Source organism: Falco peregrinus, chromosome Z (assembly GCF_023634155.1).
Source record: "Falco peregrinus isolate bFalPer1 chromosome Z, bFalPer1.pri, whole genome shotgun sequence".
NCBI classification, from domain to species: domain Eukaryota; kingdom Metazoa; phylum Chordata; class Aves; order Falconiformes; family Falconidae; genus Falco; species Falco peregrinus.
In genome coordinates this window covers 17,601,372-17,662,319 of record NC_073739.1, presented here as the reverse complement: position 1 = coordinate 17,662,319, position 60,948 = coordinate 17,601,372, and the positions used below count along the sequence as shown (strand labels likewise).

The 60,948-nt window shown below is 39.4% G+C and overlaps 3 protein-coding genes across 3 annotated transcripts; 2 read left to right on the top strand and 1 right to left on the bottom strand.

Annotated features, from left to right (window-relative positions):
• Nucleotides 1–347: 347 nt before the first annotated feature.
• Nucleotides 348–35,597, bottom strand: AP3S1 (adaptor related protein complex 3 subunit sigma 1). Its single transcript, XM_055791055.1, has 6 exons — nucleotides 35,458–35,597; nucleotides 31,960–32,051; nucleotides 29,200–29,311; nucleotides 20,529–20,600; nucleotides 11,560–11,667; nucleotides 348–1,624 (listed from the first exon to the last, which is right to left on the bottom strand). Exons 1-6 carry the CDS (start codon nucleotides 35,524–35,526, stop codon nucleotides 1,496–1,498), a joined length of 582 nt encoding a protein of 193 aa, XP_055647030.1. The 5' UTR covers nucleotides 35,527–35,597; the 3' UTR covers nucleotides 348–1,495.
• Nucleotides 35,598–35,822: 225 nt separating this feature from the next.
• ATG12 (autophagy related 12) lies at nucleotides 35,823–39,887 on the top strand. The gene is made up of 4 exons (XM_055791056.1): nucleotides 35,823–35,998; nucleotides 36,180–36,316; nucleotides 38,319–38,381; nucleotides 38,750–39,887. Exons 1-4 carry the CDS (start codon nucleotides 35,830–35,832, stop codon nucleotides 38,807–38,809), a joined length of 429 nt encoding a protein of 142 aa, XP_055647031.1. The 5' UTR covers nucleotides 35,823–35,829; the 3' UTR covers nucleotides 38,810–39,887.
• Nucleotides 39,888–49,285: 9,398 nt separating this feature from the next.
• CDO1 (cysteine dioxygenase type 1) lies at nucleotides 49,286–59,782 on the top strand. The gene is made up of 5 exons (XM_005234940.4): nucleotides 49,286–49,525; nucleotides 51,868–51,945; nucleotides 53,956–54,113; nucleotides 56,614–56,783; nucleotides 58,979–59,782. Exons 1-5 carry the CDS (start codon nucleotides 49,329–49,331, stop codon nucleotides 59,006–59,008), a joined length of 633 nt encoding a protein of 210 aa, XP_005234997.3. The 5' UTR covers nucleotides 49,286–49,328; the 3' UTR covers nucleotides 59,009–59,782.
• Nucleotides 59,783–60,948: the final 1,166 nt, after the last annotated feature.

The window sequence follows — 60,948 nt, the reverse complement described above, 5'->3', positions numbered from 1 at the left end:
TCCCCCCGGCCCCCTTAAGAAATATATTAAAATTTCTTGGACTGTATCAGATTTTCTACTTCAAAAGTAATTTCTCTTTTTCTATCTCAAATGCTCTCAAAAGGCATCAATGATGTTATTGTGGATCAGAGAATGTGATGTGATTCCAAGTTTATCCTATGGGGTATGTCTCAACATTCAACTCAAAAGGAAAAGAATGTTCTATCAAATCCAAATTTCTCAAGTAACACAGGACTTCTCAGACTAGTCCTGAAATGTGTTGTCCTTGACATAATGTTATTGTATTTTCATACACAATATTAATGGCACACTTTTTTGGAGAAGAAAACTTTACAGGAATTCTTAAATATCCCAATGATATTTTTATTAATCATTTAAATAGACTTGTACATCACACAGAGTTTAAGAATATAATTATAAAAATCAATCGCTACCCCCTTTATTTTTTTTTAAATCACAGAAGAGTTTAAGAGCTGAACATCTTACACAGAGGTGATAGCACTTGGATTTTCTGAGGTCTTGACAATACTAAGTATCTCATAAATGTAATTCTCAAAGCAGAGGATCACAAATGTCATGAGGCACAGAGGCCCTGCTAAAGTCTCCTCATTTATTCTTCCAGAGTGCCTTTCTTTATCACATTACTTGATACACTCACATTTACAATTCTGAGCTGCGCAATCTACTCAACCCATTCTGTACTTCTCACAACACACAGCAATCTGTTTTCCCAAAACAAAGTCAGACCATTAAGGAAAGTCTATCAGATTGTGCGAGTATCTTCTCAATAGCTGTATGTAAACAGAAGTCATCAGATCTTCAGTAAATGCAGTTTCTCCTTCAGAATAATAATGAACAGCTTTTGTGAGAAATGTAGAGCCCGTATGTTCAACACAATACCTCTGTGTAATTCCTTCAGAGATTAAACTACAACATTAATGCTTGCTACAAGAGTATTTATATACATAGTCAATTTGTTCCTTGAATAGGAAATAACATGATTTATTGGAAGAATAGGTTTCAGACAAACAGGTATTTAGAAGTCCAGTTGGTTATGATTTTATTTAAAGAAAACTAGAGTTCAATGTTTTCATGCAACAATATCTTCGATAACCATGACAAGCAGCAGTAGTAGTTAAGGAATGCACTAATTATAGACCTTAGTGAATATACAAAAAACCTCAGCATTATAGGTTATACAAAGACATCTTAAATACTTTCCCAAAATACTGCAGCAGCCCAGACACAGTGATATGCCTTACAAGGGCATAGGAATGTAATTCAGAAATCACGTGGGGACCATCCATTTCCTTTAATTTCACAAATAAGACAAAAGCAACATTCAATTCCACACACTGATGTTTCAAATTATGTCTATACAGTACCTTGAGTTTTATTCAAATAGTAAAAGTTAGACATGTTGTTCATTCAGTAAACAATTATGCAGTAAATCTGTTATTACATTTCTTCCTTTGTTTTACCTGGAGTAGCCATGTTATTTAAAAGAGGGCAGGTTTGGCACTTTTATACTGATGTCACCAATATTAATATTTCTTGGGATCTCTGGCAGATTCATATTCTTTACAGCTGAAACAGCCCGGGCTGGAGCTCCTGCTAAACCAGCCTGTGTATAAAGTGAGGGAAAATTCAAGTCAGACAAAGCTGGTCACAAGAAGACTCACTAGGAATATTCACAGACAGTAACTTTTCAAGTATTTCCATGGTTACACAATTAGAAAGACCAGATGGTAATTGTGTTTGGAATGAAATGGGTTATTTGGAAATATAAACCAGATAGAGAAAACAGTTCACACATTCCTTTTTATATGGTAAAACATGTAATGTTGTTACAGATCTGCTAATAAGTTGGAATGAATTAACTTTATTTGATTTTAATAAATAATTTTAATAGAAATATAGAGGAATAAGAAATATATTTTAATGAAACTAGTAGCTGCACAACAAAAGCTGCTATGAAATCCTCTATACAGCCCTGTACCAAGGCCAAAAGAACAGGTCAGAATCACCTAGTAGGAATGATGAGAACTTAGAAAATAGACTTAAGACTCAAGATGACCGAAGATAGCTGGATACAGTATTTACAGGTAGCCTGGGAGAATGCATTGAAATGTCAGAATGTAGAATTAAAGGGAACTGGGGAGAGTCGACAGGAACAACTTAAGAGTTACCTGCCAAGAAATCGTGAACTTTAGTAAAAGGTAATTCCGGCAGGGGGAGATCGCGACCACCGGCTCATATACCACCTACCCAAATTGTACCCCAGACACATCTCTAGACTTTTCTAACCTTTACTGTGCAGAATCAGATTTGGGAGAAGGGTATGTTAATGATTTTTGGGAAATATTATGATTATGCATGAATATTTAATGAATATGTATGAATAAGTTCTATATATGGTGTCTGATTTTGAAGCTTGGTGTGCGTTGATCGTGAGAGGACTCACTCACGCACCTGGCCATCAATAAAGAAGTGTCTGCTTATCTACATCACATTGGTCTCGATAAGTTCTTCATTCTGAGATGTTGGTAACAATGTCAACTTGATGGACAAGTATGCAGGGAGGAACAGCAGGCTTATCCAAGCGTGCATAATGTGTACATCACAGAACAGACAATCTTGAGGTATTTAAAGTCCAATGTGCTGTGTTTGTCTCTTACCTATTCTAAAAATACATACAGTTCACAGTTGACTAACACTGGTTGCAGGTTCAGAATACGTAACCTCGAAGTAACAAGCTACTAAATGTCAGTTGAACTATATTGCTTATCTAAATGAATACATATATATTTTTATTTATATATAAGTCATTTCAAGGTGGCTTAGCCTAAAATAAAAGGATAAACACCTTGCATTTGCTGGTGATAAAAGACCACGCAGAGAGATCATTTCTATAGACCAAGAGGAGTAATCTGATGTCCCGCATATCTGCATCCCCCAGGGCACACTGGAACGTTACATAATAATGTGGTTATGCCAAATCAAACATTGACGTACTTATTCTGTATTAAAGTCCTCTACCGTGTGTAGTTTCCCTTCATTTAAAGCCAGAGCCTTTCTGTATGAATACATTAAGTTTTACCATACAGAGGTAAGTTCATTACTGACTTCCATTCAGTTCTTCCTTTTAGGTAAATCAACTGCCAAGTTTACACACTAGGGTGTATTACTGAAATGCTAATAAAGGTGATAGCCAGCTCAGAGGTCTGAAGACATACAGAACACCATCCTTCCCTATTGCTTCTGAAGAACACCTCTTCAAAACGTTATTTTAAGGACTATCAAAAAAATACTAATAATTAAGTTGTTACTGTATTTGATGCTGCATAGAAAAGGTACAATTCATTTTAAGTATGGAGATGTTTCTCCTAAAAGCTGAGATTCTCTATGTGTATTTAGAATTAGCTGTGTGGTTTTACTTCAGGCTTGCCACAAAACCGCACAAATAATTTGTGTTCTTGCTGGGGAAAAAAATAAAAGGCTTGGAAGATTTTAAAAAAGCTCTTATTTGCAGAAAAAGACATTAATATTCCAAATTCTATTGAATATGTACAAAAATCAACTTTTATTTTGATGTTTTAAAAGCAGGATTAAAAATACTCAAAAAGAATAAAAACCATGAAGTGATTTTCAGAACTACTGTGGTTTTCGAGTGTGGCATCTTGCAGGCCCAGTAAAAAGGAAGAATCCACAAGAAACAAAGTACCATGCTAAGAACTGGTTAAACAAAAGTCTAAACCTGTAGAAATGGAAGGACATTATGAGTGTCAAAGACTGAAGAAACCAGTGCATTTCCAGATAAAAGAATTCTGAGCAAGAAATACAGCAAAACAAAATAAGAACTTCTGGAAAAGTTTGTGTCATATTTGATTATTAAACAATGCTGATAGGTGACTACTGCCCAAACTATAGTCTTTTCAGATCCTTGCTCTCCACTGAAACTCTTTGCAACTACAAGGTGTAATCACTGAGTAGTACACCTGACTTCCATGGTGTCCACCTTGCACTACCGCAGAAAAGGATCCAGACACCTCATATACGTCTCAAATAACAACTCTTACTTTCTGAAGGCTGTCCAAAAAATGCTTTCTCCCTTTTACTACTCTCTTATAAATGTAAGGTCAAGTCAATGTAGGATTTCCCCTTAAAATCCTACCTACTGTTCTCCTCCCTTCAAAACCATAACCATTAGTCAAAAATAAAACTAAATAAAGTTTCTGATTTTGAACTAAGCTTTTTATATCATGTATGAAGATGTTAGCCACAGGAGGATTCCCAGTACCAGGAACTAGAACCAGAAAGCCATGAAGTCATTTGTTGTAACAACGCCCCTGCCAAACACTCATATATGAGACATGCCAAAGTTGGGAAAGGCATGTGGGGGTAGAGGAGAAAGCTTGGAAAAATCTCAAATCTCTAATGCAATCAATTAATTTGCTCTCACTTTGGCCTGACATAATCCAAATTACCAGTTCTCAGAAGTACAGATTAAGTAAAACTAAAAAGGTACAAAAAAGCATTTTCAAAGCCTCTTTTTCCTTGGTTTCCCTTAACATCACCGAATCTATCAGGTCATTCACTTCAGAGGCTGTTTCAATTGCAATACCTTCATGAAGGGGAAAACCTGGACCTAACACTAAAAGTATTCAGAAATGCAAGTATCCAAAATCTGCATCCCTGGATCTGCAGTATCTTAAAGGAGCAGCGTTAGACACTGCCACTTCTTGCTATTTATTAAAAAAACGGTACAGAAAATAGGAAGGTGCTCAACACTGTCCTTTTTATATTTGAGAATTTGAAATCAAGAGGTAAGTACCAGTGAAGTTTTATCACATAAAACAAAAAATGCATTTCCTTTTTATTTTGTTCTTTTAAATTCTATATTCAGTAACTGGAGAAAAATTCTTTACGCAAAACCAAAAGTGGGGCAATGTAAACTGTTTTCCATAGAGAAGATGAAAATACTAATAAAGTAGTAACAAAAGCAATGAATTATACAATTTGTAACTGAAACAATGAGAAACCAGAAAAATATTGGAAGTGACGGACATGGTCCACACAAACAGGCATGGCTGGTAATTCAAAAGAGAGATGCCTTCTAGGTGACTAGGATGGAGATTCCTTACCCTAAATTAATGAAAGTTAATTATTCTTAATGGACAAATAAAAGTTTTAGTATAACTGGTCATTATTTTTACCTACCTGCAGCTATCCTCTTTACACAGACTTACAGTCCCTGCCTCCCGCCCCAATGGCATAGGATTCAATGGAGACACAATTGAGAATTATTTCAAATACCACAATTGACATGACCATTGCCCTTCCACCCCCCCTATACAGTCATGACTTCCAACAGTCTCATTTCACGAGGACCATTCTGGATCAGGATCAGCAAAGATCCCTGACAAAAGCACTACGAATTTCAGATTACCTCTTTTTTTTGCCAGCAAGATTGTCTTCCACTATCATATGCTGGAGTAGAGATTTTCAAACTATTACATTATCTTCTCCTGTAATTCTCTATATTAAGTGGGCTTATAATTCAATGTATACATATTATGCATAATAGAATGCCATTTATCACAATTAATGTCAACCCTATCAAGCACAATACAGACAATACAGTATTTCTAAGGGAGAGCAAACAGTTCACAAAAGATGTCTGATGGATAAAATGACTAAAAAATATTTAAACTCCCAAACTGGGTAACTAATACATTATTTCAAATGCTATTCTATCTGAATGCTTTAGCATTCCTTTTTAGCAGGTGAAACAGTGAACTAGTATGTAGTCCTTCCATTTATTTATCTTTTCTTCTACAGAAAGTGAAAACTGTATTTAGAAACATAAAGGTACTACAAGAAGTACTTCCAGACCACTGTGCTTTTAAGGAGTTTTATAGAGGTACCTGATTAAAAGAGCCATCATTGTAACATTAAACTGGACAAGTTTCAACTGCCTTTTCTATCAAGTAATTCAGCAGGTAAGTTGGTGAGGTGCAAAGAAAAAACTGTTTCACTTGGAAAAAAACCCAAAACACGTAGCAAGCTTTAAACATGCAGTGAATGATGGAACTGTCTCGTCACAGCAAGCAAATGACTTAAACAAGTGAAAATGAAACTTCTGAAGACATACTAATGAAATTTCAGAAATACAGTATGAATTGCATACAGCTGGTATTACAACAAGCCAATACACCACATTTTTGCCACAGCTGCTTTGTATTCTCAATTTCATTCATTACTGAAAGTTGTGCTTTAATATTGAAATGCTGTAGCAGTTACTACAAAAAATGCTTGTAAACATGTTCATATACTTTTAGAGTGAAAGAGCAATGCCACATATGCAAAACAATAATGCTATTTAAAAGACTGAAATAGACATATTTAATAACAGAACTTCTATTCTACTGGTCCTAATCTATCAAGTGAGAAATATGACCTATTGTTCATTTACTTAGGTCATTATTTATCACTATAGGAATCAATTTTCTTATCATCATCCTTTCTCAGAATGCCCCACTGGTAACTTCACATGAAAGTGATCCCAGCAATGTTTTACTCTTTAGAAAGAAATCCAAATCATCTGGAGAAGTATTGTGCACGTATCTAATATGCAGATACAAATAGGAAAGAAAAAAAAAAAAAAAGATTCAATCCACCACACCAAACAACTTTACACCGAGCTAGCGATCACTAAAATAAGCATATAAAAATATACAGCCTACTGGAAAACAAAATAATGAAGGCTAACACTTTGCAAAATAAGCCACCCTTTTGCAGATATTTTGGAGGTACTAGGACCTCTCTGCTGCTGGTGTTTCATACCAATGCTTCTTTCCAGAACAAGTATGACTTCAAAGCAGCAGGGTTATGAAATCATGAAAGGATGCAATACATAATATAAAGGAATGATCATGTCCCCTGCTTATGAAGTTAAAGAAATGAACATAATTAGAGAAAAAACAAAATGAAGTCTGCAAGTATATCAAAATGAGGCCAAACAGATAAGACTTAAGACATACTCTTAGAGATTTTAAGCACTTGAATCACAAAGAGAGTAATGGATGGGAATGATTCATTATTTGTTTCTTTATTTTTCATTGCCAGACCCAAAAATAAAAACAGAGTATGTGTAAGCAGAACAGAGAAAAAGAAAAGTAGCTTTGCACAAATAAAAAAAACCCAACAAACCAAAAAACCAAACCAAATCAGAAATTAAGTTTCCTACTGTTCAAATGAAATACAGATTATGTTACAAGTGTTGAGATATTAGGCAGAGGAAGGTCATCTGCTTAATTTTCTTCATGTGCTATAGCATAATTCAAATTTAGGTAAAATGTTTCATACTACCCAAAAATATTCTTAGCGAATACTTTATAGCTTTGTGCTACTAAATCCAATTACAGAATTATATTTGTTAAATATTACAGGTATTACATTATCCTAGAAAGATAATGCAAAAAGAGCAAGCTATTAATAAATTAAATAAACTTCATCTGCTTAAGATTCCAGCTACTTAAAATACCTATGGTTTGAATACACAGATACTTAAAATGAGTGGAAATGAATTTTGAGTACTGCAATTAACACTGATGGACATTCAAACTGTTGAGCTGAACTAAATGTATCAAACAGCAAATGACAGGGGACAATGACCATAAACTGAACTTCAAATATACATTTTCCTCATCCTTTTCCAGTTCCTTGTTAATACTCATGTTCAGTGATTGCAGTTACCAAGATATCTTAAAGCAAAATCCAGGGATTCAGATTGCAAGGGCAGCAAATGTACATCTGAAGTTAAGTACATACTGAAAGCCCTTCTCATTTCATTTTATGCTTGATATACTTATGGTTGAAAGATCAACTTTAGTATTTCTACATAACCTTTACAAATTGCACTGGTAATTTTATTCTGTATGTATAAAACTATTTGAGTTTGTTGGTTTGCATGTTGGGGTGTTTTTTTTCCCCTATGTTTTGTTCACCTGACGCTTACTCTGAAGCTTCTCTTTGCAAGCAAGTAAAGGTTTTTTGTCTTCATTTGGAAATACTAAATACTGAAGCAAAGGAGTTCATATTACCTATTTTAGATTACCAGGTACAAAATTTTCCCAATAAGGAAGCTATTTCTATTATGTCATCACATCGTATTTTGTTATCTGTGTGTTCAGTTTTTATTCAGATTAGTTTTGCAGGGTTTTTTGTAATATTCATAGAAGTTCATATTCCTTTGTTTCTTAAACAATGATACAAAGAAAAGTTAAGTTATAAAATGCTGGAAGAGAAATAAAATAAAAAATATGACGTCAATGGAAAGCTAGTAAAATACACTATAGCCAATAAAAAGATGAGGGAACTACAAGAAGAAACTAGCACAAAAAGTAGGCTACAAGGACTAGTATGGGTATTTTTACACATAATTTTTGAGTCTGGCCTACATAATTTATTGCCTTTGACATCATTTTGCTTTCCCTTTTTGTTAAAAGTACATTTTTTCTAAAAGTCAGCAATACCTTTGTCTACCTGTCCTGTCTGGGAGACTGAAAGATAAAGGTCTGTAAGAGAGAAGAATGGAAAGAGCTAGAAAAGATCAGGAGGTTCGGAAAAATGAGGTCCAACTTAAAAGTCTAAATCACACGCAGTTGAACACTCCAAATAGAGCAGAGGTAGCCCAGGTTTACCTACAATACTTCCACAGGCTTCAGATAAAATCCCAATGACCCCTCTCCCAAAAATTCCCTCCCTTAATCACAATGATCTTTTTCTTTAGAAGGATTGACCAGAAATCCATTTGCAGATAAACACTAAACTAAAAGGTAGGGAAATGCATTTATGACAACATTTCTCAGGGTAGAAATAGAATTTCCTGTGTAGCCCATCCAAGCAATGTAAAAGCTGAATCAGAAATCAAAGCTAGGGACTCCCTCATAGTGGTTTAAATAATTAATGCTTTAAACAGAGATTAACAGATTCTTTGAGTTGTTAAGTTTGCTCAAATATTTGTGTATTTAATAAATGCATTCAATGTTCTTCACTAGACTCTAACTGAAAGCCTGTTTAGAAACCTAACACATCACTAAACAAATACCTGATGTCAAAAGGCTAAATTTTTATATTAAGGGAAGCCAGGTGGACACAATACAAAATTTAAAACACTTCTGAAAACGTAGCTCAGTTACAACTTTATTAGCTTCATCATTTCAACTATAAAAAAGGCAATTTAAACTTAAAGCAGCTACTTTATGAACGCAAGAATTGTGAGAGGTCTAACAAGCCAAACAGACTAAAGCTAGATTGCTGTGGCATAGGCGGCAGTCCTATGAACTACAGACTATATCAATAGTAATTTCTAAATTTTAAATATAATTTTCTTTTAAATTAAAGAAAACTAATAAGATCCACTAGTTTTGATTTCTTACTGACCAGCATTCAAAAATATCAAGTTGTTACTGATTTGATTTACATGTACTGGATTTGCTTGTATCTTGAAAATACATGTTTAGGAAAGACATGTTGAAAAATTTACGAACTTGATCAAAAAGACAAAAGGATAAAAGAAATAGCAATCAGGAAATTTCTGTGACTATAAATGAAACAAATGATTAATGAACTGAGGAGGTAGTTACCAGGTATTCTGAAGTATCTCAGCATTACAGTAACTGTTAAATTTGAAAAGAAACAGTCACTGAGCTAACAAAAACAAAAAAAATTCATTTGTGGTGAGCAGACTGAAATGTTCTACTCCATCCCAGTCACCAAGTGTTTTACCACTGCTACTTCTTTACCTTCTATAATTCATTGCTGAACGTAAAGGAACAGGTTCCTATTTGCCTTGCATATGGTCTGCGCTCTACTTGTTTTTTTATATCTTCTACCACCTATTTTTATACCAAGAGCATGTTAAAAGAATGACTTACTGATGAATAATGGAACACAGCAAGTATTGCAACAGGCTGCACTGAATCGATGAGTTTCAGTTGACTAGTCAGAGACTGGTCTACAGTTGATTTGGTAACAGAATTCACACAACTAAGAATAAATACCTTAAGTAAAAGCTTTCAGGTAAAACTGATATGCACATAATACAGGGTAGAAAATAGTTGTTCAGTAGGTTCAGCTTTTGGGAGACTACGTTATTTTCCATCAAATAAAGAAGAACATATATATACAGAAGTTGTTCAAATATAGTAAAAAATTATGAGAATAATTCCAAATATTAATCTTTGTGATCAATGGCTCATTCTGGGTTTGAGAAAAATGTTAAAATTAACATTTTGGACACCTACATTATCTACAATACTGTCCTTCTGGATGTACATTGCTAGGCACTGTATCTTATCATATCTAGCTTCTTCCTGTTTTTCATACAGTGTTGTCCTGTTCTTGGATACAGTTTGGAAGTTGTGCAAAACAGACAATTAAATGCATTAAAAGACTTGAGGTGGTGCAGAATTAGGAGAACAGTATACATTGTACCACAAAAAACCTGAAGCATTCATTTCTCTCTGTTGCACTTAAGTGAAGACTAGGAAGTTCTCTTGGTCTTCTCCTAAAAATGTCAATTTACTTCATCTTTATGCCACCTGCAATATTTCAATCCACTCAGCCAACTTCAACTTTAGAGAAAGTCTCCAATTCAAGCAAAGGTTTGTTTCGAAATTTGAGTATTATGCTTCAAAAATCAGATGATGCATTCTTCTATGGAAATACTCTCATCAGTAAGAATCAATCACAGACTTAGCTAAGATGTGCTAGTAGTATTCTGGCTTACAAGACATGTGGTTATGTTAAAGGAACCGTAATATTCTGTGTGATAGCTAAAGCAGTTCTAAAATCCTTTTTAGTCTAAGTTTCTTTCCTAAACACAGATTCAACGATTGTTGAATTCAAAAAGGACTCCCACAACTTAGGTGAGTATCCCTCACCCAGATTGTTACGGGCATATACAGAATACCACTTTCTCACTTGAATCTACTCAACTGAAGACCAAATGTTCAGATTATCAAAATGGCAGAATTCTTTTTTACTTGAAATTACTAAAACTAGGCTTTAAATTTTAGCTAGTCCATTCCAGATCAGTTTATTACTTTGTGTTGCAGTATTAGACACTAAATATGCTGCTGTTTTATTTTAGCTGCCAGAAACATGCTTGCAGACAGATATATGTCGTCTTTGTATACACCCTTTGGTTTAGATCTGATTTCATTTAAGTGTTATAGTCAGTAGTCCAGCATAATAAATACACTACAAATAACATGCCTTCTGCAAGAGAAGCTTAAACTGCGGAAGTATCTCAATAGCAACAGTGCACAGTGCTATTAGATACAAATTGCAAAAACTAATCAGCAGCAACTCTAAGCGATTATTACTTATGATGAAAGGTACGACATCCTAAGCTGACAATAATTGTCAATTTTTCGCATTATAAACAAGCAGTTGTATATAGTATGCTACTGAAGGACAAACAATATCATGTAGCATGCATGTACTACAACTATGTTTTAGTTTAGAAACTACACAGCATGTCACTCTTACCTCAGATTTCTCCAGTTTATTTTGAGCATCTATCTGAGTGACAATTTCATTCATGTTGGTCTCCAAAACCATTCCACCCATGACCATTTCAGCCAATATATTATGGACCTAAAAGAGACCAAAAGAAATTTTTTAAATGTAAAGTGTCCTACATGCACCTTGACAGATGATATATAGATTCCTCCATACAGGAACGCCTGCTTTCTGTAAGTGACTTAATTAATGTCAGCAATTTATTTAAACCCATTTGGGAACAAAGCTTGTAACTTGACGTTCATTTCTCCAGTATCTTCTTCACTTATCAATGCTAGAAGAAACTTTCACATTCATCTTTATTTAAGTACCTGCTTTCTATCCAAGGACTGGAACAAGAATTCTAGTTAGTATCAATAGCGGTAATACCTCTCAGGAGCAGGTTCTACAAGATAAAACAAACTGCTCACAAATATATGTGTAAAAACTACTTTGGGCTACACCTATGAAGGAAGAGAGAAGCAGTGATGCTCACCCGCCATGGGTACAAAGACTAGGCTCAGAAGTAGAATTAACATGCCTGAGCTGACCCATACTTGAGTATGTACTTTTTACGATAAACAGGGAGTCTTCAGCATCCGAGACTAGACTGACAGCTAGGACTAACTGAAAGACTACATAAGCCAGCTGCAGACATTAATGAAATGGGTGTGTCTAAATATCCCTCTTCCCTGCCACCTTGATCTGGGGATGCAAGCTCACATTCATGGATCTCTGCTTCGGAGTCTGTATTTGCACTAAAGACTTTTTAAAAAAAGCATGCTTCCACATACTTTCTAGGAAAAATCCAGAGTTTATATGTAATGTATAATATTTTAATCCCATTATAATTCTGAAAGAAGATTTTATTACTTTTCTGATATAAACACATTGCACAATCTGAGACTTCAAAGCAAAATTGTGCTACTATTTTGGATATTACTACAATTTCTCTGTCGATCAAGGATAGAAATAAATGCCTGAATCAAACAATGCCAAAGGCAAGTTGCAGGTAATATATCAAAACCCACTACACTTCTCAATTCTGTGCCATCTCAAAAATGAGATTGAAGACTTGTTCCCCTGAGAAATCATTAGTATATTTCTGTAGAAACTTACAATGAATGTGTTTAGAGGCTGAAAATAGCTCTTCCTCTCTGCCTACTGCTGCTCAATATAGCTTTAAGAATCAAATACTTATGAGAAAGACCAACAATCCTTAGTGAGCCATTCTTATTCCTGGCATATATATGTCCCTCATAACATACCAAGGTAAAAAGCGTAATTTCAAAGTGGTGCCAATAATTCTCCTGATTTGTTACTAAGTGGATTTAAAAGCTTTTAACATCACAATCAGCTAAAAGCTAAAGACATGGTAATCTAACATTAATTTACTCCACACTGACAATCCAAATACACTGAAAGACATCACCACTATTTACTGCTACTTGTTCATAGCATAAGGAAACAGCTTATAGCTGTACACAAATAGGAGTTAGCAAATACATTGTATAGGCTACCCGAAATACTAAAATAAAATAAAATAAAAATTTACATTTGCATTTGGTCACAAATTGGTGAAGAATCACATGAAAAATATTGATTTTCCAGGCAGTTCTCAATTTTACTCATACAGAAGACTTGATAATATAAGCTGATGATGTAAGAAGTTAACTTAAAGTGTTGTTAGTATCAAAAAGAAAATATCAAATATTTTAATATGGAAGCTACTACAAAAAAAATTAAGAGACACAAAAATGGTTTTTTATTTTTCCTTAACTAGAAGGTTAACAACAACCACTAACAGCACTTAGAGGACAACAAATCTCTGCCACTGGCAATGGTTATAAAGTATGCAACTTTAAAGAGGCCTGTCTAAAGATGTTATAGAATCACAGTTTATTAATCAACACAGTATTAGATTTGATAATTCCTTAGGGAGCAGAAGTAGACAGATTTGCAGCTTCAGTCACAATCACACGCCATTCCAAGATCAGTGATGTTTTTAAGCTTCCGCACACGTTTAACAAGCTTTCTTGACTACTCCACAACTTGTAAGCCATGTGGCATTCTCCTCAGAATATAGGAAGACTAGCTAATACAATATGCATGGCCACCAAAAACAAAACATAAAACCTACAAAGATCTTCATAATACATTTATTTATAACAATACATAAATTTATCTGATGATTTTGGTTATATTTTATCAATAATTTACTAAAGAAGTATTTTTCACATGCTATGAAATTTTGGGATTTTTCTGGTTTCTGAATGGGCATTATACAGACTTACAGGACTAACAAACAGTTCATTTCTCCCTACAGAAGTGGAAAATTTTCTGGCTAGTCTTATCTAATCTGAGAATTTACTATGACATGGTTCTTTTCCATCTTTCAATAAAAATGCAGTGTAACAATGCAAACACCATCACTTGCTGCTGCAGATTAATAGATTTGAATTTTATGCAATGCATAAATGCACCTGGCTCCAAAACAGCAACCACAGTCATCATGTCCAGATTTTAGAGGAGTATTTCTCATTTTGCTCTTTTTGGCAGAGCTGGTGATGTCAAGGAAGAAATTCCAGCTTAACTTTAGCCTGAACTGGTAGCCCCAAAATTCAGGAACTATTCACTTCAAAGTCAAAAAAATATTTCCATTGTTGAAGAATATGTTTTAATTTGTGGAGGATACCTGAAACTGCACTGAGAAGTCATAAGAGTCTAAATTCCAGCCTACATCCTGGAGAAGCAAAGGAATTTAATTCAATTTCCACTTAACATTCTTGAAAACTTTAGTATAGAACTTGGCCCTTTCATTTAAAGCACAGGAATAATTCACATGTATTTCTGACTGAAGTGGCAAGAAGTGACACCTCCATACGTTCCTGATTAGTCCGACTTGCTGAGCAGAGAACTTCATGGAACAGGCTGTGGAAGTCTAGTAGGACAGAACAAAAGAATGAAGAAGAGCAATCTTGATCTTTACAGGTTATTAATTTGTTTTAAAATAAAACAAAAAATAATGAGTTATGTTTTTACGAACAACAAAAAAAAAGAGACTTCTTGTCCTGGTTTCAGCTGGGATGGACTTAATTATCTTCTCAGGAGCTAGTGCAGTGCTGTGTTTTGGCTTTGATGTGAGACTTTTCAGCTCGTTGGGCCTTGCCAACAAAAAGGCTGGAGGAGCACAAGGAACTGGGAGGGGACACCGTCAGGTCAGCCAACCCGAACTAGCCAAAGAGGTATTCCATATCATGGGACGGCATGCCTGGTATGGATACCATACCTGGTGGGTTGGCTGGGATGGGACGGGCAGGTCGCTGCTCAGGGACTGGTTGGCCAGTTGTGAGCAGGTGCATTGAGCACCGCATGTTCCTTTCCTCTTTTCCCTCTGTTTTTTATTCTCTCCCTTCCACTTTTCATTGTAACTGTTATCATCGTTATTATTGTTCTTTCATTTTTATTCTATTCCAATTATTAAATTGTTCTTATCTCAACCCTTAAGTTTTACATTCCTTTCAACTCTCCTCCCCATCCCTCAGGGTGAAAGAGTGAGCAAGCAGCTGCGTGGTACTTAATTACCGGCCAGGGTTAAACCAAGACACCGCTTTTCTCAGGTAATCTCTTTCTAAAACAGCTTACTGATAAACTGAGGCATCACTCATGATGTGATGATACACATGATACTCTGAAACACTGAGAGCTGAAGCTCTAAAATAACAGGCTGAACTCTATACGAAACCTATAACAAAATAAGAGATTGAGCATTTGATTAAGTTTTCACAAGTGCTCTGGCTTCTCTGAAATAGATTGCAAGGTGCCCTTAAAAAGAAATGTAATGAAATTATGCCAGTTTTAGTGACTATTTCCCTCCACAATAGGTAAAGGTAAGCATTTACAGTCCTGTCAACACTACTCATAACAGATGTAATTTTTTCCTCTAGAGGGCTACTGACATGGTAAATATATAATGTATTATTAGACTACATCTAGAACAACACTGTGTCCAGTCTAGGGCCTACAAGTGGACGGAAGACATCAATAAATGGAGTGAGTCCAGCAGAGAGCCACTAAAATTGTTGGGACTAGTGCGTTTGTCCTGCGCAGAGAGGTTGGAGCAGCAGGGTTGGATCAGCTTGGACAAGGTGGCGCCTGGGGTACCTAACAGCAGCCACCAGTGCCTACAAGGGACTGTCAGTGAGTGGGACCTTCTCAGCAGGGCATGGCAGAAAGGCAAGGGACAGGAGAGACTAAGACTCACTTCTCCAGGAGGACAGGCAGGCAAGGCGGTAGCACAGGCTGCCCAGGGGCTGTGCAGGCTCCCTCCCTCCCTGAGCAGCCCGGTCTGACCCCCATGGCTGACCCTGCTGGGAGCAACGCCTTGTACCAGGCACCTCCCTAGGTCTATAATAGAATTCTCTTAGAATTTTATGGTAAAAATGTGGTACTTCATGATGTGGAGAAAGTTTCACTGGTAAAAACAAATGCTTCAGAGCAGAACCTTGCTCTATCCATTATAGGCAGGAAATCCAAATTTTCAGGAAAAGCTATACAGAAAGAATTAGAGACTATGTAAGTGTAATGCATATGTCAGCAATATTAATTGTACTAAAAATGTCTGTGTATATATATATGAATAGGAAATTAAAAAAAAAAACACGTGTGTGTATATATATTTGAAATTAGGAAAGACCAATTCATTGCATTTCTAGATACAATGGTCTTGCATCAGCCAACCTCATAAAAAAACAGATTATGAGATTATAAAACTGCTCAGGAGCATACTAACACTTACTACTTCTCAAGTGTAGCATAGTTACACTCACGCATGCTTAAAAGGCTTTATTAAATCAGAAAGCAAAATCCACCTAGTTCATTATCTGGTTTCAAAAATTCACCAGTTGACACTCAAAAAAATTATGCAAGAAATCTTTAGAGTATGATCTATCCTGACATAAACTGTCTGTTTCCAAATATCCCCATTTTAAGGACTCCTGAAACACAGTTTATTTGCTGTCTCTTGCTATATTATTGTATTTTATAACCCCTGCCAGATTTTCCTTTGGTTAACACATCTTATTACTTTTTAACCTATTTATAATATTCTTGGTATCTATGATAAAATTGGACATTCTGTAATTTAATTATCAATCACGAAAAACGCATTTTATTTATTTCAAATGTACTTCCTGAAATGTCATCTAATATCCTGCTGCTCTCTATTCCTGAGAAACAAGAGTTGTTATTTTCTTCGGACCCTTTAACACTTTTTCAATACACTTCTTACTTCCCTGCCTCTAGTATCTTGAATATTTAACAACTTCTTCCATGCAAACTGTTCCAACCTTGGATCGTGCTTAACTATTTTTTTTCCCTGCTTTTAGTATGTAATATGGAAGTCTAACAAGCAGTATTTAGAAATCTTTATAAAGCATGAACTGACACAGTAGCTAACCATTTTTTTGTCTTGCCTCATTTTTCTTCTAAAGGGACGATTTTCCAAATAACAATACAATTAATTTTACTCACTAATCTGTAATGAAAGGAAATCACAACTATGACTAATAATATTATGTAAACATTGTAATCGATTTACTCCCTTCTCTTAAATACACTATAAGAATAAAACAGTACTAGCAAGTTTGCCCAGACATAAGCAGTAGCAAGACACACATTTTTAATACTATTTTTTATTTTTCATTACAAATACATATTAACTTATCAAAAACATTTTATTTTCTCTACTTTTTCTAACTAAAAAAATCACTAATTATTTTCCTAAATAAACAAAAAAATTTCTGAATTAAAAAGCATTAAGTGGCAATGAAGTGCAAAATACACTTCAACAGTGTATTCAAAATAGTGTCTAAGAAAAACTGAAGACACATGGAGTACACCTCTTACATTTATATTCTAAAAGAGATCAGACTGTTGAGACCATCACCTTTTCAAAATCTGAAATTTCCATTGTAGTAAGAATTCTGAGGTGCTTTTACAAAAATCAAGAGTTCTACTTCTGTTCCATGAGCTGTCTAAAAGCAAGAATGTGTGCTTTCATAAATGTGAAGAAGGAATGCATCAAGAAAAAACTCTCCCAGGAAAATCTGGCAAATATGTTTTCTTGTCTTTAAGCTGCAATCTGATTCTGGAGGGTTCACTGTTCTGGTCAGATAAACTCTTGGAAGAGATCATGATACTCCCAGAGATATTTCACTACGTGCCAAAATCTTGTGGAAAAATAGAAGTATTTCCTTACATCCCTAACTGAACATATTCTAATATTTTAGTTGTAAAAGATGTTTACGGTAGCTTTCCGTGACATCTTTTCCATCAGAAAGTGTTACACCCCTGGACTCAGTGTAGGAATCAGTACAGGACTGAAATAAAGCTCCTTCTCTTCAAACGTTTTGCTCCAGCTATAGCAAGTTTGTTTTTAATACAGCTCATCTGTAAAAATGCTCAGTTCTCTCCTGTACAAATTACACTTCCCAGCACCCTGCTACAGCACACAAAAACCACTATTTAATTCCCACCTATATACCTCTCTCCAAATCAATTTCTAGTACTATACCAATAGTCTTCTTGAATAAGCATCTCTCTTGGCTCCAGGTTACTATAAGCCATCACTGGGTCCTGTATAATGATGGCTGCCTGATGAAGGTAAATGTTTCCTTATAGAAATGCCACATAAAATGCTACTGAAGAGGCAACAGCTGTTGAGATTACACAGTTTTAACTCTCTTAAATGCTACATAATTTTTTTACAAGAAAGGTCTTTCTTGTTTTTTAGGCCATTCTAGCAAGAGGGTTGAAATAAAGTTACCTTCCACAACTACATCAAGAACTGAAGACACAGATCAACTCTTATCCAAATCGATTAGTCACATCCTCACTCTTCTCAACACCAGGCCGCTCAAAATGCAAATATTTGAAATGTTTTGCTCCAAACACATCCCACATGTAAGTATCCACTATAACTAAGACTCTGTTTAGACAAAACATCCAGCAGCAGTTGCTGGTTTTCCCTGTTGCACACTTGAAATTTATTAACAAGCCAGGCCACGAATATCTGACAAGAGAAAGTCATTGTGTTATAACTCAGAAGACTCAGTTAATTTTGCTGCTTGACAAAGTGAACTTCCCAGCAGTTTAGAGAGAATTTAATGCTGCAGTTTCATTCTCACAGATACATCTTCCTGGGTTTTTTTCTTACAGATCTACAAGAATACTAATGAACTTAAACTGTACTGAATCAAATGTTTTCATCCTATGTTGTGGTATAAAGTAAGCCTTACAAACCAATTACACTGGAAGAAAAAAAAAAGCAGAATGGAGATGGCATGAGATTAGTCATAACTGTACAACTAATGCTACAGTACTGCTGGTAGTAACCTTGCGCTACTGTGTAAGTTCAGGTTTCTGTTTTGTATTCTTTTGCTGACTTACACTCAAGTTAAAAATTACTGCAGTGGTTAGCACCATGCTAAAATTTTTTTTCACTCAAGGTTTTGCTGACCTTATATTTTGGAAATGGGTTACATTTTCTGAAATATTTAATTAGTATTTAGGGTTCACATTTTCCTCAGAGTTTGAAAATCATAGCTTCAAGATTTAATGGGATTCTCATGCAGTTTCTTGGTAAATCAAATAAAACACTTAAATCTTAGCTTCCACTTGACAAATAGTTTTCAAGAAGAAAATATCATCTATATCTGATACAAAATAAAATATTCTTCAAAAAATTCAACATTCTGAAGCATGTAAGTTCTCTACAATTTATTGGAAAGATGTTTCTCCTATAAAGTGTAAAAGACTACTTATGTTAAGGAATGCTACTGAATGAAACATGCTACAGAGCAACAGCTTGGACTGCGTAGCAGCTGAAGTATTCCACAGCTAAAGGTAAAGATCAAACTTCTTACCACAAAATGATGGCAGTATTTGGGTTCTTTAAGCTCAGAAGCCAATATCTAAACAACTCATAAATTCTTTTGTAATTTAACCTGCCATTTTAGAAAAAGCTAACATGTTCCAGCCAGGCTAGAAATCGTAATGGCTTTTCATGAGCACAGTATCAGTTCAAAATACCTACTCAAGGTAATTTGCATTTCACTGCCTGGTCAAGGTACAGGTGTTTTTTCCAAAATAACTTCCCAATTTTGAAACAAACTCAGCCAGTTTCAAATGGTTATTTATCCAATTATCCAAATGGATATTTGTTGCTATTTTTACTTCACTTTAGTGTTTTTTGTCTTATTTTGTTTTTGTGTCTTTTGCTGTTGATGCGAAAAGATGTTCACAGATGGGGAAAGGTGACTGCACAGAAAGCAAGAGTAGGCACAAAATGCAACTGAAGAAATAAATTCTGTATAGTCAATTCTTAGCATTTTAGGTATATCCTTTTAAATGAAACGTTACTACAGTAATAGCATTTCTGAAAACTGGGTTAATAAACAAAATACTTGTTCCTGATAGCTGGGAATATTCAAACAAGATTGTTTCTAAATGTTTGAAAAAAGATGTGATGTCTGTTTCTGATTTAGAAGAAAAAGATCCACACAGTATTTAAATTACACAATCATAGCATTTGAAAGGCAACTGCCAGCCATAATTGGAAAAACCCCATAACTTCAGTTGAGTAATATAACACCTAACCATAAACAAAACAGAACAAATTATTTCTTGAAACTAAGTCCTACTCTGGGAATATTCAGATGTCTCCAATCTGACAATTATATATGCAGTAACACTACAAAGAGCTCTTGCATTATTTTATTTTTCCTCAGAAATACATGTTCCACCATAGCAGCTTTTAAGTCTTAAAAACAGTATGTTGGTAGAAATTGTCTAGATTTCACTGACAATAAAAGAATCACTGCAGAGTTTAATATCAAGTGCCATTTGAACCTAACATTTTACTTGACAAGAAGTATTATGACAGCTCACCACAGTACCTTGTCTACATGGAAAATTAAATCCAGTTCACAGACATTTTCAAAGCATTTGTCTAATGTTTCCACAAATACCTGAAAAGAGAAAAAAAAAGCCTGAGGTCAAGCTTTAACAGAAACTCAATAGCTCCATCAGGTGTGAGGTTTAACAAAAGCAAATACAGAAAGTAAACACTGGGCAGATTTTAAGGCATTAAAAGCATCTATAGAAATTATGTAGTTAACATTGTTATGTCAACAGTATGTTATCTGTAGAGGGCAAAACCATTAAGCACAAGTCAGTTTATGTTATAACTCTGCTAAAAGTCACAGTTTTAAATAATAGTTACATCTTGAAAAAACAGCAATATCATATATGCTTCAATTTTCTCAGCTGTGATTCAGTGTTCCTTTCCATTTCATTAGAGCCCAATTATTAAGCAACAATCAGCTAGGGTTTTTTTTCAGTATTATTATTATTTTTAACCATTACTATACTGCAGGCATCTCCTGGTCATCCAGACTACTGTTAACTTTGCCACACATAGGCACATGTGTAATGCAAACAAACTGTCAGCATCATGCAAGTGTCAGCATTACAACTTCCAGCAACAGTACAGCAGCTTTCACCTGATTTAGACCTCCTGAATCCAGGATGGACCAAGGAAAAAGGTAGCTGTCTTAATGTCACACCTGCTGATCCTATCAGGCATAACACCACATAAATTTAGAGAAGTCCAGCAGTTTGTACCCAGTCAAATAACCTCTCCCTGAATCTAGAATGTGAGTGCACAAAGCAGAAAAAAACCATAGCACCTGCTGAAGTCCAGCCACTGATCTCTGCCAGATATGGACTGCACATTACCCCGCTCTGGGTGCTTCTGTAACAGATTCCTTGGTACTCATGTTAGCCACTTTTGGCACACCAAGAGCATCCCAGGCCCCAATTAGGCCAGACAATGAAAAGATGACTGTACTTACACTCCTAATGCTCCCAAATGCAAATCACCATGTGCTTGTGGTGAGTGCTGACAAAAGATTCCAGTCCTAGGGAAGTATAAGCACAAGTTCCTTTATGCAACAGAGAACACCTACTGACTTAGATGAGGTGTGTCATGACCTCCAAGTTAAACATATACTTGAGTTTGAGAGCTTCGGATCCTCAAAATTAAAAAGATTTTCTGTAAGAATTTACAGATCATTTATTAATGACCAGTAAATAGGCTGCAATTTATGTGATATTTTAATCTTAGTTTTAGATGGTTTAAGGCCATTTTGTCACAATATGCATTGATACTATTTATTAATCACTAAATGTATTTTGGGGGGGTTTGCAACTCTAAACTGAAACCCTAAAGCAGCAATATGGAAGGAGTTAAACATCTGATTTTTATTCTCTCTCCTTTCAACATGGTTTGTTAATCATGAAATACTTTAGGTTAGAAAGGCCTTTAAGATCACTGAATCCAACCATTAACCTAAAACTGCCAAGTCCATCTCTAAACCACACATCTACACATCTTTTAAACACGTCCAGGGGTGGTGACTCAACCACCTCCCTGGGCAGCCTGTTCCAATGCTTCACCACACTTTCAGTGAAGAAAGTTTTCCTAATCTCTAATCTAAACCTCCCCTAGCGCAACTTGAAAGCTGTTTGCTCTTCTCCTGTTGCTTGTTATCTGGGAGAAGAGACCAACCCCCACCCGCCCACAGCCTCCTGTCAGGCAGCTGTAGAGAGCAGCAAGGTCCCCCCTGAGCCTCCAGACTAAACACCCGCAGCCCCCTCAGCGGCTCCCCACAAGACCTGTGCCCCAGCCCCTCCCCCAGCCCCGCTGCCCATCTCTGGACACGCTGCAGCCCCTCTACGTCCCTCTTGCAGAGAGGGGCCCAGACCTGAACACAGGGTTCGAGGGGCGGCCTCAGCAGTGCCCAGGGCAGGGGGACGGTCACTGCCCTGGTCCTGCTGGCCACACTGCTGGGGACACCAGCCAGGGTGCTGCTGGCCGCCTGGGCCCCCTGGGCACACTGCTGGCTCCTGCCCAGCCGGCCGTCACCCAGCACCCCCAGGCCCTTTCCCACCAGGCCCTTTCCAGCCGCTCTGCCCCAGCCTGTAGCGCTGCGTGGGGCTGGTGTGACCCAAGGGCAGGACCCGGCACTGAGCCCTGCTGAACCTCACACAACTGGCCTGGGCCCATCGCTCCAGCCTGCCCAGGTCCCTCTGCAGAGCCTCCTGCCCTCAGGCAGGTCAACACTCCCCCCAGCTTGGTGTCATCTGCAAACTGACTGAGGGTGCACTCGATCCCCTCGTCCAGTTCATCATAAACAGAACTGGCTCCAGTACTGAGCCCTGGGAAACACCACTTGTGACCAGCCACCGAGTTTAACTCCATTCACCACAACTCTTTGTGGGTAAAAAGCCTGCTTCTATAGTTAGGTATTTGTCTACAGACCCAGTAAAACATGTCTACTGGATGTGAGCCATTTCCAGTTGTCTACCTTGCATATCAAGAAAGATTACTTTCACATCTCAATCCCTGGTCTCAGATCCTGCTTACATTATAAAAGAGAAGATGATCATACTCTGCTGTTGCTATTACTACTATTATCAATCTCCATTTTAACGTCAAACTACATCTAACTTATGTTCCATGCATTTAGAACAAGGATTCTTCTTTAATATCAAAATACCAATTCATAACTTAAAGAAGGAATGTAGAGCATTTTCACAGGCAGACTCAAGACAGTAAGGTTCACTGACAACAGTTAACTGGATATGCTTCTGTTAAACTATACTGAAGCTAAGTGAAGCAGATCTTTTTTTTTTTGTCTTAAAGGTTGTTGTTAATTTGTTGTGATAGTAAGTCTTCTACGAAGAAGGTATGCAAGCAAGCAAAAAAAGCCTATGTTAAGCAGAAGAAACTACACAGGTCACAAATATAATGCAGCAAGACAAATGACCAGAGATGTTCTCTTACTTTCCTTGTACCTTAGGAGAATGAGGTTACAAAGACAGTGCTGCTTGGTATTAGCTGCAGGAAGAAGATTGGAAATAAAAGTGTAAACGTAATCTTTATCCAAATATATTAATTAAAAGAGATAACAGTTTGACACTGTTTTTGAAAGAAAATAAAATATTCCTCATATACATCACCAAGTTTGCACATGAACTTGCATACTCCGGTTTTGACATCTATTTAGTTCCTTGAAAAAACAAAGGAACATGCTGAAAACAAATGCAACACGAAAACCCTCCAAAAATCCCCCACAGGTGTGTGTGTTTAGTAGTAGTACGTATGCCCACACATCAACACCACGTAGTCTTACTTTTGTGACCTTTGTCCACTAACTAGGGCTTCTCCTATAAGGTTTGATTCATAGTTACAACGGTTACTTTGAAACCTTTACATGTTACATTGCAACAACACCACACATTGAATGAACTCACAGACTTCTGCTTGCAATGCATGACCAGTAATCCACATCAAACATTTTCTAATCTAAGAGAAATCACATGGCACAAAGTACTCTTCAAAGAAATTTCTAACTGGCTAAGGACTTCTGGTGGAAACTTTGGAAACTTCCTCAATCTTCCATTCACAATGGAGAGTTCACTCACAGTAATGCCAGCACTTATAAGGTATACATCTATTACAAATAACTGGTCTTTAAAAGCATTAGTCTACAAGGTAAACTAGGTTTTTACAGTAATGTTCCTTGACCTATTTTAAGACACTTTCAAATAATTGTTATAGTAAATAAAATTAAAGCCACTTTCATCATCATTGTAGCTGAGAGTCAAATGAATTCCACACTATGGCAACATTGCTAGAATTTAAGTACTTCAGTAATGACTTCAGATGCACCTAGTGATATTACTGGAAAAGAAACATAAATAAGTGACTTAAGTAACAGTAAAATAACTATGCATGCACAACGAATTACTAGCTCCCCCTTGTGCTTCACTTTTGAAATCATAGTCTTTTACAGTTCGAAGAAAAACCCATGTACATCTATCTCTATGCAAGGCAACCAGAAAAGAAAACAAACAAACAAAAAACCAATCCAAAAGGAAAACCCACACCTTTCTTTTGTAGTAAATATACTTTAATATTAAAGCCAGATACACACCTGGAGACTAAAGTATATGAATCAAAATAACAAATTGTTATTGGTTATATATAAGCCAGGTGCTTCCTATACTCAGCAATATGACAAAAAGTAAAGCACTACATCTACCATGAAGGATTCATTTTTTCATTAGGTAAACAACAAAACACAGGAATCAAATATACATTAATATTGGGAAGACAACAAGGCTAGCAGAAAAATCAGAACACCAAATCAATTAAATGCATCTGATACTAGATAATGTCAAATACTAACAAAAGCAGGTACCAAAATTAAGTAAAATCAATAGGTGTAACTCATATAAAGAATATCCCATCCTTCTTCCTAGGCTAAATAGCAATGGTAAATCTTAAGATAGAATTCATTCAATCAGCCCATGGAAAGCCCTGTCCTTCACTGCTTTTGACTGTTCAAATGCTACTTCAGACTCATTTAAAACATAACAGTCTGAATGTGCAACCAGTTTTCCATACGCAAGACTAGTTTCTGTTCTGCTCTAAGAGTGGCCTTTAGTAAGTCATCATTCACATATTGTTGCAAGCACATGAAATCAACTACCAAGCTTTCACAGCATTTCTAATTGGGAAATCCTTGGAGCAGCTGCTGCATTTGTCCACACTTACACTGACATCCCAGTTTTCTTTCAAAAACTTTTTTTTTTAAAAAAACTATTCATAGATTATTCAGAGAATGCCAAGCTTACAGTGTAAGCAAAAGACTGTACAAGTCCTGCTGATTAGTCAAAACAGAAGTGTGGTCTTTGAAGCAGACCTATCAATAGACAAACACATTACTAACAAGACTTTTAAGGTCAACATGTTTTTTTTTACTTTTAATTAATTCCTGCCCTTTACTTTCCACCAAACTCTAAAATAAACTCATAGTGTTAACTGAGAACTAGTTAATGGATTTGTCTGCCAAAACATGTATCCTAGTTGTACGTCTCTCCTTTTTTTATTTAATTCCATAAAAGCATCTCTGGTCAGGATGATTTATCTTTAAGAACTGAGAAAAATATCATTTGTGAACTGCACTGCGTTTCCCCCATGCATCTTACTGAACATTATCTTGCATGGCTATATACAACTTTTCATGGAAGACTGATCTCACTGATTTAACTGCTTACTGCATCAACATGTCTTGGAAGTACAGCAATGGGCTAAAATTCTCGAAAATGCTTAAAGGTGACATAGGCTTTTACGTCCATAACATAGGTACCATCATAACTGTCACTCAACTTTTTCCTCATGGCAGTCTACAGCTAGTTATATCTTGTTATGTACTTTATTTCCATGCGCTATAACCTTACACTTCACAGGCTAAAGCGTCTGAAATAGCTACAACTCATGACATAATTTACACTGAATCCAAAAGACTGGAAAACCTACCTAGCACAGATACTGATCTATCTCCCATCCAATTAATCAAAACCAATAAACAGAACCTTGCTTTTGTATTTAAAAAAAAAGAAACTGAACAAAAATTTACAGTATGAATTTGCCTGAGGTGTTCAAACACATATAGTTTGAACACAGTATAAAATCTGAGGCAGAGTCTATGAATACATACATACAATGCATTCACTAAGGCTGAGCCAAAAACCCCCCTGTGAAACAGCTCTGACCCAATGGTGATACAAGTAACCTTCACAGAAGTATCTTAACTATTACAACAAAAACTTCATGCTGAAAAGAACTGCAGACTGCCATATGTAATCTAATCCACTATAGATTCATTCAGTTTATAAGACAGATTAAAGTGCTAGACTGAGTTCTAGGTTCATTTCACCAGCTCATTTTCATGAAATCATAAACTGGCCCTCTACCTAACTACTTATTCAAACAATTCAGCCTATGTATGATTCATAACAAACCACAGATGGCTTACTCTTACCTGTGCTGTCCCTGAACTACAGTACACAAAGATGTATGAAAATGGTTCAACACTTCTCTACAAAAAACAAAGCTCTTTTTGGTGTATATACTGCCAGTCTGCATTGCACATAGCATTCAGAAGCAATAACAAACTTTGAGGGTACTTTTCCAGTGTAAGATACATTTAATTCTGATTGTTATTGCTAAGAGGATTAAACAGATCCTTCTTGTGAGCCAGACTAGAAAAAAAAAATGTTTCATTAATCTTTGTATACCTTAAAATCAAACGGTTGAAGTAATGATCATGAGAAATGTGAAAACTGAACATCTGCAGGGACTGTGGTGAGACTGTATTTATGAACAAAATTGTATGGGTCAGGAAAAATAGAAACAGGAGTTCTATTTTTTATGCTTCCTTCAAGTAATTATACTGGCAAGTAATCAAACACTGCAGCATAATGCAGAAGATGTGAAATGTAAAGACAGAGAGACTGAAGTCCATCTGAGCACTTCTGGCACAAGAAGCAACACAGTTTAGAGTAAAGTTTAAGATCTCCCTACTTCAGAAAGCTTGAAGGCTATACAAATATAGGTAGTAATAAGCTCGAGTGATTTGCTTCAACACTTTAAAGTACAATTCAGGTTACACTGTGCAACTGGAAATGATGGGGAGGTACTGATACAACATTTTTAATAAACCATAATAAATAAAAAGTTAGTTGAACTTGCATAGTGGCCCTGCAAAACATAACAGGGCAGACTGATTGACCTAGGTAGTCTTTCTTATCCTTATTAAACATAAGATATTTTTAATATCCAGTTTATTTGAAAAACACCCCTGAGTCATATGAAATATTGTTTCTTTTCTCAGTTCATAACTATTTTAGCACTTCCAAGCAAGAAGACACATTATGCAACAAGCAACTAAACAACTCTGTACAACAAACTGTTAATGACATGTAAGGCCACTGTGTATCTCACTCAGTAAGTTGTACTGTTCAGGTATTGCAGAATGTTTCTATAACCAAAGATGATATAAGGATCTCAAAAAACAGCTTCATTCCCTGCTACCCTCAGAAAGACAATTTGGATCTACTGTTCAGAAAAGCCCTCTGTTCTGAATGCTAATAGGTGACTATGAGAAGCTATACAGCTCCAATAAAGGTCTGCATGGAACTGTGAGACCTTCAAGGCTCACCGTGCTTTCTGCAGTGAATAATCAATAGATACAGGCCCACATCTCAGCGTATTGCAGATTTTACTTATGGAATAAATCAATTCTCTTGATGTGCAAGCTTCCAAGACCCATTTTATGTAATGACATGCATCACTTCATGGTGTGAATGTATTTTTTGCCACATCTGACTACACTAACATGCATCACTATAATTGTTTATGTGCAAATTTTAAGTTGAAAAATCACTGGTGTAGTCAACAGTTCTCTTGACATAAGAGTGATCATATCACCAGACATGGGTTTTGTTGCTGAGATGATACAGATCATTTAACAGTGTAAATCATACATACTGTATTGGGAGCCTTGCAGAAGACAAGTATTCAAGGAGTTAGTAATCTTGAACAGGCCATGTCTGCTCTACTGCGCTTGAGAAGCCTGTCCCTTACTAATGTAATCTGTAATTTATAATGTCTTTGGGAAAGGTGAACTGTAGGTGGATCAAGGAGTGGAATATATTGATCCTGACCAAGAAACTGTTGCATGTTTAATACCACTCAACCCGAGCAGGCACAGGCCTGTGCTGTGTGGCACAAATTCTCTGGCTGCACGGTAAACTCAGCCAGCACACTGTAACACAGGAGCCTGCTGGCAGCTCCAACTTAGTACTGGTGCTTACGTCACCTACACGGCCTTGCCCAGTACCCCTAACTGCAGCAACAAGTTCTCATGAGAACATCCTCTAGGAATAGAGTTGCTTTCTTCTGATGAAATCATGTAACAGCTCAAAGGTCCAAAAAAGGGACAGCTTCTCGCCAGGGACAGGATCTGCTCTGCACAGCACACCATGGGAAAATTACCTGGGCTCCACTGTATTCTGCATGAACATGGGATGCCCAGCACCTGAAGGGGTATAAGATTTACTGTCTGCATTCATCTTACTCTGTTTTATTAAACAGTTACGTCATAAAGCCATTTTGTTGCCAAGCCTTTCTTGAGATCCAGGAAGAACCTATACCAGCTTTCTTTCTCACCTCTCCCCACACCTCCAAGGCAGAACACGTGTCTAAAGCAGCATTTGCACTCATTTTCTAAGGTATATCTGACCAAAAGCTCATATGCCACAAGGGAAGTTTCATGCAAAGAGGTTCTGGATGTGTTAACCTATTATATACTTACAATGAGTGAGTGAGACATAAACACCTTTATGTATCAAGGGTCTCACAATCTAAACTTGTCTAGCAAATGTTTGAACAGTACGATTTTCACCTGCAAGCAAAACAAGGCCTTGAAAGTCGCAGCAAAAAATAGCTGCTGATTGTTCAGTAGGTTTTAAATTGCTTCCTTACACCTTTTTCAAAGACATCCAGAAAACTGCAAAAAATTCGGGTGTGTTCACAGTATGAAAGCCCTCTTCACTTCCAAACAGTATAGAAAAAGACAAAGCTAAATATTGAAGTTCTAAATATTAAAAGTAAAATTCCACTTGTTAAAAAACAAAGCAGCAAAAAAACCTTACTTGTATGAGGTCTAAAATGCCAAGCTCACTTTCTGAAGAATCCACACAGAAGACAAAATACAAGGTGGCATAGTGTCGGTAAATTAGTTTGTTATCAGATCCACCTATTAATCTAAACAGGAAGAAAACAGGAAAGCTTAGTTAGCATCTCAGGATAAGCTGGGCAAATCCTCACAGTTATTTCAGTTAAAGGAAACCTATTGTTAATGGCTGGCTGCAGATCCCAAATCCAACTATATCACAACTTTCAGTTTGTGATGTAATTACAATGGAAGAATACTAAGTACGAAGACAGCCCAAGCTACATTTACCACAAAAGCACAGTTACCGTTATTAATATGGATAATAATAAAACAACATATGCACTTTTTTATTCAAATCAATTCAAACAGATTACGCAGTTCTATCAAAAAATGGGTATTAAATGTGTTTCCATTACACACTAGTGGACACTGTAGAGAGATTAGTCTGCTTTACAGATCAACAGAGCATATGCCTCTGAACCCTTTCCTGCCCTTCTCAGGGAAGCATCAACAGAAAAAGAAAACTATTCAGACTGGCATTTGAATTACAGAAAAAGCCTTAAATTGGGTTTACAATCTGCTTAATAACCAAGAACATGTTAACACTCTTGTGCTACAAAATGGTTGGCACCTTGAGAAATAAGACTGTACTACAACCAGTGGATTGTGATGCAGTGTTAAAGTCACAGAAGCAATTAAATTTTTATGGACTCATTAATCATCAAACTACTAAACAAAAATAGGTCTGAACGGGCATTTCCTTCCACTATTCTACTGTACCCTTCCCAAAGAAAGTATATAAATCATAAGATGTTTTTGAGATCACCAACATTTGCTTTGAGCAGTAGGAGGCCTGCTCAAATAGAAACAAAAATATTTGTAGCCTCAATCTATATAGCTATGAACATATAATTCTCCCTCAATTCTGTACCAGAACTGAATTTGTTTGGTATATCACCTATTTGGTATATCATAATTAATCCCTTTAGTTTCTGCCTTTATCATAGGGAGAGAATATGTACCTAAATAGGAAGAACAAGAAATCTTTTAAGTCACTTTTGCTTAAGCACACTGCTTTGCATTAATGCTTGGGGAGAGGGAACCTCTTCTTCCTGAAGAGCAGGAACTATGTTTAAGAAGTTCAAAATACTGCAAAATATTGCATATTAAGAAGAAAAAAATATTATAAACAAATGTGAAAGTGGAAAGAAGTAGCAATTAACATTTCCTATTTTGTGCTTTATTTACCCACATTTTTCAAATACTTCAGTACACCGAGTTAGTATATATAAATTTAGTTACTATATATAAACTGTTGAGGCTTTTGGGTAAACTGCAAAGTATAAAGTGATCCCTGTCCTGAAAAAACCCCAAACGTTGAAATAGTAACTCCAGAATTGAGCAGTAGGAGGAAAGCTAGAATTGTCCCCTTTGTCTTAGTTTCTTTTTGTTGCACAGCTGTGACTTTTTTTAAAAGGCTCCAAATAGCTTCTGTCTTTCACTTACAGAATTCAAGCCAGCATGTTTCCAGCTTGAAATAATCTCCAAGAACCTAATGATAGAATCACCAGTTGGGTAGTTGGAAGAGAATAATTTTAATTAAAAAAAAATTTAAAGAAAATCAGGAATCATCTTTATCAGGAAAAAGACATCACAGCTGACATGGTACAGCTAAGCATTTTAACTGACTCTGCACACAGAAAATTTAGCCATTAGCATAGTAACTTTCAGTAATCAGAAATTTCCACAATTACAGTATTTAACAGGCTATGACAACCTCTATGTTTAGAATGGAGATCATGAGCTTACTCCATCAGTTGTGACACTTTTTCCTAGAAGGTGGCTTTGTAACTATTCTTGACGACTAATACCTCTAAACCACTTTTCCATTTCAGAATTCCTTCTCTTCAACTAAAGCAAGACCACATCAGAATCCCTAGAGGTATTTAAAAGTTCTGTAGATGTGGTGCTTAGGGGCACAGTATAGTGGCGGTCTTGGCATTGTTAAGCTAACGGTTGGACTCAATGTTCTTAAAGGTCTTTTCCAACCTAAAAAATTCTATGATTCTATGAAAAAAACAACCAAGATGATTCAAGAAAGGGTATTTTGTGTGTGTCTTCTAGAGACAGAAGATCTAACTCTAGCTTTTCTCATAGGTTGTTCCACCCACATTAATAAAAAATCTTGGTTGGCACTGCATTAATTAGCACATTCAAAACCTATTTTTTTGTTCCTTTTTAGTTTATATAGAAAGCCTGAACCCTGATAAAAAGGCTGAGGAATCCTACTATGAGAGGCTATTCGCTCAAATTTTAGGAGCTCAAGCCAAAGCACCAGCTACAAAATATTTTAATTTTCGCAATTAGTATGGCAAATGCCAATGCCTCTTCAATTGAGATCAGAAATCTTTAGCTTGAGTATAGGGAAACTGGTTAGGTATCATCTCCTTGTTCCTTCCCCATCTTAAGCCTGAAACAATTATAGCACTAGATATGCCACTGTGTCAGTTACAGCACTAGAAACACACTAGTTTTATTGCCTAACTCATTTGGATACATATATACATGTATACTTCAGCTAGTAAAGAATATGTATACCTGGTGCACCACAATACCATTCTTTGTGTATTAAAATATCTCAGGTGACATAGCATTTACATTAAAAGTTATATTATAATCAGCAGTAATATTTGCTAGCCAATAAGTATTGGTCATTTATTTCAAACTTGATACTTACAACCCTCCTTCCAGGAAATTACAGACGTTTTCATCACGTTTCGATACTAAATGGAAAGTTTCTCTGATAATTTGTTGCTGCGTATCTTCACTCTATGAAAGAAAACATATTTAGCTATCAAGCTAAAAGGGATTAAAAAATAATAAACAACACACACTTTATGTTCTATTTCATTAGCTGTATCAGCACCCTCAAACTATCTACTTCTGAAGCCTCAACTCTGCCAATTAACAAGCTGCATATCGGTTTTGTCATTTTAACAAAAAAAATTTTTACAACATTAACTGCAGAAGAATACATTATGGAGAAACAACGGTGAAAAAGTGTTTTTAATAAACTTCTGAAAAGCCCTGAAGAATCTAAAAATAGTTTCTTCAAGGAAGGCTTCCCAAGCACTCTGAATTTTTTGTATCTCCATCATAGTCTGAACAACTATGAACTTGCTTTGAAACTACTTTCACCCATGAACAAGGGGGATAACAGTTTCAAAACCTTGAAGGTCATGGGGAAGCTAAAAATCCCAGAATACATAACTCTTTCAGAAATAGCTTACAACACAATGACATCATGAGCAACAGACTCTCCTAAGCCATTAACTCCTTGGCTAGCAGACCAGAAACATCACTTCCAAGTCTGAATTTGCTTGACTCTTCAGCAGTCCCTATTGTGACTCCATCATTCCTGCAAACTTTCTTTTGCTACACTTCTGTAAAAGTGGACTCATTTTTAACAAGTCTGTATTTCCATAGTAAAAAAAAAATTTAGACAGTTCCTGAAATCCTGCATTTGTTTTACAGAACCCTAAAGTTATCAAGCACAGATAGCCCCCATCCCTGCCCAAGCATGTAAGTCATCATTTAAAACCATTATATGAACAAAATCTTCTAAGCAAAACTGGTGCATGTATCATAAAAATTATTTCAGCTAGAACAGTGCAGTACCCTGCACGACTGCTAAGCATACAAAGCCTGGCAATGGTGTGGTTTGCATTCACCACCTTAAATTCATGTGTTATTTTGCAAACAAGCTCTAGAATCTAAAAAGACATCAGCAAAAAGCTCCAGCAGAATTAAATTGCTCCATAAAACACAGAACAAGAAAGTGCAGACTCCTCTACTTCTATGGTGTGTGCATTCTTTAAACTATGCCTGCTTTACTCCATTGCAGTTTTCTCAGTTACTTCCCCCACGTTCTCTAGCGTGGCAGGAAAAAGACAATGTGTCTTCTTCCCTTAAGAAACCAAGATATTGACTGTTTTAAACAACTTCTGTTTTCAGAATCTGTCCTTATTCACCAAGTTGTTCAGAAACTTATTTTTGACTTGGAAATTACAGCCACAGGCTTCCATTCTGAAACATAAAACCATGGCACATCTGTCTTCCTATTGAATTGCCATGAAGTATTTATTTTGCAAATTACAATTTGCAAATGTGATTGTAAAATATTATTAACTTCATTTTATGCAGCAGAAACTCTTTTCATTCTCATATATATCAGGGAAAAAAGTTACACACATTTTATAAGTTTTGGTATCATGAAGCAAACAAGTTATCTCTTTCAAAGACCTGGCAAAATTCATCTCTGTAGAAAGCAGGAGATGCTTCTACTTGAGAAAAAAACCCTGAGATTCACCTCCAGTACTGGTTCAATTGATACTCAAGTACGTACAAGTCTCACAAAATCTATAAATAAACCTGTCTTACTGAAGTCACACACGCAAAGATATCCAAGACAATTGCACCTGTTTCTGTGCACCACAAAGCTTTAGGGAAATCACCTAATCACACAATTCCTTAGTTTCTTTTGCTATTCATGTTTTCTAAATTCCAAGGTGTTTTGTTTATACAGACATATTACCCTACTTTTAAGCACGGAGGATTTGTTCTATTCCAGTTATGAAAGTAGCAGAGCAGAATCAAGTTGACAGGAAAAATCTGGCTTTCTCCTGCCATTCACTCCTCTCCTTCCCCTGCTTCTTCTCCTTCCCAGGACTTCGATTACACAACAGTAAGGGAAGACACAAGAATTTAATTACATTTGAATGGAAAATCAAAATGGAAGTTAATCATTTCACATTAATGCAAGTTTTGTATACATTTCCAAAGTCTTTCATTTACCTACTTAATTGTTACCTCCACAATGACAGGAGAAAAAGAAAATAAAATGGAAACTTCTTTAGTAAGTTACTGTAGCTCTGCAATAGAAGTTACCAAGAACAAGTGGGGATTCCCACAAGGGGAATACTTATCAATATGTGCAGGTGAGAAGATTCCATTTCAATTTTTAAATTAGAAATAGTAAACAAAAGACATCTGCATGATAGCCCAAAACTGAGAAGAAAATGCATTCACAAACACATTAGAATTTTCAAATACTGCCTTTCTAAGGAGAAGGGATCAAATTCAGTCACCTGTAGGAGTGACCCATATCAGTTACACTCTTGATTAAAAGCCTGACAGTGCAAACTGGAGTGTCACAGTTATCACTTCTGCTCTGAGAGGTAGAATTATAATACATCCCTTCCAACAACAAAGTTAAATATGACTTCGGTAACAGTCAGAATTGCAAGTAAGTGATGACAAATCCAAGTAAGTAATAGCACTACTGAAATAAAGAGTATTTTCTTTATGTAATTCCAGAAAGAATCACTAGTTTTCTTGTTTAATGCCCACAGTAAGCCCAAGCAGAGCTTAGCCTCTTTGCTAGGAAATACAGTGCACGATCAAAACATTACTTTAAAATCTCCTATCCTTGAATTAAATCAATTGTTTCCACATTGGTTCTTAATTCCCTGTGGCCACACTTTCTTTTCATTCAGATCAAGTGCATGTGCTGCACTTTCAGAGCTGCTCTGCCACTTGTCTTCTCCTATGCAAAAGAATACACTTTTCCATTTAATTAAATTTATTTTTCATGTCAACTGTGTTTTGACAGCGCTCTGAAAGTTTCCAAAGAAAAGGATCTGCTCATTCAACCTCTTCTTCCCCAACTTCAGCACCTCTGCCACAGCATGGAGACACGCAGACGCCGAAAGTCAGGCTAAAAATCGTGGCGGAGTTTGGAGTAGCGCTTGCACAAACAAGCTCAGAGTCGAGTTTGCCGCTGCCCTTCCTTCGCCTTCTGTACTGCTAAAAGGCAATTTCCAATGAAAATAACACTGGCTGGGGAAACAGCCTTCCTGGAAATCCCATTTTCCTTACGGACGGTTCTCCCAAGGTCTCAGCACCTCCCATCTCCCTCCCCGCGCCCTGGGCCCACGCCGCTGCCCTAAGCGCAGAGCCGCGGGCGGCCGGGCCTGCCGCGGGCGCGGGGGCCGGATCGGGCCGGCGGGGCCCCGCGTACCACCCCCGCGGCCGCCCCCCGGCACGGCCGCTCCTAAGGAAACCCGCGGGCTGTACAGCGGAAGCGTCCGTCACCTCAGGATGGCGGCCGGCCGCCCCCCCCTTCCCCGCCCTCCGCCCCGGCAGCCAGCCCCGCGCGGCCCCCGCCCGCCCGTACATAGCGCTGGTAGAACTTGGACAGCCGCGGCTTGCCGTGGTTGTTGAAGATGAGGATGGCTTTGATCATGGTGGGGCGGCGGTGGGGGGCGGCGGCAGCGGGGGGCGGCGGCGGCCGCCGTGCTCACTGCGCTGCGCTGCGCCCGCGCCCCTCCCGCGCCTGCTTCTCCTTCCCGCCCTTCCCCGCCGCTCTCCGGGCGGCGGCAGCGGGTCGCGCGCAACACGGCGCCGGCGATCCTCAGCCGTTAGCGGTGCAACTGCTCTGGCCGCACGCCCTTCCCTGTCAACTGACCGGAAGGCGGTGGCCCGCAAGGGACAAAGCACCTTTAGGAGCGGGCGCGTGTGGCGTCAGTTCCGCCGCCCGCGGAGCAGCATGGCGGAAGCGGAGAAGAAGTCACTTGCCTCGCCTCAGAGCGAGGGCCGAAGCGAGCGCGGGGAGGAGACCCCGGAAGGCGGATCCGCAGCGGCGGCTGCTAACCCGGCCCCGCCTCCGGCCGGCTCGCCGGGCACCGAGGAGCCCGCCGGCGACACGAAGAAGAAAAGTAATGGGGTGCCAGGTTACCGTCGAAGCGGGCGGGCGGGCGGGCGGGCGGGCGGGCGGGCTTGTGCGGTGACGGGCGGGTGCTCTGGCCAATCGATGGTGGGAGCAGTTGGTTCCGGCCAATGAGGAGGCGGCGGGCGGTTCCACGGCCCGTGTCTTTAACGCACGCCCCTCCCCCGCAGTTGACATCCTGCTGAAGGCCGTGGGCGACACGCCTATCATGAAGACCAAGAAGTGGGCCGTGGAGCGGACCCGCACCATCCAGGGCCTCGTTGACTTCATCAAGAAGTTCCTCAAGCTGATGACCTCCGAGCAGCTGGTAGGGGCAGGCGCCTGGCCGCCCGGCGCTCACTGCACGTCGCGGGGAGGCCAGGAGCCAGCCGCGGCAGGGGGCTCCGCACCGCCGGGGTCTGGGCGGGCACACCCCGCAGGGGCACCGCTGGAACCCACACCGTGTGGCTTTGGGCAGGAAACCTGCGGTAGGGGCTGCAGTAAAACTGTTCAAAGTAAACTTCACGGTGTGAGGTTGAGATGAGCTGGACCGTAGGGTTTGGATGTGCTCCAGTGGGCTTCTTGCACTGTCTCCATTTCTTCTTCCCTGATGTGGGCATGCGGAGCTGTGCGCATGTTGTGCGGCAATGCATTTCAGTGGAAGGTTCATACGCACAGTGTAGCTAGAAGTCAAGTACACAGGAGGAGTATTTGGGGGAAAAGTGTAAAGTGTTTGGGGTTGGCTTTCAGAATATTGGTGTCTGTTTCCTTTAGAACTTCTCAAACAATTTTAATTACTGTTAATAGGACTGATTTCTCTTTTAAAATTAGTAGCTTGGAAATGTGCACAGTTTGGTAGTGTGTTACTAGTATTGGTTATGTGTTTCTCCCTGTGAAGCCCAAGTGGCCTTCGGATAACACTGGAAGAGCTGAAACAGATTCAGAAATATGATTGTACTGATTTTGCGATTAGCAGTGAGCTATTAACATCCATTGGAAATCATGAAGTGTTTCTTTTTCCAAAAGCTTAACACATCAAAGAACAGTAATAGTTCAGTTATTTACTATTTGTGGGTGTTCTCAACAATTTAATTCACTAACTGCCATCTCATTGTCTTAAAAAAAAACCACCGAAAACCAGGAGCATGGAATCTTCCAGTGTGGTGAAGCTATAGGCTATACTTCAGTGTGCTGGTTTAGAGTTAATTTTATTAGTAGCTGGTGCAGTGTTGTATTTTGGATGTGGTGTGAGAATAACGCTGATAACATACTGATGGTTTTAGTTGTTGCTGGGTAATGTCTATAGTAAGTCAAGGACTTTTCAGTTCCTCAGGCCCTGCCAGTGAGAGGGCTGGAAGGGGACGCAGTCAGGACAGCTGACCAGACCTAGCCAAAGGGATATTCCATGCCATAGGACATCATGGTCGGTATATAAACTAGGCGGGGTTGGCCAGTGCTTGCGGATCACTGCTGGGGGACTGGCTGGGAGTCAGTCAGCGGGTGGTGAGCAATTGTGTTGTGCATCACTTAGGGTTTCTTTCCTCTCCTTCCCTTTGGATTTCATTCCTCTTTTCTTCTTTCTCCTTTTCATTACAATTGTTCTTAATATTGTTTTTATTCTGTTGCAATTATTAAACTGTTCTTATCTCAACCCTTAAGTTTTACATTTTTTCCAGTTCTCCTCCCCATCTTTCGGGGGTAGGGGAGGGTTCAGTGGGCAGCTGCATAGTACTTATAGTTGTCGGCTGGGGTTAGTGTTCAGGAACAAAGCCCCAAGAATTTTTTAACTCTTCTTTGGAAATAGCACAATACCCTGCTATAATTGCCATCTCGTACTGCAGATCCGAAGGCCCTCTTTAACATTATGGACTAAGTACTGTATATATATATATACACAATTGGAGGAGGAGGTGAGAAGGCTGACTTTAAAAAGAACAAAATAATTCTGATTTCTATGACTTCTGTTCTAATTGAGCAAATTTGGAGTAGTGGGAATGGTTTGGGTACTAAAAATAAGAGCAAGAACTGAACCAGTGAGTTCACTTTGTGCTTCTGTATGGAAGACTAGTGGGTGAACTTGCAGGAGAAGGAAGTCGGCATGCTTGCTTTGGCTTGGTCTGGTTAGCCGGTCTGAGGTGTCTCCTGGAAGTCATGTTGTCCCTCCACACTGAAGTGAAAATACTAATCTGTGGTATTTTTGTGTGGACCGTAAAGATTATAAAATAAATGGTGAACAGAGGACAGATTTACTCACCTGAGCCTGCAGAATGTTTATTCTTTGCAGTCTACAAGATTTATGGGAGATGTCCTTCTGTTTTCTTTTGTTGCAGTTCATCTATGTAAACCAGTCTTTTGCTCCATCTCCAGACCAAGAAGTTGGGACCCTCTATGAGGTGACTTTCATTTTACATATCCTTTCCAAATGTGCTTAGCAGAATTTGTTAGTACACTTCTGAAAACACTTGAAATCTGTTACTGCCCCTAGCTATGCTGGTAATATCTTGGATTGAATGTAATGTAGTTGATATTCACAGATCTGTATGAGTATGATCTGAAGGGACATGACTGCATGCAGTCTCTGGAAATGCATTCCTTCACAGGCAGCATGTTGTCATGTCTCCCATTATGATTAAGAGCTTTGTTATCACTTGCAGTATTCCATGACAATTACCTGGTGGGGGGCTTGTTTGTTTCGCTTCATGTATGTGCAAGCTGATGAATAATCTAATGGCTCTGTTTTTGGCTTCTTTTTTTCTTGCAGTGTTTTGGAAGTGATGGCAAGCTTGTACTGCATTACTGCAAAACTCAGGCATGGGGATGAATGACAAGCCGTACAGTTGTTTAGGTGTTGTCTTCAAAAATGGAGAAGGGAATAACTTAAACTCAATCTGTAAACACACAGAAAGAAGGAATTTTGTATTTCTGCTTATGTACATTTATAAAAATTACGCAGATGAATACCATAAAAGAAGAGTTACCTATGCTATCCAATCATGTAGCTTTTTTCTGATGTACATCTGAGATGCAGAAAAAATCTTCATCTGCCATCTACAGAGTGAGCCAGCTGTCTTGCTGCTGAGTTCTCAGTTGCTGTATCTGAAGGGAAACTCTTTCACAGTTGTCTGGAGGACTGACTGGACGGTCCTGTCACTCTGTATGCTGTACTGAAGATAAAAGTTACCTTTTAAAGGGGACATTTATTGTACATGTAGCCTGGGATTCATTTAACTTCTGACATGCTGTACATCTGTTATGTGCGTTCTGTTATTTGTGAAGTCTTCATCTTGAATATGCACCATCTCATGTCATTGCAAGGCAGTATTTTCATTTTTTTCCTCATAGTTAATATGTAGGTATTGAAGTAATTAGATTATATACCACCCTGTGCCTTCATCATGTCAGTAGTTTAGGTACCTCATTTAAACGGTTCACCATAATGGTAGGCCTCAGAAATACTTTCCTCCCGCCCAGGCTGTGTAGTGATTCGTTGAAGGTTGAGCTAGCAGCTGACAAAGTGTTTCTCTTGTAATAACTAGCATCATTAGTTGAATGATGCAACTACTCATTGCATCTTCAGCTAATGAAGAAGTGGACATGAGGTGCTAAAAAGCTACTGGTATCTGTTCTCCTTTTGGCCCTTGTTATTTTCCAGGTTCACCAGCTGCATGTTCCATCAACAAAGTAGAATGCATTTATATCCTTTTGATAAATCATAAATAACATAATGAGAATTTTTCTTTTCTCATCCTGGGAGGACTTGGTATCTGGACTATGGTGCTGACCTTTGCTTTTGTTGGAGGGCTTGGGGGGGGTGGGGGTGGTTTTTTGTGAGTTTATTTTAAATGCCTGCTGTACAATCTGTTATGTTTGTTTAAGCTGACTAAATCAAACATTAGTCATTTGCTTGCAGAATGTTCTTATGCTGGATGACAGTTTTGGTCCCTGATGTAATTCTAGAAGCATGCTTGTGTGATAGTCTTGAGCAGTTGGTTGCTCTTCCATGTGTGAGTAGCTCTTGCGTGGTCTCTGCAACTTGTGTCCACCCTTAGAGGATTTCTGGAGAACTAATACTCAGCTTAATCTGCTGTTGTTGCTGCATTTGCATGCAGCCTGCCTGTATGGCACAGTAACACAGGCACATGCACTGAATGCCCCCTACCGGAACAGCTTGATACATTTTGTCACTTCTTAACTGGAAAACCTGGATTCATTGGTTTAAGCTAAGAAGTCAGAATTGGCTGTAAACTTAAACTCGTCAAATAAGCCGTACTTTTGCCTGCTCAGAGCCCTGATCCCATGAACCATTATCTGTTGAAGGGAACTGTTGCAGAGGTAAGCGCTCGGATCCGGCCTGCTCGAGGAGGTCGCCGGCCCGGTTACCGTGGGGCCCGCGTAACCTGGCACAGCCGCTAGGGGGCACACGAGGACAAAGGCGTTTGTCTTGTTTTTCCTGGATGTTTTTTTTAATCTTTTTCGTAATATGTCCACTTGTCCGCCTCACAAACATAAGTAGTTTGTTCTCCTGCGTGGCAGTGTGTTTACCTAAGATAAGCTACCAGTCTGGCTCTCTTTAAAGAATGTTCTGTTGGTGCCTTTTACCTCATTTGATCTCAACAAATGAAACTACTGATACACTGCAAATGTGCTCTTCAGAAGTGATGCAAGAAGGTTGGTTTGCGTGTGTGTGGGTGTTTTGGTGGTTTTTTTTGGGGGGTTATGTTGTTCTTTAAAAAAAAAACAACAACAACAAATAAAACCCCACTAGGATCTTGAGGTGAAGGAGAACTGTAGGTCATTGTATCTTGCCAGCTAATGGTAGAAGGTTGTCTTTCATGTTGAATCTATAGGTAATTTTTATCAAGTTGAACAAAAAAAATGTTTGCTTGATCCCTTCAGAGGTAATAGTCCAATAACGTAAAGCCCCCAGTAATGGTCTGAATTTCTATTATTGATCTTTTTTTGAACTTGGGTAACTTACTCATGCAGATCTTAATTATTCATTTATTTAAGATTCAGCTTGTTCCTTGAACAATACTTGTTTATTTCTGTTTGCTCCAGGATTTTTCTGCTCTTAACTCTTCTCTCCAGCCCCAATTATTCCTCAGCCCCTAGTGTATATATAGTGATGACTCACCTGATCTAGCTCTTGCTTTCCCTTTCCCGAATGCTGTAAGTGGCTGCCTTTATTTGTTCCTTTCCTTTTAATGACTGCCGGTTCCAGTTCTACTAAATTGCCAGTGTAGCTTCTGTGCCTTCTTTGCAGAGTCCTCCTTTTTGCCACCTTTACCTGTAGTTTTCTACCTTCTCACATCAGGGAGTAGTCAATGCTTGTTTATCTCTTAACTCCTTAACGACCATGGACTCTCTCTGCCAGGAGTCAGGGTATGACTGTTTTAAGTGGCAGAAACTTTGCCTTGTGCGTATTTGTAAATAACAGGCTAGACTGCAAACATGTCAAGTAGATAATATACTGGGTGAACAAATAAATGATTAGCAGCTTGTAGTTGCTTGTAGAATTTCCAAAAGACAAAGGTTGCAAAAGACGTTGAAACTCATATTTTAAAAAGTGACAGTTATAGCATCTAAAATCATAATGATCCTGGAATACTTTAAAATATATGCACTTATCTTTTACAAAGAATAATTTGAGTAAATTGGAAATATCAGAAGCTGAAGTAGAACGTGAAGTATGTTCCCTGTTCAGTACCTTGAGAAAAAGTATTGGCTGTATAGTTTAAGTGACTTCAGGTGCTACAGTAGGAGGAAAAAGGATATGAAAGTGAGGGCTGACCTTTTGGGCAAGTCCATGAGAGCTGTAAAAGACCAGAACAAAACAAAAAAAAGTGCAGATTTGCTTGGAGCATTGTATTCCACCCAAAGATGCTACAGTACTGAGCTACCAATATTTGTAATATAATTTAATTCACTTGCTTTTATGTAACTGAATTAACAGACTAGGCAAACTGGAAAAATTCAGTAAATAAACCAAATTTTAAAGACTTAGAAATAATTGGAAAGGAAAATTATTGTACTGGTTTTGTGCAAGACTTGGTACTTCACAATGTCCTGATACTAAAAAATAGTGCTATGCAAAATTAAGTTACCCTGTCTCCAAGGTAACAATCATGAAGCTCAAACCCTCTAAGCTGGAAAGCATTATTTATATTAATTATTATTCAGATAATAGTTCAGAGACTCGCATTAATTATAATTTTTTAATTTGTAGCTTGAACTAGTCTTAAAAGCATATGGAAAACATGAAGGAACTAAGTGAAACTAACATAAACTTGAGAGTGAAAGGATAAAATACATAGTCATGTAACTTATGTGCATATTGAGCAAATGTTGTCTTTACTTTTAAGTCTTGAAGAACTACTGCTAAGGTATTAACAGACCATGTGTCTGTGTTAATTACCCCCACAACATAATCTGGAGTGTACTATCTACAGTAAATTCAGGGTGAGCTGGTGGAAATTCACACATCCATTCTGCAAACTCCATCTCAGCTATAAAGCAGCTTCTGTTTATCCAGTGCTGTTGTTCATGCTCATCTTGCAGATAAAATTCTGCGTTTAGTTGCACAAGATTTTGACTTATGCTATTGACTATCCTGAAGTCTTAATTTCTCTTCAGGGATGTTGTACAAAGGTTGCTTAAGGCATTATCATACTACATCTTCATTCTTGGAGAAGGGCCAAAAAAGGGGGGGAAATATGTTTAACTCTGGGCTTGTCATGATGATTGAATCTATCGCAAGCATGTATAGAATTCCACATGCATTTAAAAAACAGAAAGTGTTTTCAGCCTTGTTTTGTATTGGATCATCAAGAGAAGAAAAGCATTTGACAAGCAGGCATGTTAAAGGCGTTTACTCTTATTTGCAGACCGCACTTCAGCAGCATCATACTTAATATACTCCCAAGTATATCCAATATATCCCTAAACATGATAAAATTCTACATATTTTTCTTGCCCCTGCTTTGCACTTGCTTCAGTACCCATAATGCTATGACACAGGTGCATCTCACTGTCTTTTAGTCAAAACTTTTGACTTGATGCCAAAATGTCTAGAGAGACACAAAGTCATTTAGAAGTTGTTTCATCCTATAATAGATGGTTAAGAAAGGTTGATAGAATCACATTATTGACTAAAGAGAGACCAAAATAAGTATGTTAAAAGCTTAATATTAAGCCAGTCACACTACATCTGTCACTAGACTCAGTAGTAGCAGGAAATTTTCTCAGGCACTGTAATTCAGTCATCTGTACAGTTGGTTGGTGCAGCAGTTTCTGGCCCAGATTTTGGCCTGTGCACAATTGAGGAGTTGGCAAGGTACCATTTCTGGTGGGCACTCTGGATGTGACCAGCCTGTTCTGGAGGTTAAAAGGTAGATAATGTGGATGCAAACTGTTCTTTGCAAGCTGGCCTCTGTGCCAGGGGCAGTCCTTGGGATATTTGTTAGTAGATACACTGCTCCAGTTTCAGGTGAGATTTGATCCCTTGTATGTACATTGAGAAGAATTGGGTAAAAAAAAAACATTGTCCCTCTTTGAACTTCAGGAGCAATCTCAGAACTTTTTCTAAATGGTTCTCTGGCTTTCTCTCCATGTAATCATCACGTATATGCTTGCTCTAAATGCCTGCAAGCAGCTAGATTCTGCAGGGTTTTTTTACAGATGCAGATTCTAGATGGTGAGAAAGTACTTCTTGTATGTCTTGATTCACTCTTACCTTTCCTTGTTAGAAGTAGATTATGAACTTTAGTAAGATTTAGGGAAAAGTATAGGAGTCTCAGTGTCATTGCTCTCTATCTTCTCATGAAACAATTCCACATGACAATTATTGAGAAAGAGAGAAAAATACATACCAACTGGACTGAGTGAATATAATGTTAAAAAATAATTGCATGGAGGGCTTAAGCATAAAGAGAAAGAAGACGTTTGAGTTACATTGTCCAATTGCAAAAATAAGTATATGATATTAAAGCAGGCAAAAATGTCTTTCCCTCAACCCCAGTTTGGTACCAGAACTAATAACCTGAGCAATCTTGGGAACTAAAAAAACATGAGTTCTTCAGTTCTGAAACAGTAAACCTCAAAGAAGAGAAGGGTTCCAAACAGAAAACTACACAGTAAATACTGTCCGTGCAGAGAAGACTAGCCAGCATTTTAGCTTTCTTATATAAATACCACAAACTGAAAGAAATGGAAACTTACTTTAATGTGTTTTTCTCAGAGAGAAATGCCAATATTTTACTTATAACACTTGCATTGTTTAGTAACCTTCCACCAAAAGCGGATGGAACCGATTTCTTCCAAGAGTCCTTTTTGTGCTATGTGGTTTAATGCCTCACAGGTCTTCAGTGTGGTTTACTTTTTCATTCAACAGTACACGTGCTGTTTAGTAGTTGTTAGTGTTTTCAGTGTATGGCAGGACTTAATATGTGGTACCCTTGTTTCACTCACTGCATTTTGTCTAATGAAGTTTCACTGTGTGATCTATTTGATATGATTTGTTCTCAGGCAATTTTTTGTGAATTGCTGCAAGCAGCAGGTTCTCATGCAAAATCTGTTGTGTACTGAGGGATCAGGCTTGCTTTCCATGTTATCTGGCTGAGGAACAGCTGCCATGCCATTCCACAGCCCCAGGAGTCATCCAACTTGGAGGTAGGACTCCATAATCATTTAGCATGGTATTCCAGATCAGAGTTTGGGAACTGCTGCTTTAGATGGTGCATTGCTTCTAAATGGCAAACTGAGTGTAACAAACACGTACATTTCCTCCTGATTACAACCTGAAAAGCCTCTTCTATGGAATTGGTATCCGTTCAAGATTTCAAAGACCTGCATGTGAAATAAAAGGGATGCAAATCTAGGCATCGTAGACTGAGGCACCAGGTTTTCAGATGCAGGATGCAGTCCCTAAATCATACAAAGGTTAAAGGAAAAGGCAGCAACCCTTTTGGAATGCTTTGGGACTATGCAATGCAATGTTGTGTTTCAGTAAGGTGGATTACCTTGCCACAGGTTATTAATTTTTTACCTGTATTATGATCTGTGACAATTGGGTTTTTTAAGCCTCCTCAGAGGGGTATTGCCATTGAGTCATGTAGCCCCAAAACTTGCACTACAGCTGCAGATCCAGATTTTCTCTTGAAAAAAACCTCTCTACAAATGTAAAGAAACTTGGATAAGCAGAGACTTAATACCATTGGTAAAGGTGTGAAAGTTACAGTCTTTGGAGAACGAGATGGTAGTGCTTATTATTGGGTTGAAGTGCTGTTATCTGTCCAGGCTAACAGACCCCAGAGACACAGAATGGTGTTGTTTGCCACAACACTGAGGATTCAGACACCTTGGATCCAACTTTTGACTTGCTCACAATTTTTGTTTGGAATGACAAGATGCATCATAAAGTCTTCAGTCCCAAGCTACATATGCAGGCCAAATACACTGAATGCACCAAATGGTGCAAAGTGTCTTAACACTGGAATTCATTAATTCCATCAATCTTAATTGAAGGTTTTGCTCAGTAAGTCAGGAGGAAGACCCTGTGAGCTGCACCCCAGCAGGAGATGAGGAGCCTGTATGTGCTTGGGCACTTCAGCTGGCAAATCTCTTGGAGTTATATATCATCCAATGATTGTTTGAAGTGCTTACACCTGTCTTTTGGATAATAGTTCAGTGGTTGGGCATTTGTAAGGCAAAGCTTCTGCAGTTAAAGGCCAAACTCCCATTTTCCAAGACAAGGTTTTAACTCTCAGGGTATGAGCAAGAATGGTTTGTTCGTCTATTCTCTGCCTGTCAATGAAGTCGTGTCATGAAGAATGCAAGAGTGATTCAGTTTCTGTGTGAACCCCCTGAGGTTCTCTGCTTTTCACAAGGGTTACATAATGTGAAATATAGGAAGAGTCTTTAGACATTTATGCTTCTTTCCTGAAGCTAAATGCTTGCTCTCTCTGTAGACCAAAGAATATATATCCACTTCAGGGACTGCAGTATTTGAACATACGAGTATGAAGTACTCATGTGTCATCCAATGGATACCATAGCATCACACATTCAGGAGAACTGAATGTCATTACATACCTCCTCCAAGAAACACCATGGTATGCCATCATTAAGCAAAGCTCAACAGCTCATTTGTCAGAAAAACAGGCTACGAGACCCTGATTACAGGAATTAGAAAATTAATCCTTGCGGAATTATTTGATGAGGAATATTTTACTAAGTACCTGCTGATCATGAAAAGCCAAGGACTGAGAGAACTGGTAGTACCCAAAGACCCAAAGGGTGAGAGATCCAGTATGTGATGCATGTTGGTACAGCAGGGTTCTGATCAAAAATTGTTTCTGTGGGTTTCAACCTCATTGATGTGTGACTCTCCATGATACCATTACCAGTGTGCAGTCCAGCTCCTGAGGAGCTGAACACCAGCTGCTGTGTTGCACCCTGCATTGTAAGACACCTGGATGTGAATCCATGTGTCATTTGCCTCAACTTCACTTACTTTTTGCTACAAAATTGAAAGTTACAACATCCCTTATACTTACTGGAAAAAAGCTTCCTACAGACTGAATATTGTTCTGTAATAGCAGGAAAGTTGAGAAATATGTGCAAGAGATAATTTCTACAATGGCATAAATACATGATTTTCAGAAATAAAAAATAAATGTGTGAAATGTTGTACGCTCCTTTGTAAGAAACACAACTGAGAATGTGACAATTCCTAGGTATTCCACAACTAATTTGGATTACAATGCTGTCTTTTACTTTTTTAAAATTTTCAGTGATGGATACCCTCAGTGTCTGAGGCTAGAGTGTGTTAACTACTATATGTGCTCAGACCTTTGTGCCATTTCTGTCAATAGAGTATTAGCAAAAACACAAGCTCAAGAGTCGTAAGTACCCTTCCTAGCGATTTTCATGTAATCAGATAATCAACTCCTCCATAAGTTTTCAGGATCAGCAAGTAATGTTGAACGATTCAAAATTAAAAACTGTGTAAATGCTTTTGAATAGGAGCAAACGGAAGTGTAAGATTTTCTATTTCTACTAGAGAAATTAAAATCTTTGGTAATCAAGGAAAAAACTTTGACAATTTGGTACAGCAATATAGGTGATCTGTAATGAACAACATCAGTTTAAAACTGCAATAGGTAGATCCAGCCTGATTCCTTAGTTGTAAGAGAAGAAAGTATAAAATGTCCTTTTGCTTTTGCTAGCAGTATTTAAAGACATCACTTATGATCCCATCAAATTGTGGCAAAGAGTCCATGTTCTGAAGTTTCTGGATTAACAGCAGAAGCATAATTCAGATTTTTCTGGATTTAAATACCAGAACCTTACCAAGCACATAGGTGTACAGATAAGCAGAGAGATACTGTAACTCCTGGGGAAGAATTTAAATCAGATTCTGGGACTACTGGAATAAAACAAAAAAATGTTTGAAAGCTTCTCTCGTGGTTTGTTTCAGAACCCATTTTGGTGATGGTTACAACAACTTGCTCTTGCAGGATATTTTATTCCTTTGGCCAGTGTTTCTGACAACCTCTAAAGTAATGTGAATTCTGCCTTTGAAATAAATGGCATAAGGTGTTTCACACTAATTCTAACTCTAGTGCAACCTGCAGCAGTTTTAATCATGCCCATATGGGATACGCAAGCAAGTTCTGAAGAAAAGCATTACTTGCCTATACAATCTATTGACACCAACCAATATCTAAAATGGACTTGAGGAAAATTTCATTAAGGAATAAGGTGCTCATTGTTACCCATGAGTTTGATCAAGTTACCAAGGGAGGTGATGTGTTTGCTCATTACCTGCGGTTCTCCCAGGAAGACTGATGTTTTCTTCTTTAACGACACAATGGCTGTTGATATCAGTGCTGGGGTATCCTGGTTGTGTTTCAGAGATTTGGGATTGTTTTGGGTCCTTTCACATCTTAAAAAGCCTGCTTGAAATCATCACAGTTCTTTCACACAAACACAACTTGTAAAAAAACGAGTGATAAGACCGAGTCTGCTTTCTGAGTGCCAGCAGAGGTTCTGGACTGATGCCTGACAGTGTATGTATTCAGTAACTTTGTTTGTATTTCATTCCAATGCACTAGATCCCAGCCCCACTTAAATTTATGGGAACGTATTCCTGACTGCAGTGGAGCCAGACATTTATCCAGCCTCTTGAGCTGCAGCTACCATATCAATAGTGTGGTTTTTTCCTCACACCCACTTGATGCACAGGTCAGGAGGAGGGAAAAGAAGGCACAGTAGAAAACCCTCAGTGTCACCATCTCCAAGGGAAACCACAAGCTGCTGGTACTGTGAGCACCATCAAGCTCCAGAGCTACAGCAGACCACACCTCTGATCTGGTTTCTTCCAGCCCCACAATCATCAGGCAGGCCTAAATAGCTGGACTTCTTTTTCAGAAAGAAAAGTATGGTTTTTTTGAAAGCACAGTTCTATGACATATAGTGAATTTGCCAGAATTCATGACTAATAGCCATCCTGTTAACAGATGAACTGGAAGTGAAGATGGCTGGCATGGCATCTGCTTGCTCTGCAGCCAGTATATAGGTTTGATGAACAGGAGTGCAAGGATGGTCTGTCGTCTTAGCCTGGCCTGTTTTGTTCTTTGTTCCATTTGTTCCATTTCCAGGTGTCATGCAGAGCAGTAATGGTCACAGCAGCCCTAAGTGCCACTCCGGAGAGCACGGTTTTCAAGGAACATCACTTTCAACAGGCAGCCTGTCCTAATGCAGCTTCCAGCAGCAATTTTCTGTGACCTTAGACACCATGTGTTCTGTGTCGCTTTTAAATAGAGCTTCTAGATGTGTTTTCGTAAGGCCAGGCTCAAAGTAACACCTGCGAGCACACGACAGGGAGACAGCCGCAGACCTCGTCCGAAGGGGATGGAGATGCGCACACAGGCCTGGCAGGGAGGGGGAGAGCTGCGCGGAGACTGCTGCCGGGAGAGGCGCTTCCCGCCCGGCAGCGGCGGCCGCTGCTCCCCTCGTGCTCGCTCCGCCGGGGGTACCGGAGAGCCGAACGCCGGCTGCCAGCCCGAGGCGCCGGAGCCAGACCCGCCCCGCAGCGCGGCGGCTCGCCGGCGGGGCTGGCAGGGGCGGGCGGTGCGAGGCGCGCCCTCGCAGCCGGCCCCGCTGCCCCCGCCCGCCGGGGTCGGTGGCCCCGCTCCCGGGGACGGGCACGGCTGGCCGCGGGCCCGCCCGCCGCGGCCGCCCGGCCCCTCCGCCCGCCGGGGCGGTGGTAGGCTCCCGCCGTGCCTCCCGGCGCATAAAGGGAGGCGGCGGGGGCCGGCCGGGGGCAGCGGCTGGCGGCGATGGAGCAGCCGGCGATGACGGAGCAGCCGGCTCAGACGGAGACGTGGAAGGCGCGGAGCCTGGAGGAGCTGGTCCGCATTCTCCATCGGATATTCGCGGAGGACAAAGTCAGCGTGGAGGAAGTGCAGGCGCTGATGGAGTCGTACGAGAGCAACCCCGAGGAGTGGCTGCAGTACGCCAAATTCGACCAGTACAGGTACCGAGCAAGCCGGAGCGGGGACCCCCTGCGCTGCGCCCCGCAGCCGTGCGAGCGGGGCCGGCGGCGGGGCAGAGCTGCTGACCGGGAGCGGGGGAACCGCCGGGCGGACGCCCCCCCGTGCCGCCCCGGCCGGCAGCCCCTCCGGCGGCGCCCCGAGGGAGCCGAAGGGCAAAGGCCCGCGGGGCGACACCGCGGTGCCCCGCGGCGGGGCCGGGCGGGGGCGGGGAGCAGGCGGGGCGGTGGCGGCCAATGGCGGCACCGGCGGGCACGGGCGGGCGGCGGCCCCGCGCTGGGCTCCGGCGCTGCCCGCGGCTGCGGTCCCTCGGGCCGGCCCCGCGCAGCGCGGCCGGGAGGGCGCCAGGGCGGGCGCCGCTGCGGCCCGCCCGAGTAACCGGCGGAGGGGCCAGGACGCGCTGCAGCAGCCGGGACGGCGTTTTAACGCGTGTGTGGCGGGGGCGCCCAGGGAGGGGGGCCGGCAGCAGCAGCCGCTCCGCCGGGCTGCGCGGCGTGCCGGGCGGGAGCGAACCTGCGGCGGGGCTGGTGCGGGTGTGCCCGGCCTCGCCGGCACGTCGGGAGCCGCCTGCCCGCCACGCTTCGGTCCCTTCCTCCCCCGGCGTTGTGCCGGGCGAGGCTTTTTGCTGTTTGCCGGGAGGAAGGAAAATACCTTTTAGTCGCTCCTGCTTCGCTAACAACTCATTTATTCCTGTCATTTCTGGCTTCCGTGCCTTCAATTTCAATATAAATGCATTTTATTTGAGCACGTCCTTTAAAACAACGAGCAAAGAAAAAATTCCAACCCCAGGAGTTTTCCTTTTAACCTTGCTATCATGAAAGCATCATTCCAGCTTGACTTTTTTTAGCCTCCTTTCACCTAGCGTTGGCTATTCCCCCCTTTCAGAGCAAATCACAAAATTAGTAACAGAACATAGGAAACTAAGAATTGGAAAAACAAAATGTGCTAACATTGGAAGTATGCATGGCAGCCTTTTTCGTTGGTTTGTTTTTTTGGTGAGCTTTTTTTGGCCAGCCAGACCTGCTGTACAGAAATAACAGCCATTGAAATGTTCAGTCAAATGCCAGCATTGATTGCTTAAGTTCTGTCATCACAGGAAAAATATGTCTATGTAATGTACGCACAAATTTTGAATGCAGTGAGAGACAGTATATAGATGCTTTGAAAGTTATTTATTATGAGCATCCTATCTTGACTAAAACAGAGTAGTGGTCTTATGGGGAAACTAATTAAAAAACATTCAGTCGACATCAGTGCACCTTCTGTGTGTCCCTGCTTGCATCTCTTAGGCACCAGTGAGGCATCCTGTCACTGGCGTAAGTGTTTGCTTTACTTGGCTAAGTAAAGTGCGAATAGTCATGACTACAGCTAAAATGAAATGGAAAGGTCCCACTGCGTTACTTGCACTGTAACAGCTAGGAGCACCAGCCCCGCATCAGAAGAGCCCCACCACAGAAAGAAATGTATAGAGCAAAATCACAGTCCACTCTAGTGACCTTTTCAATAGAACGACTTGATCAGCAGCTCAGGGAATGCTTGCAGGAGTGTGCCAGGAAACAAATGTAAGATGTTGCTATTAGAGCTATTATTTCCAGCCCTGAGAACAAATCACAGTCTAGAACATTCATATTGATATAAAGCCTTTAGAAGCAAGTTTATTCTGTGCCAGCTATAAGTTAGCATGTGAAAAGATCTTTTTAAGAAATTTTGCTCTGATAAACTTTGTTTAGAAGTAGATGCTGACAGAAATTACTGCACAGGTGGTTTATCCTCACACGAATGCTGCAGTACAAGACACAGAACTTTCAGGAACAGAGGAGGAGGACCGTGTATGGAAAGCCTGACATCTTAAGTCTTTGTTTCTTTGGCTTTGTACAAATGAGTGCTGTGTAATAGAAGGAAAGCCAACACTATCTGAAAAGGAGCTGCAGAAGAATGTAACCATGTATTTTTCTTGTTTCATTGCAGTCCTCTGTTTCTAATTATAAGCCAGCTGCTGAAGTGATTTCATTCAACAACTATTTTGATTTGATCCTGTGTACCATTCTGGTCTCAGACTCACAGTTCCAAACTCTGATAGGCTATATAATTCAAAAGCAATTATTATAAAATATTAAATATATCCAATTTTTTTCCCCAGAAAAATAACTCTTACAAAAAAAGTTGAAAATACATTTTTTTTTGTCCCCCAAGTAAAACTTGGCTTTCAAGAAAAAGAAGAAAAATAATTTTTGTATGTCACAAGCTTCCTTCTTAAACATGTTTGTATAATTTTGTCTTTTATAGGCATATCAGTACAGTATAAAGAAAACACTTTGTATTTCAGGTATACAAGAAATCTTGTGGACAATGGAAATGGAAAGTTCAACTTGATGATCTTGTGCTGGGGTGAAGGGCATGGCAGGTTTGTATCCAAGGGCTATGGTTTTATTAAGCAGCTATAAAGCGACTGTATCTTTCACTGTCACACATAAAGAGAAAAATAATCAGCCTTATGTGAGCTATCAGAAAGTGTCTGGAAACTAAACAGTGCAGAACTCCTGTTGGTATAGCAGTCCTGAATATTTGCTTTATCTTTTGCAAGTTTGTACCTCATGGACATTTTTAGAGCACTCTTTTAAAAATGCTGTTTTTCTACCAAATCTAAGCTTCCCTTCTGTCAGAGGAGGTTTTTAATCCTAGAGATACAGTGAGTCCTGTGGGCAGGACAGGCTGACAAGACCCTGTTCAGCCTGACCCGTATAGCAGACCCCTGCAACATGTGTTGCAGAAGCAGGACTTGGTGCCATTTAAATAGTCTTTGTTCTCTCATGGTGTTTAAATCCCGCCTCTGTGACAAGATGAGAATAGTTAGGTTTGGGTTAGGACTGCAGGCTGAGGAGGGAGCCCCTTCCCAGCAGTACTTGTCTTTCTTTAGGTTCATGCATCCTATCTCTTCCCTCAAAACAGACCTCACAGCTGATGTTGCCTCCTGAATTCTGTACACAGACAGAACACTGGGTTGTGTAGTCCCCACAAAAGTGAGGGCAGGATCTATCCTTTGGAGAGTCTTTTACAAAATGTTGGCTAAAACAAAATATGGAATAACAAAACTTGCAGGTTTTGAATAATTATTATTTCATTTAAATAGAAAACCTAAGGAGATGTTGAAGTGGGGTTTTGTTTGTTTCAATTGAATGTGCAATTGAACACTTACAATAGTCTCTAGGGGATGCTGTGACGTTATCCTCTGAAGGATATAAGAAGTGAGCCCACCACCTCTGCGCCTTCCAGGCTATTCCCACAAAGCCTGTAATTTATGTCAAACTGTGTTTGAGTTGGATGAGCATTTGCTAGAGCTAGACTGAGACCACAAGTTGTTTTTGCTTCCTACATGAGGAGGATCAGATTGTTCTCGTGGCTTGTGGAAGGAGCGTGACAACGTGGCATTTGTGAACTGTTCTGTGCCTGAAGCAAGCTCTGGGCTCTTGGCATCTCAGTTTGTAAGAAACCCTGGCATTTGTTTACTGAAATACTGAAAACAGTAACACACAAGTACCATGTTTTTGATTGAAACTCATTAGCACTGTATTTCCAGGGGGGGTCAAATTCCTCCTACTCCCTTGCCTCCAATGTGTGGAGAGCTCTCCCTTTGTCCTAATCCCATTGGCTTCTAAAACAGTTAGTTCTCTACTTAAAACAAACCAAAACCAAAACTAAGCTGCATATCTAGCCCACATGTCTCCAAATGTAGCAATTAAAATGTACTTTGGAGGAAGGAGACAGATAAAGCAAGCAGACAATTCATACCAGATCCTGCTGTTTTGTCCATGTGTTGCCAAACTAGTGAAGTTAACAGTTTACTGTAGCTGGTTGTACTTAGTACTGTCAGACTGAGAGGTATGGCATTTTTTCTTCAACAAATGTCAGTGCACCACAGCAGTAAAGAGACCGCAGAAATTATGCAGAAGTAACTCATTTCTCCCATGTTTCCAGAGTGAGCATGGAGGATCTGCAAATATCAGGTATACTTGCAAGTTTCTATCAGCCTCTGCCTGGGGTCACTGTGGAAGCTGTAATTTTGTTTCTTAGCCCACGAGAGTTTTTGCATTATGAAGAATTTTTCTGTCCTCCTCTAGACTACCTTTGTATTCCTCTGTGGCAAAGTCATAGGCTGATCAATATCTGACTCTTCTCCAAGTCCTGCTGTATGTGAACTCATCTCAATACATTTCTAAAGTAGCAGTTTTAAGTAGGCATACCTTTGTCACTGTGAACATTTTTTTCCACAGACTTTTGTGCATGACCCATGTGCAATACCATTTCATTCTGTGGCTATGTCCAGGTACAATATGCTATGCCACCTGTCCTGTTTGCTGTACTGAAGTTAACATGTATATTGGACTGAGTTTGGTTATTCTTTTTACATATATAGCAGCATCCATGATCACACTGACTCACACTGCTTTATGAAGATCCTCCAGGGAAATCTAAAGGAGACTCTGTTCGAGTGGCCTGAGAAAAAGGGGAATGGTGAAATGACTAAGAAATCAGAACGAGTTTTGAGGGAAAATCAATGTGCCTACATTAATGGTAAGCTATTAAACTTGTTTTGGCAACTACCCATCCATAAGTCTTACTCCTTACAGAAGAGTTCATGGCCTTTCTAGTCTCCTACCTTTAACAGTAATGGCTATACACACAGCTAAAGAACGTGGCTCTCTAGATAGTGCATAAATCTGTATTTAGATTCAGTGAAACAAACAAACATACAAAAGTCCTTTTAACTCACCCTTAAGACATTGCAGCAATTGCTAGATGCTTAAATATGCCGGGTATGTCCTCTAGACCAAGCAGCCTTCAGCATCGTGTCCCTAATGACTATCTGAAATTGCTTGTAAACATAGACCTTGAATAGTATTTTGTGAGAAACAAGAGAATCAAAGTCTAGATAGCTTACTCACCTTGATTTTTTTTTTTTTCAGAGAAACAATCATTTTGGTTAGTCATGGAAGACCTAGGTCAAAAATGTAAAAGCTGTCTATGGAATAAATTGACCGGCTAGGAGCAGAGGCCCCAACCCTCAGTGCTACATGTCCACATCAGCAAAAGACTGTCATGCTGAAGTGCAGTGTCAGTGGAATTGAGATGCTCAGGTCTACCCAATCTACAAAAAACTTGTCTAACTCCATAGATGCTGTGAGACATCTGAGTCTCCACCAGTAAGGCTCTCTAGGTACCTAAATCCATGCCATGACATGTATCTGTAACTATCACCACCTTGTGCTAGACTGGAGGCCATCCTGGAGTGGCCAGCTGGGTGTAATGTATTCTGATGCTTTGAAAGACGCTGCACATCATGGTGAACAGCAATGAGTTCAGCAGAACAAAGGCAAAGCATCAAAGAAGGGGGCCATCTGCCTTTCGTGTGATGAGTTAAAAACTGGAGCACACACCTTGTGAGGGCTGAGCTGGGGAGCTCCCCAGCTGGAGGGAGCCTCATATTGGGTTATGGATGAAGCCAGGGCAAGGGCATTGGGGAAGGAAAACTAGTGCTCTGCAGCTCTCTGTTGAAGGTACACCACATCAAGTAAAAACAAAAAATTCATATGACAGGAAATGCAAGAAGGAGCTTGGCATGTCTGCTGATGAGAGTCCATGTCCCTGGCATGGGAGCAGACTCTGTCAGGTTTTCCTACCTATGCGATCCTTTCCGATGCAAGCAATTGCACCCTGCATGCATCTGGTCCGAAGCTTCCTTGATTGTCTTAAATGAATTTGGTATCCAGTTCTGTGAGGCAGTTTGGATCTCTGCCATGTTTCATAACAGATGTTTTTGTTTAAAAGAAACAGATAAAACAAGTAGAAGGAAAACACTGACAGTGTGATTGCCCTATTTCAATAGTGAATGACTTTCATCTTTCTATTGCATGCTTCTTGGTTGCTCTTGTACTTTATTTTTAAATAAACACTGTTTATTTGAGTGTCCCCTTAGATGAGCACAGATTTAAGACTGTTTTCCCCTATGTCCTCCAACTAGGTAAACTATGTTAACAATGCTTAGGACTTACACTTCAAATGTATCAGGGTTAAGAGTGTAATCATTCTGAGGGTATCGTGCCTACGTTGCACAATACAGGCCTACGTATTATATAATATATTTATTCAAGTACAAAGGCCTGAGTTGTTTTTACAGCAGGGTCATAAATTTAAATTCAAGGTCTCTTAAGTAACTCAAAAACTCCAGTTTAGTGTAGAATGGAAATGGTTTGTTTTGAGGATTAGATTCTTCATACCTTACCTTTTCACATAAGAGTTTGATTTCTGTATCACCACAGAAAATGCCGTTACTTCATTGGTAACCACACAACAGACAGTGCTTTGTTTTATTACATGTTCAGTTATGCTTAGTGTTCAGTTGAGGTTGGAAGTATGCCAGTCACTGCTAATTTGTCACCTTAGTCAAACGAGCAGACAAATGAAAAGCCTGTTCTCCAAACTAATAAACTGGAAGGATTAATTAGGAGACGGATGCCTGCAGTTGAAGACAACTACACCTCTGTCTGTAAGTCCATGGCCCAAATACACATAGCTGACACTTAATGTGACTGATATCCTTGTGTACTGGGCTAAGAATTAGCAATACAGAAACTTTTTCCCTGAAAAATATCTTTCTAATTTTTAGAAACAGAAATCTTCCTGCTTCTGGAGCATCAATTACAACAGCATCTCCTAGGAAAGTAAATAACCTTGAAATCTCTTGGGAATGATGGCTAGAAAATTACTGACAGCAGAGGCTTCCTTAAGTTTCTTTGGATTTATATTGTCCTTCATCCTGTGGCAGATAATCCAGAAGTTACATGAAGTGTGGAAGGCAATAACATATTTTGAATTTCTAGTGTATGTAGGAATCTGTGCTAGAGATCAGCAGTCACATTCCTTGTATCAGGTTCCTTGTTGCCCGTAACAGTGCGGGTGTGCCTAACCGCCTTGCTCATGAGTTTTAGTTTAGAAAGCATTTTTCCAGGCATCTGAAATATCATTAAATCTTCCCGCTAATGCAACCTCTCATTTCATGCCCTTGGTGGTGTAGACTCCATTGGCCTGCACCGTGTGGAGAACATAAGCCACACAGAATCTGCTGTTAGCCTGCATTTGTACAGCCCACCCTTCGACAGCTGTAACACCTTTGATCAGCGGACTGGACACAAGCACAAAGTCAAGATGACCTTCTACAGCCAGTTTGGAGAAAGGACTCTCTGTGTAAGTACAAGATGGCATGCTTCCCCTCCTGGCCCCAGGCTCTGAGCCCCTGCGGGGACAGGTACAAGGTGCTGCCCTCTTTCCTGTTCTGGGCAGAGCACCAGTGCCCTGGGACGGGTGCATGGTCCAGCAGCCCTGCCTCCCCCAGGTCATCCCTGTCTAGGACCAGCATCAAACCTGTTTCCAAATACTGCTTGAGCTGTCAATTCACACTTCCCTTGCATGGAGTTCCTTGCTTTGTAGCTTGCCTACCCTTCATCAGTAGGAGATCAGTTCCGAGTAGAGAGGAGGATTAAAGAAAATTTTGCTACTAGCTAGGTGTGTTCAGGCAGCAAATGATGGTGAATGCAACCTAGTCAATGGAAAACTGTGAAGCAGCTACATTGTTTTGGCCAACTTCAGCGATGTGTAAAACGTTTCCTGCCTAAACTGTTCTGCCCAAAAGCACCACGTTTCAGGTCAGTTGTTTTAAATCTTCTAGCTTACTGTAAAGAATTTTTCAATAAATTTAATTATTTAAATGAAAACTTTGACACAGAAAGACTTACTCTGAGAGTGAGAGTAGGCTGGTTGGCTGATGCCTGCATTCTTGAGCAATGGCATGAGATTTTATTTGAATAGGAAAAAAAATCTTAAGATCAGCTTTGGGGAACCAAGCTAGGACATCTGGGAGACTTTAACAGGATTCCTTTTAGCACTCGTCCATGCATTGGGAAGCATAACTACTTATACAGGGAGAAAAGACAGATTCTTGATGTTCAGCCACAGAGGTTCAAAGACTTTGGTTTTGTTAGATACAGAACACTTTCACCTTTCACTGAAGCCAGAAATTCAGTGCTTAGGGGTTTCCTGGAGTGAGCCCTTAGTAAGACCTAGTTAAAGTTTTATATAATCAACAAGTACCATGTAAATTATTTCTTTGAAGCTTGTCATATTACATGATTACAACTTTACCAAACAGCTGAAACACAAACTTTGACCTTCCCAGATTTGAAAGGCCCTTGAGAAAGGGAACTCAAATTTATAGTTCAGCTTTTAAAGGAAAATTAACATGGAAAAATGTTGAAAAAAATTTGCACAAGAGTTCAGCGTTTGCTTGCTTTCTTTTTGTTTTAAGTGTTTATTGAATATGAAGTATGTAAGATAACAAGTGAGGCTAAATGTTTTAGCGTGGACTGTTTTCCTACTCTTGATCTGTAACCATCTGGCAGTGTTTCTACCTTTTGTGGGAAACAGGATCTGGCTTACAGGAGAGAGGTAAATTGCAATCATTGGGTCTCTTTCATGATTTCCTGTAAATGGAATTCCACTAAGGGGGAAAGTGGTAGCAAGCCTGGGCCATCCAGCTGCCTGAAATGACTTCACACCACAAAAACCTCCTGGTCTTAGTGAGGATTTCTGGAAAGCATGCTGGATAATCAATCTTTCTTTTGCTTGCCAGATCTCAAAAGGATGTAGGAAGAAAGAAAGCTATAAGTTAAAAATACCAAAAGAGTAATGTAAAGTATACTTGTGTATCTTTTGTGAGTGAGGAGATCTGCCTAGCTAAAGCTCATTCAATGCTCATTCAAAGCTCTTTGTCTTAAATTTTTCTGCAGGTAAAACACACAGCTGAATCCCTAGTGGCTTCTGGCCATGATTAAGCCTAGATTAACTAACTCTCCAGTAAATACATAATGTTAAGTAGGCCTAATAAGTAAAACAGTATGTAGTATATCCAAGGACTTCCAAGTTACTCAAAATAACTATTTACACAGTTCAGGTACAAACTATGAGAATACTGATGTAAGAAAACCAATTTTGTCTTGGGTGTCATCAGTTCCTGCTGCCAAGAATTTTGCTGGGAGAAGTGGTTTCTTTTTGCAACCTGTCTTCCAAGCTGGACTTTCAAGCATTTCTGTCAAAACGAAGTAAAGCAGAGTACTGGGGAGAGAAGATGGGCTGAAAGAGGAAGTACTCCTCAGTTGTCCCTTCTGCTGCAGGCTTGTCCGTGGTCACACAGAGCTAGTGGACAGGGTTATTTTGTCAGGTGCACCGTGCCCTCTATCAAACCCTGGCAAGGAGTACTGAGAATAAACGCACTAAGTTTTGTAAGGTGCTGAGCTACTCGAGGAATAAAAGTCCATGCTGAGAACATGAAGCAGGTGGTGACTGTCCCTTTCTTTAAAACGGCAACCTCTTCTCTTTCCTTGTAGGCAACAGCAGTGCCGCAGGAGAACAACTGAGAAGCACCAGCATGTGTTTGTGTAAGACCTGCTGAATGTTTAACCAGGGACGGAAGACGTGCATGGCTAAGGCCAACAGCCAACTATATTTCTATACCTTGTACATAGGAGTACACTAGGGCAGCTTCCAGGCCACCTACAGTTCCCCTGAGTGAATGCCGATTATGGGACACTAAGCTAACCAGTGCCATAAACTACTTCAGAGGTTAGATGCCTTTCTTAGGCTCCTGTCAGAATTAAGTAGTTTGTTTTCTGATTCTAGCCTCCTTTTAATTCCACTTCTGATACCACACTGCGAATATCAGAAATAGGGTTTTTAAACATCATTTGACACTACTTAATAGGCCTATGTGTATGTATGCTTTCAATGTAATTAATAACTATATAAACTTCTCAGCTTCCAGTCACTTGTACCTATAGGTAGTACATAAAGATACAACTAACTTCTTCTTTTTTCCAATTAAGTCTTTTAGGGGCTTCTTTTTTTTTTTTTTTTTTTTTCTAATTAAGTCTTTTAGGTTTTAATGCTCTAGGCCATTTTGATAGTTTTGTGCTTTTTTTTTACTTTTTGTTTTTTACAATTTAATTTGTCAAATCTTGTTTAACATAGGAGCATTGAAATGCTTCATGCACAATGATTTTAAAAACTGATTGGGCAGAGATTTGGGTTTTTAATATGACTAATCATACTTAATTCAGCTAATGTCCAGTTTCCAAAGTATTCTGTATAGCTATGAAGAACGTAACTGAAATAAAACTGGATTTGTGCACAGATTTCAAAGTTTTCAGCCTTTTTCTGCTGGTGACTGAAATATTCATCACACTTTACCAAAATGCACATTCCTCATGAACATCTAAGTCTTTTCCAAGCAATACACTATTAGAAAAGGCTTTAAAAGGTTGAAAGTATTTGAAACATGCGAAGAATCCTGATCCCAATTAAGTTGGTGGGAGTTCTGCCATCGAGTTCGCTGATGCTTAGTTTTATCCTCCAGATTTAGTTACAAGGAAAGAACCATCTTGAGAAAAGTTACTTCTAATTAAACATAACAAAATCTGCAAAGCTGCCGCGCTAAGCTTATCCCATTCATTTAATGCAGCTAGTAACATAAGACCCAGCAGATTACGTGTAGCAAGTCTTCTACTCTCCTAGGTGACAGGCAGCAGTTTGTTTTAACAGTATCCTTTTTAGATGAGTCACATACTTCTCCCGGTGTTGACAAGCCCAGAAAATACTTAATGAGATCCTGTTTGCAAGGAGGCTGTGTCAAATTTTCAAAAAATGTTTGAGAAGTGTAGCAGTTCTTAAGTGAACCTGTGCCCTTGGGCTGCAATTACTCCTTGAAAGGCAGTGCAAAAGCAGTGGGTGCTTTGCAAATATTTCTTTTCTTTTTTTTTTTTTTTTTTTTTTTTGGGGGGGGGGTTGGGGAGCAGGGAAAGGGGCATGGAAGGAGAAGAAAAATGAAAAGATAAAGCAGGCCTAAAGGCAAAAGTACAGGGATAAGCATCAGCAGTTAAGTGGGGACTGTCTGCATGAGGTGGGCCTAGAGGCTGTGCCAAGGAGGGGTCAAGCGAGTGTGTAGCCCAAAACTGGAAGAAGCATTAGGAACAATGAAACTGCAGGCATAAAGAATCCCTTGTGCTTTTCTTGGGGTCCAGTATACCCCAGTGTTTAGTATGTCTCTTTCTCATTAACTATGAACCAATTCCTGAAAAATCTTGTCAAGCTAGATGCTGGGCTTGAGCATCTTAATTTGGCATGGCTCAAGTTGTGGTGAGAGTATCACAGGACCAAAGAGGAGCTAAGGATGGCAGTCCAGCTGCCCAGTCATGCAGAGTCACCTACAGCAGGTAGCTCAGGACTACATCCAGGTAGATTTTGCTTATCTCCAAGGATGGAGGCACCACAGACACTGGGCAAATTCTTCTAGTGTTTGACC

Coding starts and splice junctions, on each gene's coding strand:
- AP3S1 (XM_055791055.1), bottom strand. CDS start 35,526: ATGATCAAAGCCATCCTCATCTTCAACAACCACGGCAAGCCGCGGCTG. Junction 29,312..31,959: donor AATTTCCTGGAAGGAGGGTT/GTAAGTATCAAG, acceptor CTTCCTGTTTAG/ATTAATAGGTGGATCTGATA. Junction 11,668..20,528: donor TAATTTTCCATGTAGACAAG/GTACTGTGGTGA, acceptor GGTCTCTTTTAG/GTCCATAATATATTGGCTGA.
- ATG12 (XM_055791056.1), top strand. CDS start 35,830: ATGGCGGAAGCGGAGAAGAAGTCACTTGCCTCGCCTCAGAGCGAGGGC. Junction 35,999..36,179: donor CGGCGACACGAAGAAGAAAA/GTAATGGGGTGC, acceptor CCTCCCCCGCAG/TTGACATCCTGCTGAAGGCC. Junction 36,317..38,318: donor TGATGACCTCCGAGCAGCTG/GTAGGGGCAGGC, acceptor CTTTTGTTGCAG/TTCATCTATGTAAACCAGTC.
- CDO1 (XM_005234940.4), top strand. CDS start 49,329: ATGGAGCAGCCGGCGATGACGGAGCAGCCGGCTCAGACGGAGACGTGG. Junction 49,526..51,867: donor GCCAAATTCGACCAGTACAG/GTACCGAGCAAG, acceptor TTTGTATTTCAG/GTATACAAGAAATCTTGTGG. Junction 51,946..53,955: donor TGGGGTGAAGGGCATGGCAG/GTTTGTATCCAA, acceptor TTACATATATAG/CAGCATCCATGATCACACTG.